This window comes from Moschus berezovskii, chromosome X (assembly GCF_049115385.1).
Source record: "Moschus berezovskii isolate FMDL1 chromosome X, NW_MosBer_1.0, whole genome shotgun sequence".
Lineage (NCBI taxonomy): Eukaryota > Metazoa > Chordata > Mammalia > Artiodactyla > Moschidae > Moschus > Moschus berezovskii.
In genome coordinates, this window is record NC_142488.1 from 41,091,445 (window position 1) to 41,163,533 (window position 72,089).

Here is a 72,089-nt window from a genome sequence, read left to right on the forward strand (position 1 = left end):
AAGGAACAAAAGGAATCCAGATTGGAAAAGAAGTAAAACTCTTACTGTTTGCAGATGACATGATCCTCTACAGCGAAAACCCTAAAGATACCACCAAAAAATTACTAGAGCTAATCAATGAATACAGTAAATTTGCAGGATATAAAATTAATACACAGAAATCCCTTGCATTCCCATACACTAACAGTGAGAAAAAAGAGTGAGAAATTAAAGAAATAATTCTATTCACCATTGCAATGAAAAGAATAAAATACTTTGGAATAAATCTACCTAAAGAAACAAAAGACCTATATATAGAAAACTATAAAACACTGGTGAAAGAAATCAAAGGTGACACAAGTAGATGGAGAAATATACCATGTTCATGGATTGGAAGAATCAATATAGTGAAAATTACTATACTCTTCAAAGCAATCTATAGATTCAATGCAATCCCTATCAAGCTACCAATGGTATTTTTCAGAGAATTAGAACAAATAATTTCACAATTTGTATGGAAATTTAAGAAACCTCGAATAGTCAAAGCAAGCATGAGAAAGAAGAATGGAACTGGAGGAATCAACCTGCCTGACTTCAGACTATACTACAAAGCAACAGTCATCAAGACAGTATCGTACTGGCACAAAGACAGAAATATAGAACAATGAAACAAAATAGAAAGCCGAGAGATAAATCCACACACCTATGGACACCTTATCTTTGACAAAGGAGGCAAGAATATACAACAGAAAAAAAGACGATCTCCTTAACAAGTAGTGCTGGGAAAACTGGTCAACCACTTGTAAAAGAATGAAACTAGAATACTTACTAACACCATACCCAAAAATAAACTCAAAATGGATTAAAGATCTAAATGTAAGACAAGAAACTATAAAACTCCTAGAGGAAAACATAGGCAAAATACTTTCTGACATAAATCACAGCAGGATCCTCTATGACCCACCTCCCAGAGAAATGGAAATAAAAGCAAAAATAAACAAATGGGACCTAATTAAACTGAAAAGTTTTTGCACAATGAAGGAAACTATAAGCAATGTGAAAAGATAGCCTTCAGAATGGGAGAAAATGATAGCAAATGAAGCAACTGACAAAGAATTAATCTCAAAAATATACAAGCAGCTCATACAGCTCAATTCTAGAAAAATAAATGACCCAATCAAAAAATGGACCAAAGAACTAAGCAGATATTTCTCCAAACAAGTCATACCGATGGCTAACAAACACATGAAAAGATGCTCAACATCACTCATTATCAGAGAAATGCAAATCAAGACCACAATGAGGTATCATCTCACGCTGATCAGAATGGCTGCTATCAAAAAGTCTACAAACAATAGATGCTGGAGAGGGTGCAGAGAAAAGAGAACCCTCTTACACTGTTGGTGGTAATGCATACTATAGATCTACTGTGGAGAACAGTGTGGAGATTTCTTTAAACACTGAACATAGAACTGCCATACAACCCAGCAATCCCACTGCTGGGCATACACACCAAAGAAACCAGAATTGAAAGACACGTGTACCCCAATGTTCATCACAGCACTGTTTACAATAGCCAGGACATGGAAGCAACCTAGATACCCATCGGCAGATGAATGGGGTAAAAAAGCGGTGGAACATATACATGATGGAATATTACTCAGCTATTAAAAATAATGCATAATGAGGTGGATGAAACTGGAGCTTATCATACAGAGTGAAGTAAGTCAGAAAGAAAAACACCAGTACAGTATATTAATACATATATATGGAATTTACAAAGATGGTAACAATGACCCTATATGCAAGAAAGCAAAAGAGACACAGATATAAAGAATAGGCTTTTGGACTCTGGGAGAAGGCGAGGGTGTGATGATTTGAGAGAATAGCATTGAAATATGTATATTGCCATATGTGAAATAGATCACCTGTCCAGGTTTGATACATGAGACAGGGTGCTCAGGGCTGGAGCACTGGGATGATCCTGAGGGATGGGGTGGGGAGGGAGGTGGGAAGGGGGTTCAGGATGGGGAACACATGTACACCCATGGTTGATTCATGTCAATGTATGGCAGAAACCACTACCATACTGTAAAGTAATTAGCCTCCAATTAAAATGAATAAATTAATTTAAATAAATAAGAGAGTGAGACAGAAGCCATTTTTTTTTTTGTCATCTAATCTTGGAAGTGACATCCCTTTACTTTCACAATTCATTATAATTCATTAGAAACTTCCTGATAGCAGGTTTCCCTGATAGCTCAGTTGGTAAAGAATCTGCCTACAATGAAGGAAACCCTGGTTCAATTTTTGGGTCAGGAAGATTTACTGGAGAAGGTATAAGCTACCCACTCTAGTATTCTTGGATTTCTCTTATGGCTCAGCTGGTAAAAAATCCACCTGCAATGCAGGAGACCTGGGTTTGATCCCTTGTTTGGGAAGATCCCCTGGAGAAGGGAAAGGCCACTCTAGTATTCTGACCCGGAGCATTCCATGGACTATACAGTCGCAATGAGTCGGACACCACTGAGCGACTTCCACTTCCTTTCATTAGAAACTAGTCATAACTTTAGCCTACACTCAAGGGGAGGGAACTACCCATGGGCTTGAGTATCAGAAGGAATCAGGGCTCTTTGAGAGCATTTTAGAGTTAATATACAACAATCTCCCCTCTGGCCCTTAATGATTCACTTCCCTTCCATGTGCAAAATACACTCACACCCCCCTCAGGGTCCTCAAAATTCATAAACTGTTACAGTTTCACCTCAAAATTCAGAATCTCTTCATCTAAATCAGGTCCAAGTGAAACTTGGGTGTAGTTTCCTTTGTTCTCTTTTGTTCTAAAACTAAAGAGACAAGTTATCTTCTCCCCAACACACCCAACATATAGTTGTGGGACAGGCATAGTATAAATGCTGTACAGATTTCTATTTAAAATGGGGGGAGGGGAATGGCGAGCACAAAGGATTTACTGGTCCACCAAAATTTTGAAATCCAGCCAGGAAAATGTTTTATGTTGCTTGATCAGGCTTATATGCTTGACTTCATTTGTCTGGTTTTGTGTTCATCCTCTGAGTCAGCATTTGTGGCTTAGTGGTTTTCTCAGCCTGCTACATACCAATAGAATCTTGGGTATCTGATGGCTTCTTTTCATTCTGCTTTCTCTGTCCCTTATAGTTCAAACTGGCAGTGTTTTTGGCTGATGTAGTTTTCTCGTTAACTCTATGAGTCTTCTGTAAATTTCACTGGTATTCAATCCATTAAAGAAAAGCCACACCTACAAATCTCTATGAGATGAATCTTTCTCTACTTTGTGCTGAGTGAACTATGGGACAAAACCCTTAAGGTTTTGTTTTAATAATCTATGAAGTGTTAGTCACTCAGTTGTGTCTGACTCTTTGTGATCCCATGTACTGTAGCCTGCCAGGCTCCTCTGTCCATGGAATTCTCCAGGCAAGAATACTGGAGTGGGTTGCATTCCCTTCTCCAGGGGATCTTCCTGACCCAGGGATCGAACCTGGGTTGCCCACATTGCAGGCAAATTCTTTACCATCTGAGCCACTAGGGAATCCTCAATGATCTGTGAGGTATACCCTTAATCTCTTGAAAGGGCCTCTGTGACTGAATATAACTCTAATGATGTAAATAGTATCTTTGATATTTCTGAAGTGTTCACAAGAGATTTTACAGTCACACCCTTAACTCCATTTTTCGATGTTTTCCTGGAAGTGTCATAGATCTGATCTTGGCTCAGAAGGCATTTCTTAATTTTAGCCTTGCTTGCCACTTGGAGAAGTAGAGGATTTTCAAAACCCGTAAGTCTTGGCTCCTTTTCTTAGAGAGTTTTTCCCTCAATTTATCTCTCTCTTCCCATATTTTATTATAAATAGCATGAAGCAACCTGGTGGTACCTTTGACATTTTGCTCAGAAATAGCCTTAGGTAGATCACCCAGTTCATCAGGCACATTTTCTACTTTGCACACAACTGCAGGAAACAGCTACATTCTGCCCCTAAATCACAAGAATAGACTTTAAGTTTCCAAGAACATCTTTCTTACTTCCTCTAGAACTCTCACTAGTATCTTCTTCAAATTCCAACATTTTACAGTGTGTTCAAGGCATTTTAAACATTCACTAAAATGCTTTTCAAAGTTTGCTGCACAGTTTGAATGCCATGCCCATATTTTAGTTATTTGTCATGGCAGTACAGACAATAGCCATAAAATTAAAAGACACTTGCTCCTTGGAAGGAAAGTTATGACAAACCTAGACAGTGTATTAATAGGCAGAGACATCACTTTATCAACAAAGGTCTGTATAGTTGAAGCTATGGTTTTTCCAGTAGTCATGTACCTATGTGAGAGTTGGACCATAAAAAAGGCTGAGCACCGAAGAATTGATGCTTTTGAACTGTGGTGCTGGAGAAGACTCTTGAGAGTCCTTTGGATTGCAAGGAGATCAAACCAGTCAATCTTAAAGGAAATCAGTGCTGAATATTCACTGGAAGGACCGATGCTGAAACTTAAGCTCCAATACTTAGACCAGCTCCTTGGAAAAGACCCTGATGCTGGGAAGGATTGAAGGCAAAAGGAGAAGGGGTGACAGAGGATGAGATGATTAGATAGCATCACTGACTCAGTGGACATGAATTTGATCAAACTCCAGGAGACAGTGGAGGACAGAGGAGTCTGGCATGCTGCAGTCCATGGGGTCACAAAGTGTAGAACATGACTCAGCAACAACAGAAACAACACAGCAGTACTAGGTTTTTAAGTATAAAAATCTGTACTAAGGGACTTCCCTGACTGTCCAGTCGTTAAGACTCTGCACTTCCACTACAAGGAGGGTGGGTTTTGTCCCTGGTTGGGGAACTAAGATCTTCTATGTCCTGTGGCATGGATTTTAAAAAATCTATACTCACTATCAAAAATCTATGTATCACTATCTATTGTTATATAGCAAATTACCCCAAAAGTTAACTGCTTAAAACACAAACTTTTTTTATCCCAAAGTCTCTGTGGAACAGAAATCCTGGCATGGTATAGCTGAGTGCCTCTAGCTCAAGGTCTCCCATAAGGCTCTAATCAAGTTGTGGATTAGTTTAATTCCCTGTGGTAGATGTCTGCTGATGATAAGAATATTATTTTTACTTTTTCTGTCATTCACTTTTATTCCTTTCTCTCTCATCCATTTTACTCTTTCCTTTATCACCTTTGCATTGTTTTTGGTGTTCTCTTGTCTTCCTTCAATAACCCTGTATTAAATTTCACTTGACTCTCTATTCTCCCTTGGGTATCTGATAATTGATTCTTTATGTCTGAGATAATTTTGTCTTTTAAAAAATCCTTTCTTGAGTTGTCAACTATCTTTTCATATATCCCTGAATTTTGACTATTTCCTTCCTTAGCCTTTCAATTTCTTATAATGTAGTTTTTCATAGCCTCAAATATGTGTTTGATTATATTTAATTCTTACAGTTTTCTTCAGCTTTACTGTTGTTTTTCCTATGGGGACTTTTCGTCATATGTGTGAAATTCTCCTCATATGTGTGAACTTTTCTCATATGTGTGAAATTTTGTCTTCTGTTATTTTAGAATATCTCTAGGTGGATTTGCTGATTTTTTTGTTCATTTCTCTGTGGCTTTGGAATATTTTGTAAGATTCCTAGTTGACAGATATCATTTCTCTCAAGATACGGAAGTCTAGGCACTGTAAGCAGATTTGTTTGTTTGGGTGTGGCCATCCCCAAGGAAAAGAAATGCAAAAAAGCAAAATGGCTATCTGAGGAGGCGTTACAGATAGCTGTGAAAAGAAGAGAAGTGAAAAGCAAAAGAGAAAAGGAAAGATATAAGCATCTGAATGCAGAGTTCCAAACAATAGCAAGGAGAGATAAGAAAGCCTTCCTCAGTGATCAGTGCAAAGAAATAGAGGAAGACAACAGAATGGGAAAGACTAGAATCTCTTAAAGAAAATTAGAGACACCAAGGGAACATTTCATGCAAAGATGGGCTTAATAAAGGACAGAAATGGTATGGACCTAACAGAAGCAGAAGATATTAAGAAGAGGTGGCAGGAATACACAGAAGAACTGTACAAAAAAGATCTTCAGGACCAAGATAGTCACGATAACATGATCACTGACCTAGAGCCAGACATCTTGGAATGTGAAGTCAAGTGGGCCTTAGAAAGCATCACTACTAACAAAGCTAGTGGAGGTGATGGAATTCCAGTTGAGCTATTTCAAATCCTGAAAGATGATGCTGTGAAAGTGCTGCACTCTATATGCCAGCACATTTGGAAAACTCAGCAATGGCCACAGGACTGGAAAAGGTCAGTCTTCATTCCAATCCCAAAGAAAAGCAATGCCAAAGAATGCTCAAACTACCGCACAATTGCACTCATCTCACACGCTGGTAAAGTCATGCTCAAAATTCTCCAAGCCAGGCTTCAGCAATATGTGAACCGTGAACTTCCAGATGTTCAAGCAGGTTTTAGAAAAGGCAGAGGAACCAGAGATCAAATTGCCAACATCCTCTGGATCATGGAGAAAGCAAGAGAGTTTCAGAAAAACATCTATTTCTGCTTCATTGACTATGCCAAAGCCTTTGACTGTGTGGATCACAATAAACTGTGGAAAATTCTGAAAGAGACAGGAATACCAGACCACCCGACCTGCCTCTTGAGAAACCTGTATGCAGGTCAGGAAGCTACAGTTAGAACTGGACATGGAACAACAGACTGGCTCCAAATAGGAAAAGGAGTACATCAAGGTTGTATATTGTCACCCTGCTTATTTAACTTCTATGCAGAGTACATCATGAGGAACGCTGGGCTGAAAGAAGCACAAGCTGGAATCAAGATTGCTGGGAGAAATATTTATAACCTCAGATATGCAGATGACACCACCCTTATGGCAGAAAGTGAAGAGGAACTCAAAAGCCTCTTGATGAAAGTGTAAGAGGAGAGTGAAAAGGTTGGCTTGAAGCTCAACATTCAGAAAACAAAGATCATGGCATCTGGTCCCATCACTTCATGGGAAATAGATGGGGAAACAATGGAAACAGTGTCAGACTTTATTTTTTTGGGCTCCAAAATCACTGCGAATGCTGATTGCAGCCATGAAATTAAAAGACGCTTACTCCTTGGAAGGAAAGTTATGACCAACCTAGATAGTATATTAAAAAGCAGAGACATTACTTTGCCAACAAAGGTCGGTCTAGTCAAGGCTATGGTTTTTCCAGTGGTCATGTGTGGATGTGAGAGTTGGACTTTGAAAAAACCTGGTCGCCGAAGAATTGATGCTTTTGAACTGTGGTGTTGGAGAAGACTCTTGAGAGTCCCTTGAACTGCAAGGAGATCCAACCAGTCCATTCTAAAGGAGATCAATCCTGGGTGTTCATTGGAAGGACTGATGCTAAAGCTGAAACTCCAATACTTTGGCCACCTCATGCGATGAGTTGACTCACTGGAAAAGACTCTGACGCTGGGAGGGATTGGGGGCAGGAGGAGAAAGGGATGACAGAGAATGAGATGGCTAGATGGCATTACCGACTCGATGGAGGTGGGTTCGAGTGAACTCCGGGAGTTGGTGATGGACAGGGAGGCCTGGCGTGCTGTGATTCATGGGGTCACAAAGAGTCAGTCACGACTGAGCGATTGAATGAACTGAGAATCAACATGCTTCATTTGCTACAGACCAGTCACATTTCCTCACTTTCTAAGCATACTTATGACTACCTGTAAAAACCAGACCTTCATGATGGCGACCACAAGCCAGTTAAAGCCCTACTCCTCCTCCTACTGTGTCATTAAGATATGATAACTTGGTAAAGCTTCAGTGGTTCCCAGTGGCCATCATATTTATGAAGGTCCTGCTAGCTCAGCTTGCCCTTCAGGTGCCCTGAATCTGGGGAAGATAAGAAGGGAGAAAAAGTTTAAGATTTCATAAGAGATATCTTTAATCTGGTAAACAAGATTAATTCTATTTGGGAGGTTGAAATACTCAGAAAATGAACAAAAATGATATTGGAAAATAGCAGTCATTTCACAGTTTCCATACATTGGTCACATTTGGGATGCATCTTTTTCAGGAGTCCTGGGGCAGCTAGATATTTGACTTCTTACTTCTGTCTTTTGTCCTGATTTTTAGACTGTAGTAGAGACATAAAATCCCTTTCTAGCTAATATCTCTGAGTGGAGAACTTCAATTCCCCTTTTGGAAAAGAAGCATTCACTGAGGGAAAGATGTTGTAGAAAAGAAGTGATGAGAAACTCAGTCCACACCGAGTTCAATGAAGGTCACTTCAGGATAATGATGTGGGGGAAATGAAGCTGGGTACTTGGACACTAAATTAATAAATGAATCCGCAAATCATGCAGGCTGATCATGACATAAATGCATATCCTTCCTCCAACCAAATTATAGTTTATCACCTCTCTCAGAAGGATTGCTTCTCTGAGTGCAGACTCCAAGGAAGTCTGCTTCCTGGTGGGTTGTCCCTGACAGGTATAAATGTAACCCTTTTCCATCTATTGTCCACTGATGACAAAAGGAAACTAAATAAGCTTAATTTCCAGACTTTTGGAGTTAAGGTCCCCTCAGTGGCCTGAAAATGACTTGCTGGTCTGGAAGGATGCCAACTGTGTGTTGGAGCTAGGCAATGATCCTGCACTCATATAAATTCTGGAGTTAATGGTGAAATAATAGAGTCACAATTCATGTGAAGCATATTTTTCTGTCCTGAAGAATGAAGTCCCTACAGATGTGAGGTGAATGCATCAGTGTTTACCACTATTGTAAGTTCTCCTAAAGCATCCTCCTAAATCCACAAAATCTCCTGAAGCATTTCAACTTTGTGGCATTTTCTATTATCCTTAAATGTGTTGTTTTCATGGCTTATTTACTTAAAGCCTCATTGTACATTTGTGAAGAAATTTCCTGGCATGGTATTTCAGTGATAGCGTTAGTTTCTCTGTATGAATAAATGTTCCCAAGATGGCTTCATGGCAGCCACATACTAATACCCCCACTGTCCATTGATCTGAATGGTAAAACTGATATTGTTTATTTATTTATTTTTTAATGGCATTTCTATTCTAACCATTCCACAGAAGTCTGCCAGGTAAACAATTAACTGGTATTGGACAATAACTGATTTGGTCTCATTTGCTCACTGTATTTGCTTGTGGCATTGTTGGTTTTTGTGGCCTGCACTGGTCTGGTCTTTAGTTTTGATTCCATTACGTCCCAAGAAGAGTACCTGGTACAGAGTAGATGCCCAATTAAAATTTCCCTGATGAAATTAAAGAATGTATTAATCATATATATATGTACATATATTGGAGAAGGAAATGGCAACCCACTCCAGTATTCTTACCTGGAGAACCCCATAAACAGTGTGGAAAGACAAAAAGACATGACCTAGAAGAAGAGCCCTTCAGGTCAGAAGGTGTCCAATATGCTACTGGGGAAAAGCAGAGGGCAATGACTAATAACTGCAGAAAGAATAAAATGGCTGGGCTAAAGTGGAAATGATGCTCAGTGGTGACTGTGTCTGGTGGTGAAAGTAATGTCTGATGCTATAAAGAATCATATTACATAGGAACCTGAATATTAGGTTCATGAATCAAGGTAAATTGGACATGGTCACGTAAAAGATGGCAAGAGTGAACATCAATATCTTAGGAATCAATGAAATAAAATGAAGAGGAATGGGTGAGTTTAATTTAGATGACCATTATATTTACTACTGTGGGCAATAATACCTTAGAGGAAATGGAGTGGCCCTCATATTCAACAAAAGTGTCTGAAATGCAGTACTTGGATTCAATCTCAAAAATGACAGAATGATCTTGGTTCATTTCAAAGGCAAACCATTCAACATCACAGTAATCCAACTCTGTGCCCTTACTACTGATGCCAAAGAAGCTGAAGTTGACTGATTCTAGGAAGACCTACAACACCTTCTAGAACTAACACCAGAAAAGATGTACTTTTCATCATAGGGTATTGGAAGGCAAAAGTTGTGAGTCAAGAGATACCTGGAATAATAGGCAAATCTGACCTTGGAGTACAAATTGAAGCAGGGCAAAAGTTAACAGAGTTTTGTCAAGAGAACACATAGGTCATAGCAAACACCCTTTTCCAACAATCCAAGTGACAACTCTACACATGGACATCATGAGATGGTCACTACCAAAATCAGATTGATTATGTTCTTTGCAGCTGAAGATGGAGAAGTTCTATACAGTCAGGAAAAATAAGACCTGGAGCTGACTGTGGCTCAGATCATGAACTCCTTATTGAAAAATCCAGGCTTCAGTTGAAAAAGTAGGAAAAACCGTTATGTCATTCAGTTCAGTTCAGTTCAGTTCAGTTCACGCAGTCGTGTCCGACTCTTTGAAACCCCATGAACCGCAGCATGCCAGGCCTCCCTGTCCATCACCAGTTCCTGGAGTTTACACAAACTCATGTCTATTGAGTCAGTGATGCCATCTAGCCATCTTATCCTCTGTCGTCCCCTTCTCCTACCTTCAATCTTTCCCCAAATCAGGGTCTTTTCAAATGAGTCAGCTCTTCACATCAGGTGGCCAAAATACTGGAGTTTCAGCTTTAACATCAGTCGTTCCAATGAACACCCAGGACCGATTTCCCTTAGGATGGACAGGTTGGATCTCCTTGCAGTCCAAGGGACTCTCAAGAGTCTTCTCCAACACCACAGTTCAAAAGCATCAATTATTCTATGCTCAGCCCTCTTTATAGTCCAACTCTCACATCCATACATGACCACTGGAAAAACCATAGCCTTGAATAGACGGACCTTTGTTGACATTCAGGAATTACCTAAATCAAATCCCTTATGGTTATACAGTGGAGGTGACCAATAGATTCAAGGCTTTAGATCTGGTAGACAGAGTGCCTGAAGAACTATGGATGGAAGTGTGTAACACTGTAAGAGAGGTGGTGACCAAAACCATTCCAAAGAAAAGGAAATGCAAGAAAGCAAAGTAGTTGTCTGAGGAGTCTTTACAAATAGCTGAGAAAAGAAGAGATGTGAAAGGCAAGGGAGAAAGGGAAAGATATACCCAACTGAACACAGAATTCCAGTGAAGGAAACAGAGATAAAAAGGCATTCTTAAATGAACAATGCAAAGAAATAGAAGAAAACAATAGAATGGAAAGGACTAGAGATCTCTTCAAGAAAATTGGAGATATAAAGGGAATATTTCATGAAATGATGGACGTAATAAAGGACAGAAATGGTAAGAACCTAACAGAAGCAGAAGAGATTAAGAAGAGGTGGCAAGAATACACAGAAGAACTGTACAAAAAAGGTCTTAATGACCCAGGTAACTACGATGGTATGATCACTCACCTAGACAGACATCCTGGAGTATGAAATCAAGTGGGCCTTAGAAAGCATTGCTACAAACAAAGCTAGTAGAGGTGATGGAATTCCAGCTGAGTTATTTAAAATCCTATAAGATGATGTTGTTAAAGTACTGCACTCAATATGTCTGCAAATTTAGAGAACTCAGCAATGGCCACAGGACTGGAAAATGTCAGCTTTCATTCCAATCCCAAAGAAGGACAATGACAAATAATGTTTAAACTACCATACAGTGGCACTTGTTTCACATACTAGCAGGGCTTCCCTGGTGGCTCAGTGATAAAGAATCCACCTGCCAATGCAGGAGATGCATGTTTGATCCCTGGGTTGCAAAGATTCCCTGGAGAAGGGAATGTCAATCCACTCCAGTATTCTTGTCTGGGAAATCCTATAAACAAAGGAGCCTGAAGGACAACAGTCCATGAGGTCGCAGGGTCAGACATGACTAAATGACTAAACAGCAGCAACAACACATGTTAACAAGGTTATGCTCAAAATTCTTCAAGCTAGGCTTCAGCAGTACATAAACTGAGAAGTTCCAGATGTATATGCTGGGTTTAGAAAAGGCAGAGGAACCAGAGATCAAACTGCCAACATCTGTTGGATCATTGAAAAAGCAAGAGAATTAGAAAAAAATCTACTTCTACTTCATGTACTATGCTAAAGTCTTTGACTGTGTGGATCACAGCAAACTGTGGAAAATTCTTAAAGAGAAGGGAGTTCCAGACCCTCTTACCTGTCTGCTGAGAAACCTGTATGCAGGTCAAGAAGCAACAGTTACAACTAGACGCAGAACAATGGACTGGTTTAAAATTGGGAAAGTAGTATGTCAAGGCTGTTTATTGTCACCCTGCTTATTTAACTTATATTCAGAGTACATAGCGTGAAATGCTGGGCTGGATGAATCACAAGCTGAAATCAAGATTTCCGGGAGAAATATCAACAGCTTCAAATATGCAGATGATACCACTCTAATGGCAGAAAGTGAAGAGGAACTAAAGAGTCTCTTGATAAGGGTGAAAGAAGAGAGAGAAAAAAAACTGTCTCAAAATGCAACATTAAAAAAACTAAGATCATGGCATCTTTTCCCATCACTTCATGCAAGCAGAAGGGGAAAAAAATGGAAACAGTGATAGATTTTCTTTTCTTGGGCTCCAAAATCACTGCAGACCATGACTGCAGCCATGAAATTAAAAGTCGCTTGCTCCTTGGAAGGAAAGTATGGCAAACCTAGACAGTGTATTAAAAAGCAGAGACATCACTATGCTGAGAAATATCCATGTAGTCAATGTTATAGTTTTTCCAGTAGTCATGTGTGGATGTGAGAGCTGGGCTATAAAGAAGTCTGAGTGCTGAAGAATTGATGCTGTCAAACTGTGGTGCTGGAGGAGACTCTTGAGAGTCTCTTGGACTGCAAGGAGATGAAACCAATCAATCCTAAAGGAATATTCACTGGAAGGACAGATGCTGATGTAAGGTCTAATACTCTGGCCACCTGATGCAAAGAGACAATTCTTTACAAAAGACCCTGAAGCTGGGAAATATTGAGGGCAAGGGGCGAAGGGGGTGACAGAGGATGAGATTGTTGGATGGCATCACCAACTCAATGGACATGAGTTTGAGCAAACTCAGGGAGATAGTGAAGGACAGGAAAGCCTGGCGTGCTGTAGTCCATGGGGTTACAAAGAGTTGGACATGACTGAGTGACTGAACAAGGTATTGAGAAAAAAGATACACAGCCTGGGGGGAGATTTGAATTAGTATCAAGACCATAAAAAGCAAGGAGATGGAGAAACAAACTATATACAGATGTGTGTGTGTGTATATATCGAACTCACGTCTCTTAGTCTCCTTCATTGGCAGGTGGGTTCTTTACCACCAGTGCCACCTGGGAAGGATATGTGTGTGTATATATATATATATACTACACACACACACACACACCTGGGCCTCCTGGGAAGCCCAGTATATATGCAGGTTCTTTACCACTAGCACCACCTTGGAAGCATATATACATATACATATATATATATATATACACATATACACAAACACCTGGGCTTTGCCACTAATGCCTCCTGGGAAGCCCAGTATATATGCTCCCCAGGTGGTGCTGGTGGAAAAGAACCCACCTGCCAATGCAGGAGAATAAGAGACGTGAGTTCGATCCCTGGGTCAGAAGGATCCCCTGGAGGAGGGCATGACAATCCACTCCAGTATTCTTGCCTGGAGAATCCCATGGACAGAGGAGCCTGGCGGGCCACAGTCTAAAGGGTCTCAGAGAGTCAGGCATGCCTGAAGCAACTTAGTACTCAAGCACATATGTGTATATATGTGTATATATATATATATATATATATACATGTATATGTATATACACACACACAACTTTCCTTATTGCTTGGATTTTAGGCTTGTGTCGATTACACACAGTGGGAGGACAAGGTCAACAGTTGTTCTAGTGGGTACCTCTGGGAAACTTATCAGCAAGGAAGACCTAGTAGTAAGTCTTGTTCCAGCTTTACCAGGACATGGATGACTGTGGTTGATTTAGCTGCCTGGCATGCAGTTGAAGCTTTAGAAACTAAACCTGACACTAGCTATGTGAGCTTAGAGCTGAGATTTGACCCCTGACATCACCCAGGGGCACTGACTCTTGCGTTATTCCTATAGGTAAGTAGACCATTAAAGAGTCATATTTGTAGGATACTTGGTTGTAATTGTGCTCCTTTACAGACAGGTTGTTTTTCTAGAAGTATTGCATGTGCGTAATCCTCTTTATGAATTACAATTACTGGCTTTCATGCTCCAACAGTTTTATCTGCTTTGGTCCAATTAAATTTGGCAGAATAAATATTTGAGAGGGAGAGGTGGACCATTTTATAGGTAAATCTGTGAGCATTGCTTTTTACTGAGGTTCATTGTATACAAACTGCTTTTCATGTTAACAGCACTCAAAGAGCTTCCCTGAAACTTCATCAAATGGGTTAAACGGCACTCCTTGTATTAAGCCTTCCAGCATATATTTTAGAAGTTTACTGCCTCATTGTTTCTAAATAATGCATTTAACAGAAGGAGGTAACCATGTTGACTTCCTCTAAGAGTATCACATATTTAGATACAGTCAACCAAAAAGCTCCATATTCAGAAGCCTATACTTAGATCCCAGCTGTTTGTTTTTATTTCTAATTCATGGTTACTCACTGAATGGATTTTTGCAACAGGAGATGAAAGAGGATTTTGTTTGCTTATATATTATCTGTATGTAAGGGTTTCCCTTACATTTTATTGAAGAAGTTAAAATCCTTTTAATGATGACGAGATTTTATTTTACTAAACTCAGCTGATTTTGCCTTCTTCTGCACATAAAATGAGCATTATTTTCTACATATTATAAAGGCCAGATATTATATTTTAATACCACTATGAAATGGGAGCATATTTTTGAAACCATGCCATGTGTCTACACATTCTTCAACTAGGCTCTTGTCTACTGGAGCAGCAGAGTTCCAGTGTTTCAAGGGAAGGGTAGATATACCCACCATGAGAACTCTGCCATATCTCAGCATCAAGAGTCAAATTAAATTTTTATTTGCATTCCTAGGAGAATAATATGCTTGAAAACCATGTTTTGGGGAGAGGGGAAAAATTGAATAAATTCTTTTAACATATCAAAGATCAAGCATGGGAAGTTCTTGGTAGATATTTCTAGTGTTCACCAATACTCTACTGAACTTGAAGTTGGGGAGGCCATGTATATGCTATTGGCTAATGGACCATGCGCAGAAGTAATGAGTGTCACTTCTGGACTAACAGCAAAATACCAGTTCAACTTTTTCTTTCAGTGGTGAGCTTTGAGTGGTAAATTAAAATGGCTGAGCTGCAACACTGAAGCAGCATGAATTGCTGTGTAATCTCATGGAAGACAGTTGCAGTGGAGGGTCACCTGACTCACAATAGGCTTTGTGTGTTCAAGAAATAAACTTCATGTGTTAATCTACTGAAACTCGGGGGTTGCTTATTGCTGTATCATAACTCATATCTATTTTGCTTAGAACAGGCCGAAATCATTGTATTTTCTTCCATGAGTTAGAGAAAATAACTCTTCTGCTGTGTGAAGGCTAAGGTATGGGTTTGATTGTTCCAGAACAGGAAAAAGGAAAGGCACTGAGCCCACCTCTTCTGAATGGAAGGATTATGAAATGAAGAAGGGAGACATGTATATGTAATGTACAGCTGAGTTGCTCTGCTGTGCACCTGCAACTACCACAACATTGTTAATTGATTATACTTATATATAAAATAAGAAAGAAGGGAGACAAAAGAAGAGGAAGAAAGGCAAACATGGATGAGGGCATTTATTTTCTCATTTCTCAGTGTTGGTGTGGTAGAGTAGGAGTGTAAATATTTGGATTCTTCCAAAGCCTTCTTTGTCAATTTCATTCCCCATTCCTTATCAGGTATGTTTAATTTTATCATTCAATAATTTAAATTTTTGCCTTCTTGCCCCTGAAGTTTTTATTGTTGCCTTTAAGCAATCCCACTTAATTGTCCTTTTAGTCTTGAAGATTGCCAACACTCACTGGTATTCATTTAAGCCTCGTGATCCAGTGAAATAGAAGCATTAGCTTCCAAAACTGGCTTCAAAGAACGATTTACTTGGATAAAGTATAGTCAGTATATGTCCAAACTCCCTGACTAATGAAATCAGTCAGTCTAGTTTCTCTGCACACTTTAGTGTCTCTGACCAAGATAATAATTCCCATTTTTCTTTCTCTGAATACATTTGCAAAATTTTCTACTAACCACCACATTCCATTGCATTCTTAATATTCTCAATGTTTCTTGGATCAGAGTTGCTCCTTTATTATTATAATGGTCTCCCAGAATGTCATACACATGCTATTTTTCTAAATAGCATTTCATTTGGCCTTCACTATTTTGTTGATGTGCTTAAAAGTACATACTTGCAGGTTGCTCACTGTTGGTATCTAAACAAAGCTCCGATTAATCTTGTTAATATCATATGCATCTTACAAAAGCCAAAACTTTGCTTCCTCCAATTATATGTCCAGTTTTCTAACCAGTTGTCATATGTCTTCTTTACTTGCCACCAACCTAGCTTGTAATCAGTTTGGTGGTAATTATCCTGAATTGCTACAACAAACCTTTTGATCTCTTTTAACAATATGTTTTATTTCAATTATAAATTGCACATGACTTCAATAAAATTTTGGATAAATCAGTGCAGAGAAATATTTTTATCAGTATATAAAGTCAGGAGGCTTAATAATTCATTTCTTTCTGGTTTCATTCTCAGAAGGTAGTTTATTTCTAATATTTAATAAATGAGATCAAACACCTGTAGCTGTAAACTAAGATAAGGTGATATGGATTTTGCTGAGACTTGGAAAATATTGAGGTTCAGGTGACAAGAATATCTCTTCAGGGAGACAAGACTGGATGTTCTTTGTCAGCTAGAAAGTTGGATTCTAACCAATTGCATTGTATTCAATATGAATAGATGGAGGAAGATGGACCTAGAAAAGAGGAGTAAGAAACTATGTCCAAAGAGGGAGACACACTGGACCTGAGGACCACACTTCTACTACATCAACAAACAAATAGAGTTTGGTGCACTATGCTTGCTTGTCCGACTGCTGCTGCTGCTAATTCATGTCAGTCGTGTCTGACTCTGTGTGACCCCATAGACGGAAGCCCACCAGGCTTGCCCATCCCTGGGATTCTCCAGGCAAGAACACTGGAGTGGGTTGCCATTTCCTTCTCCAATGTGTGAAAGTGAAAAGTGAAAGTGAAGTCGCTCGGTTGTGTCTGACCCTTAGCGACCCCACGGACTGCAGCCTACCAGGTTCCTCCATCCATGGGATTTTCTAGGCAAGAGTACTGGAGTGGCTTGCCATTGCCTTCTCCGACTACAAGAGATTTATCCATGGCCAGAACTATCCATCTCCTTTAATTCTAAGTTCCTGCTGACCACACAACTTATAAATTACTATTTTGATTTCCCAGAGACCTTGATACAAGGTAGGAGATGCACTGGACCGTGGAGATGAGTGTTTATGTTATAGGTAAAATGACCATATGTCCTGCTTTGTCCTAAATGATCAGTTTGTACCTCTTGTCCCAGCTTAATTGTTGACATTTCCTGCCTCCTTTTTTTTTTTAATCTTAAAAGTGTTTCAGTGTGGACAATAAATAACGTGATCATTCCAGTTCATGGGCATTTATTTAGCAATGGATTTATTTGGATGTAATTTGTACACCAGTCTCTTCTAAGTTTGGTTATATGTAGTCTGTGTCTGAGATCCTGATCAGCACAGAGTAGATTGACAAATTAATTTGATAGATCTGCAAATATGAGAACAGACTCCAAACTTTGGGATTCCACCAAGATGGTGCCACTCCATGAAATCCTGAATGTTTTCTTCTTCAATCAATTCAATTCAGTCACTCAGTCATGTCCGACTCTTCGCAAACCCATTGACTATAGCACATCAGGCTTCCCTGTCCATCACCAATGTCCATTGAGTTGGTGATGCCATCTATTTCATCTTCTGTCATCCCCTTCTCCTCTGGACTTCAATCTTCCCCAGCATCAGGGTCTTTTCCAATGAGTCGGTTCTTCGCATCAGGTGGCCGAAGTATTGGAGTTTCAGCTTCATCATCAGTCCTTCCAATGAATATTCAGGACTGATCTCCTTTAGGATGGACTGGTTGGATCTCCTTGCAGTCCAAGGGACTCTCAAGAGTCTTCTCCAACACCACAGTTCAAAAGCATCAATCCTTTGGCCCTCAGCTTTCTTTATAGTCCAACTCTCACATCCATACATGACTACTGGAAAAATCATAGCTTTGACTAGACGGACCTTTGTTGGTAAAGCAATGGCTTGTGCCCTGACCAGTCTGTGGTATATCTGTTGTCTTTTGCTATCAATGGTTATGATATTCTTTGCCTTGTGGATAAAAATGATTAATTAATATTTCTGGTTATGAGTATGTAAATGTTTTCTTGAGGGACTTGTCACAATCAGTCATGACACAGAATAAAATAAGACTGCCATAAACCTACCTACTTGAGTTATGTAATATTTAAACTATCAATAGAAACTCACTGTTGTAAAAGGCATTTAAAAAATTCTGTTTGTGGGCTTCCCTCGTGGTCCGGTGGTTAAGAATATGCCTTGTAATGCAACGGACAATGGTTTGATCCCTGGTATGGGACAATCCCACATGCTTTGGGGCAACTAAGCCCATGTGTCACAGCTACTAAGCCTGTGCCACAGAGCCCACGCTCTGCAACAAGAGAAGCCACCGCAATGAGAAGCCCATGCTCAGCAACTAGAGAGTGGGCCCTGCTCACTGCAACTAGAGAAAGCCCACGAGCAGCAACAAAGATCCAGCATAGCCCAGATAAATAAATATATTTTAAAAAATCTGTTTGTGACTGTCTATTCTAGAGGGATGGGCTTCCTAGGTGGTGCAGTGGTAAATAATCTGCCTGTCAATGCAGGAGACTCAAGAGATGTGGGTTTGATCCCTGGGTCAGGAAGATCCCTTGGTGTGGGAAGTGGCAGCCCACTCCAGTATTTTTCCCTGGGAAATCCCACGGACAGAGAAGCCTGGAGGGCTACAGTCTATGGGGTCACAAAGAGTCGGACATGACTGAGTGCACGCGCACGCACTCACACACACACACATATGCATATTCTATTATAGAGGGATAGGGTAGGGAAATAGTGAAGGTATATTACTATTAAGTATTATGGTCTTGGATGTTTTACAGTTCATAAAAAGAGCAATCAATATCTGCTTATATGTGAAATATATTATTCTTTTCATTTTTGGCACGTTTTGGTCTTGTATGTCTGGTTTACCCAGAATCATTGAGACTCTATTTAAAGTAAATCCATTAAATACAAAGGAGTTTCCTCCACAGTATTCTCATATGCAAACTGATCTTTCTTTAATTATAGTGTGATGATTCTTTTTAACTACTGGAAACATGATCATGATTGTGATCCTGACCAGTGATTTTAAATAATGGGAGAGTGGGAAATGGCTTATCTCAACTGGTCAGCCATTTATGCAGAGATGAAGTAAGTCTTCATTTCCTTTTCACTCCTCAAGTGAACCTGCTGACTCTGTTCTATTGGATAGAAACAAATTGCACTTCTAACCCCAAGTCTACTGTCTTACAGATTCATGGCATTAATCTTGAGGAAGCAGGCAATGAATGACAATACGAACTTAGAATGGTCTCCTGTAGATTTGACAATTACATCTACTTCATATGCTTAGATTGCTTTAAGTAGTTGCCTGCATTATTTCTGTTTCTCTTTGTTCTTTCCCTTTTAATCTTTTCCTTTTTATGAGACCAAAGACACCATTTCTAAAAATCTGGAAAATTGACTTTAAATAATGTAAGCATATTCAGTAACTCCAATCAATAGTGATGGTTCCTGCTAGTGCTAGTGATTCTATTTATTTTGAAGTTCAACTCTCATATTAATCTTTACAGTTATTTTTGTCTGAAAAAGCAATTGATTTTTATTTTTTAGCAAAAATTAACTTTAAAACTCGCTTTCTGTGTGTGAAATAGTTTTTATTGCTTATTTAAAAAGTAATATCGGAGAAGGCAATGGCAAGCCACTCCCATACTCTTGCCTAGAAAATCCCATGGATGGAGGAGCCTGGTAGGCTGCAGTCCATGTGGTCACTCAGTCGGATACGACTGAGCGACCTCACTTTCACTTTTCACTTTCACACATTGGAGAAGGAAATGGCAACCCACTCCAGTGTTCTTGCCTGGAGAATCCCAGGGATGGGACAGCCTGGTGGGCTGCCGTCTATGGGGTCGCACAGAGTCGGACACGACTGAAGCGACTTAGCAGCAGCAGCAAAAAGGAATATATTCCTATGGTAAAATAGTAGAACAGTTAAAAAAATCTATGTTTTAAAAAGTGAAATTATTTATACAACAACTATATGGAGATACAGTTGTATAGAGATTTAGTTGTTATATATCTGTAACTATATCTATAGTTATATCTACAGAGAAGGAACCTGTAAATCTCTATGTCCAAAAACGTCAAGGAAATTTAAAACTGCTAAATTTAATTTTAAATAGTTGGGCAAAAATCTAATTTTCAACAATCAATACCTTTTATCTATGTTTTTGCAATAGCCATTTTAATATGGAAATTATCTAGTAATATATTTATACTAGGCTTCCCTTGTGGCTAAGAAAGTAAAGAGTCTGCCTGCAGTGCAGGAGACCTGGATTTGATCTCTGGGTAGGGAAGATCCCCTGGAGAGGGAATAACAACCCACTCCAGTATTCTTGCCTGGAGAATTCCATGGACAGAGGAGAGCCATGGGGTTGCAAGAGTCGGACACGACTGAACAACTAGTACTTTCACATTTAACTAGAAAGGTCTAAATACTACATGAAGAGTATATATCTATTTTAAAACTTAATGAAATTTTATATATAAGATTATATTGAAGAATGTAAAGCAACACTTAGAGAAGAAAGACACACTATTTCATATTATATAAAAGTATAAGTTATCCCTTCATTGGGGCTGCCCAGGTGGTACAGTAGTAAAGAACCCACCTGCCAAAGCAGGAGACATGAGACACAGGTTGGATCACCGGGTTGAGAAGATCCTCTGGATGAGGACATGGCAACCCATTCCAGTATTCTTGCCTGGAGAATCCCATGACCAGAGAAGTCTGGCGACTGTACATACATAGGGTCACAAAATGTAGGACATGACTGAAGCAACTTAACGTGCATGCAGTCTCTTAGTTAATGATGGCCGTTATTGAAATTTTAATAAGCATTCTTTTTATGTGAGCTAGATAAGAAATTATTTTATAACATATATAAAAGAGTAACAGTCAAAATATTGGTTAAGTAAATTATGAAAAATAAAAATAGTGGGTAAGGAACTCACCTTACCGGATAGCTATAAATCTACTATACTCAAAGTAGTATTGAAATGACACAGGAATAAACAAATATATCAGTGAAATAGAATAAAAAGTCCAGAAGTAGATCCAAATAAATGTGAAGATTTACATATGATAAAGGTTTTAGTCCAACTAAATAAAGTATGGAAGATCTATTTTACTGGAGGTACTTGCATAACTTATTTTCCATCTGGAATTAAAAGGCTAGATCTTTACCTCACACAATATATAAAAATTAACGTCAGATGAATTCACAATTTAAATAAAAAATAAAAATATTTTTAAATGGAGGATATTTGCATAATTTCATAGTGGGATAGAATTATCACCCTAAATAAAACAGGAATTTAGAAGTTATATCAGAAAACACTAAGACTATTTAAGATCACTGGGATTCCCAGGTGGCACTAGTGGTAAAGAATCCTCCTGCCAATGCAGGACACATAAGAGATGTGGGTTCAACCCTTGGGTTGGGAAGATCCCCTGGAGGAGGGCATGGCAACCCACTCCAGAATTCTTGCCTGGAGAATCCCATGGACAGAGGAGCCTGGTGGGCTATAGTCCATAGGGTTGCAGAGTCAGACACAACTGAAGCAACTTAGCATGCACATTCATTTAAGACCACTATAAGACAAAAATAAAAAAGAAGAGTACGGCAAAAGGAACTATAAATGCAACCTAGAAAATGTAAATTAAAACAAAATTAAATATAGTTTTACTCATCAGAATGCCAAACAACAATGATTTAGGACTTTAAATCTAGGAAAGTGATTTATAGATCTGAATTGCTACAACACTTTTGGAAACAAATTTGTCAATATCTATTTAATTTTTTAAAAAATATGCATGTCTTTGACTTGGCAATACCAAAGTTTTAGAATTTATTCTATGGAAGTAAACACAAAAGTTTGCTTTACATGCATATATACATGTGTATGCACACAAATAATGACATATATACATGTGTGCACATGTGTATGTATGCATATATGTGTGTATGATTTCCTGCAGTAAATTTGTAGTAGTGAAAAACCTAGGAAGAACCAGAATGTCCACAATGTATGAACAGTTGAATGAATTGTAGTGGTCTATACATGCTGTGATGGTTAATTTTATGTGTCAACTTGACCGGGCCACAGGCTGCACAGATATTTGAACAAATACTCTGGGCGTGTCTGAGGATGTTTTTGGGTAAGATATAATATTAAGTTCAATACTTTGGCTAAAGCAGATTTCTCTTCCTAATGTGGGTGAACCTATCCAGTCAGTTGAAGGTCTAAAAACACTGAGTAACAGGGAACTCCTCCTGCCTGACTGCCTTTGAGCTGGGACATTGATTCTTTCCAGCCTTTGGACCCAGTGTTTCATATCTGCTACCATTCAGACTAGAACTTAAACTCTCCTGGCTCTAAAGCCTTGAGATGCAGATTGAAACTATACTTTTGGTTATCCTGAGTCTCCAGGTTGCCAAATGCAGCTCTTGGGACTTGTCAGCCTCCATAATTGTGTAAGCCTATTCTTTATTTAAAAAATCTCCTTATACACACACACACACACTTACACACACACACATACACTCCCTATTGTTTCGGTTTCTATGGAGGCACCTGACTAATGCACATGGCATGTGTGCTAAGTTGCTTCAGTTGTGTCCAACTCTGTGCAGCTCTGTGGACTATAGTTTGCCAGTCCATAATTTGGAATATTATGCAGTTCATGTCAAAAAGCATGAACTGGAGCTATATTTATTGACTTGAAGGATGTCCATGAAGTATAATATAAATGATATAATACATATGTCATGATTCCATCAGCACTAATATAAATAAAATAATTTAAAAAATACTTGTGTGCGTGCATGTTTGTATGTTTATATTTGTGTGGGCAGAGTAAAAAAAAGTGTGAATGGACTCATACCAGGCTGCAAAGATTAGTTTTCAGGTTGAAGGAGCAGGAGAATGTAATGAAGAGATTCTTAAGTTTTTACTTTACTATTTATACTTTTTCACTTATAGTAATATATTACACTAATTTTACACTTTTTGAGCAGACTTTTGACATAAAATTCACATAACATAGAATTTGCCTTTTTAACAATTTAAACATATACAACTTAGTGATTTTTTAAAAAATATATTCACAAAGTCATGCCACTACCACCAGTATTTAATTCCAAAACATTTATATCATCACAAGACAAAAACCCTTACTTATCAATTCCACACTCTCACCATCTCCTGAAAACCAGTAATTTACTCTCTGTCTCAGTGAATTTTCCTATTCCAGATATTTAATGAAATGAAATATAATATGTGACCTTTTTTCTGTCTGGCTTCTTTCACTTAGCATAATGTTTTCAAGGTTCATCCATACTGAAACATGTTTCACTACTTTATTTTTTTTTGGCCAAGTAATATTTCATTGTATGGATATACAAAATTTTCTTTATGTATTCATCAATTAGGTTATTTTCTCTTTTTGGCTTTTATGAATAACACTGCTGAACCTTCTTGTACGTGTGTGTGCTCACATAAATGTATACATGTGTTTATTTATATGCATATGCATATATATATATGCACATATATTCTTTAATGTGTGAAAACAGAGTATGGTGGACATGCAACACATTTGAAAATTTCAGTTTACAAAAACTTATTTGAATAGTTATACTCTGTCTCTACATTTTCTTGAGGTCAATATCTTCCTTTCCAGAGATTTGTTTTTCATTTTAATGGGCACAGTAGCCAGATTTTTATTTCTGTTTAAATATTTGCTGATTATGTCACAGAATTTATTATTAGTCTAGACAGAAAACTCCAGAGAATCTCAACTGAATGTGGGAAGTGTATGGTATGTGTGTCTGTGTGTTGTTGAAGCAGGGATATGGGGTGGAAAAAGTAAAAGCATGCTAAGATATTGTCATAGAGAGACAAATGCCATAGTTAATGGTTAACTGCATTTTCACATTTAAATATAAATTAATATAGAGAAAGTCACATATATATTTCATACATAGTAAAATTTCAATTGAAATAACAGAAATTGGAAGTGTTGTAGGGGAACAGTGAACAAAGAGAAGTTGAAATTCAACAAAATGGAGGAAAGACAGTAAAAAAAAGCCAAAATATGGTAAATACAAATTAACATAAGGCTAGAGAAATAGTGAATATAAAGAAGACTGAAGAAATGTGTGCAAACATATAAATCCTCATACCAAATGTGGACAGACTTATGTCCCTAATAAATGAATAGAGCCCCTCTGACTGGGGGAAATGGGAAGTTTTTTCTTTTCTTCATATTTTTATTCTTTTGGCAGTTGAGTTCTTGTTTTCTGAGTGCCTATTACTTTGTAATATAATTCTACAACGTTATTAACTAAGCCACAGAATCCTCCACATTTACATATGCCAAGAATCAATTCAAGATGGATAAGAAAGTTAACCTAAAAATCCAAGGTATGAAAATAGAAGTTAAAGTGTCCGTCTAAGTTTCAAGTAAGAAAAACATAGACACAAAAAAAGGAAAAGCATGACTAATTTTATCATCTGACAATTGAAGGAAAGTTTTATATCCCCCCAAATACAAATACTTGGAAGAAGATAGGAGCTTCCTAAGTGGCTCAGTGGATAAAGAATCTGTCTGCAATGCAGATGTGAGTTCAATCCCTGGGTGAGGAAGATCCCTTGGAGGAGGGCATGGCAACCCACTCCAGTATTGACATATAACCTACACTGGATTAATATCAAGAATGTGTAAATAAATCCTACAGACTAATATGAAAAACACAATTAACACAAAAGTAAAAAGTAGACAAAAAGAAGAAATATAAATATTGTGCTAAAGTTGTATAATTACAAGCATTCAAGTGAATAAAAGCAAGAAACATCATTATTTGGCCATCAGGTAAAAACTGAGGATTAATAATATAAAAAATTAGCACAACTTTGGAGAGTCAGAGTTTCTCATATACTACTGGCAGTTGTGTAAATTGGCAAAATCATCTTGGAGGAAAATTTAGCAGTATGTAAACATGCTTAAGTTTTTCCTGGTCGCCATGTCTGAGAAAGACTTGGCACACAAGTGCACAAAGAAGCTTGTGGATGATTAATTGCAATGTTTTTTGGAATAACAATTGTGAAAAATTAGGAGCAACCTAAATGACCATCAATAGGGTATAATCAAATGAATTTTGGAATATCCATGCCACTGCGTATATGCAGTTGTTATAAAGAATGAAGTACATCTATATGTACTGACACAGAAAGTTCACCAAAATGTATTGCTTTTGAAGAAACAAGTGGAAATGATTCAGATGTTACTCTACCGAGTTAAATGTCATGTATATAAATAAATTGTCTGAAAAATGGAAGAAATCCACCACACTATTCAAGGTGATTACTACTGAGGAATAGAGTGGAAATGTAGGAAGGGTTTGCTCAATTTACTTCTGCATTGTTTTAATTTTTTTGCAGTGATACATACTATAATACCTGTGTATGCTAAAATACAAACTACAATCTGAGTAGTCTTGAAAAATTATATTATTAATAAAACTTTATGATTTATTTTATTTTGTCACTTGTGATTTGTCAATTTAAACTGTCTGTTTAGAAATAGGTAAGGGAGATTAAGAGGCACAAGCTTCCAGTTGCAATGAAATGAGTCACAGATATGAAATGTACAAAGTGAGGAATATATCCAATAACTATGTAATATCTTTGTGACATATCAAAACTAGACTTACAGTGAAGAACATTTTGAAATGTATAGAACTACCAAATGACTTATTGTATAACAGAACTTAATATAGCATTTAGATCAATTATATTTCAAAAAAATTCATAGAAAATGTGATCAGCTTTGAGGTTACAAGAGTTAAGGGGTGGGACAAGGGAGAAGTGGATGAAGGTAGTCAAGAGATACAAAATTCTAGTTTAAGATAAATAAATACTAGGGATGTAATGCTGGATTATTGAAAAAGCAAGAGAGTTCCAGAAAAACATCTATTTCTGCTTTATTGATTATGCCAAAGCCTTTGACTGTGTGGATCACAATAAACTGTGGAAAATTCTGAAAGAGATGGGAATACCAGACCGCCTGACCTGCCTCCGGAGAAACCTGTATGCAGGTCAGGAAGCAGCAGTTAGAACTGAACATGAACAACAGACTGGTTCCAAATAGGAAAAGAAGTACGTCAAGGCTGTATATTGTCACCCTGCTTATTTAACTTATATGCAGAGTACATCATGAGAAAAGCTGGGCTGCAGGAAGCACAAGCTGGAATCAAGATTGCCGGGAGAAATATCAATAACCTCAGGTATGCAGATGACACCACCCTTATGGCAGAAAGTGAAGAGGAACTCAAAAACATCTTGATGAAAGTGAAAGAGGAGAGTGAAAAAGTTGGCTTAAAGCTCCACATTCAGAAAACTAAGATCATGGCATCCAGTCCCATCACTTCATGGGAAATAGATGGGGAAACAGTGGAAACAGTGTCAGACTTTATTTTTTTGGACTCCAAAATCACTGCAGATGGTGACTCCAGCCATGAAATTAAAAGATGCTTACTCCTTGAAAGGAAAGTTATGACCAACCTAGACAGCATTTTAAAAAGCCGAGAAATTACTTTGTCAACAAAGTTCCGTCTAGTCAAGGCTATGGTTTTTCCAGTGGTCATGTGTGGATGTGAGAGTTGGACTATGAAGAAAGCTGGAGCGCCGAATAATTGATGCTTTTGAACTGTGGTGTTGGAGAAGACTCTTGAGAGTCCCTTGGACTGCAAGGAGATCCAACCAGTCCATCCTAAAGGAGATCAATCCTGGGTGTTCATTGGAAGGACTGATGCTGATGCTAAACCTCCAATACTTTGGCCACCTTATGTGAAGAACTGACTCATTGGAAAAGACCCTTATGTGAAGAACTGACTCATCGGAAAAGACCCTTATGCTGGAAAAGATTGAATGCAGGAGGAGCAGGGGATGACAGAGGATGTGATTTAGGGATGGCATCACCAACTTGATGGACATGAGTTTGAGCAAGCTCTGGAAATTGGTGATGCACAGGGAAGCCTGTTGTGCTGCAGTCCATGGGGTTGCAAAGAGTCAGACATGATTGGGTGACTGAACTGAACTGACTGATAATGTCATGCTTATCATTAGTTTATTCTTTTTTATTGCTGAGGACTGATGCTAAAGCTGAAACTGCAATACTTTGGTCACCTCATGCGACAAGTTGACTCACTGGAAAAGACTCTGATGCTGGGCAATGTTGGGGGCAGGAGGAGAAGGGGACGACAGAGAATGAGATGGCTGGATGGCATCACCAACTCTGTGGACATGAGTTTGAGTGTACTCCGGGAGTTGGTGATGGACAGGGAGGCCTGGTGTGCTGTGATTCATGGGGTCGCAGAGAGTCGGACACGACTGAGCAACTGAACTAAACTGAACTGAACTGAATGTTATATCATATGACTATGCCACAGTGCATTTATATATTCTTTTGAAGTATTGAAATATTAGTTGCTCAGTTGTGTCTGACTCTTTGCTACCCCATGGACTGTAGCTCATCAGGCTCCTCTCTCCCTGGGATTCTCCAGGCAAGAATGGTTGCCATTTCATTCTCCAGGGGGTCTTCCTGACCCAGGGATGGAATCTGCACCTCCTGCCCTTCAGGCAGATTCTTTACCTTCTGAGCTACCCGGGAAGCCCATACATTCTTTGGTGATTGATATTTGGTTTCCTTCCAATTGTTGGTTAGTAAATATCACTCACCTGGAACCAGACGTCTTGGAATGTGAAGTCAAGTGGGCCTTAGAGAGCATCACTACGAACAAAGCTAGTGGAGGTGATGGAATTCCAATTGAGCTATTTCAAATCCTGAAAGATGATGCTGTGAAAGTGCTGCACTCAATATGCCAGCAAGTTTGGAAAACTCAGCAATGGCCACAGGACTGGAAAAGTCAGTCTTCATTCCAATCCCAAAGAAAGGCAATGCCAAAGAATGCTCAAACTACCGCACAACTGCACTCATCTCACACGCTAGTAAAGTCATGCTCAAAATTCTCCAAGCCAGGCTTCAGCAATATGTGAATCATGAACTTCCAGATGTTCAAGCAGGTTTTAGGAAAGGCAGAGGAACCAGAGATCAAATTGCCAACATCCGCTGGATCATGGAGAAAGCAAGAGAGTTCCAATAAAAACATCTATTTTGCTTCATTGACTATGCCAAAGCCTTTGACTGTGTGGATCACAATAAACTGTGGAAAATTCTGAAAGAGATGGGAATCCCAGACCACCTGACCTGCCTCTGGAGAAACCTGTATGCAGGTCAGAAAGCAACAGTTAGAACTGGACATGGAACAACAGACTGGTTCCAAATAGGAAAAGGAGTACGTCAAGGTTGTATGTTGTCACCCTGCTTATTTAACTAATATGCAGAGTACATCATGAGGAACGCTGGGCTGGAAGAAGCACAAGCTGGAATCAAGATTGCTGAGAGAAATATCAATAACCTCAGATACGCAGATGACACCACCCTTATGGCAGAAAGTGAAGAGGAACTCAAAGGCCTTTTGATGAAAGTGAAAGAGGAGAGTGAAAAGGTTGGCTTGAAGCTCAACATTCAGAAAACGAAGATTATGGCATCTGGTCCCATCACTTCATGGGAAATAGATGGGGAAACAGTGGAAACAGTGTCAGACTTTATTTTTGGGGGCTCCAAAATCACTTCAGATGCTGATTGTAGCCATGAAATTAAAAGACGCTTGCTCCTTGGAAGGAAAGTTATGACCAGCCTAGATAGCATATTAAAAAGCAGAGACATTACTTTGCAAACCTAGGTCCATCTAGTCAAGGCTATGGTTTTTCCTGTGATCATGTATGGATGTGAGAGTTGGACTGTGAAGAAAGCTAAGCGCTGAAGAATTGATGCTTTTGAACTGTGGTGTTGTGGAAGACTCTTGAGAGTCCCTTGGACTGCAAGGAAATCCAACCAGTCCATTCTAAAAGAGATCAATCCTGAGTGTTCATTGGAAGGACTTATGCTAAAGCTGAAACTGCAATACTTTGGCCACCTCATGCGATGAGTTGACTCACTGGAAAAGAGTCTGATGCAAGGAGGGATTGGGGGTAGGAGGAGATGGGGACGGCAGAGAATGAGATGGCTGGATGTCATCACCGACTCGATGGACTTGAGTTTGAGTTAACTCTGGGAGTTGGTGATGGACGGGGAGGCCTGGCGTGCTGTGGTTCATGGGGTCGCAAAGAGTCAGACACGACTAAGTGACTGAGCTGAACTTAACTGAAGAATAAATTTTCTCATACTGTGGGGTAAAGCCTGAATTTTGTACCTAACTTGAACTTTTCAAAGAGGTCATAAGGAATTTTGCAACTATATTTGTTGGCAAATAGGATCAAGTCTAGGTTTCAAATGGGAAGGTAAATTAGTTATTTTTCCAAAGGTACTGGGAACGGCAGAACTAGGAATAAGACTTTTCATTACATAGTTTAAGTGCCTGATGGGTTGATTTATTTCCAGTTAATTTTGTTTCTGTTTTAATGATGATTCAGTATTATTTTCATAATAAAAATAATACAAAAAAAAACATATACCTTTGTCTTGTTAATAGCATGAAGGCAGCAATAAAGTCAAATATTTTCCATTTTTTCCAAATTTTCTTGAAACAGTTATTTTCGAGGTAGAGAAAAATTTCCTAGATACACAAGTTGCCATGAGTTCCTAGAAGTGAAATATATTTGAGAAAGTAATTTAACTTCTTTAAACCTCAGTTTCTCATCTAAAAAATATCTTTATGGTCCTTTTGAGTTTTAACATTCTATTTCATTAATCTTATTTCAAAAATGAACAGACTCAGGCTTTCCTCGTGGCTCAGTGGTAAAGAATCTGCCTGCAGATGCAGGAGACATGGATTCAATCCCTGATCCGGGAAGATCCCACATGCCCTGGTGTGAAGATCCCACACAGAGTAATTGGGCCTGTGTGACACAACTATTGAGCCTGTGCTCTCCAGCCCAGGAGCGACAACTACTGACCCCATGTGTTACAACTACTGAAGCCGTTGTGCCCTAAAGTCCGTGCTATGCAACAAGAGAAGCCACTGCAATGAGAAGCCTGTGCACCACAACTAGAGAGTAACCCTGCTCTTTTAGGACTAGAGAAAGTCCATGTGCAACAATGAAGACCCAACACAGCCAAAAATAAAATTAATTAATTATTTATTTTAAAATGACAGATGTGTTGGGGTCCAGGAATTATTATGCTGGTATTGGCCTTGCATGCCATAGATCACATGTGGGTATGATGTTGCCATTGAACTTTACTACCTAATAATATTTACTTTTATTTTGGTTTTACAGATTCAAGATGCAGATTCTTTATACGATTTTATTTTCTTAAGTCCACAGAGTATTTTTTGTTAAAAGAACTCTGAAAACTGTTAAATAAAACTATTTTCAAATATTTCAATCTTCTATTTTGCCCCAGGGGAGAAGAGTTGTAGTGAAAAATGAAATGTTTTTGCCTCTAGGTCCACACACAAGTTACCCTTAGGGCTATAAGACTTGACCTTCAGTCACTAAGGATTTTAGTCACTAAAATTTCCCAGTACCTTGAACTTCTGCCTCCACTTTAGTAAGAGAAAGAAGTATGAGTCCCCTAACACTCCTGGATCATTTTCTATGTTTAATAAGGGCCCTCAAGGGAAATGCTTGTGACAAACTGCCTATCCAGAGAGAAAAATGTAATTAGAGTCCTGGAGAGAGAGGTATGGAGTCTGAAGTCCACTTCCTTTTTTACTACCTGTAGTAATTCAGCTAAAGATGTTAGGATTTACTATTATAGTCAAAGGTGGGAAAAAGAAAAAAAACAACAACGTATTTAAAAGGATGATGAGAAGAGCTGAAACTTACTATGAGCCAATGTGTCAGGAATGTCTATGGAGATTTCAGTTTCTGCCTTGTTCTTGCTGTAGTAGGAGACAAGAAAGATTCTAAAGTACCTTTTTTAGTTCTGTCTCCTTTTGGGAAGAACAACCAAAACTGTTTTAAGATCTAGGATCTTCTAAGCTTCACCTCAGGGGCAGGAAATGACTAGATTTTGTTTTATATGGCCTTGAATGAAACCCTTGCCCAGGCCCTTATAAGGAACATAAGGCCTGAAACATAGAGTGGGACCCTGTCAGACTCCTGGACACAGCCTTTCTGTCCTCCATTTCTTGTGTGTAGAGAACATAATTCAACCTCCTTCCCTGAGTTCCAAAGGGCAGATTTAAACAATTGTTCATCAGGGAAGGGAGGGGAGCCAGAGACAAGGAAGGAATTGCCAATAAACAATAGTGCAACTTTGGGGCAGAGTCCTGGTTCCCTGTCAAGGGATACACACATAACAGAATTTTTGAGCTCTTTACAGAACTAAAATCTCCAACAAATGCTTTGAAATGCAGCAGTCTTCATTTCAGATTAAAGGAAGGACAGAAACTCATCAGGCCACCTGAGGCCAGATTAAAAGGGTGCAAGCCCTGTACACACCCTGATCCTTATTGGCAACCCTGCCCTTGAACCACTGCTATAAAACTCTTCACCAAAACCTCCTTGGTTGTTGTTCAGTTGCTCAGTTGCTCAGTCATGTCCAACTCTTTGTGACTCCATGGACTGCAGCATGCTAGGCCTCCCTGTCCTTCACCATCTCCCAGAGCTTGCTTAAACTCATTTCCATTGAGTAGGTCATGCCATCCAACCATCTCATCCTGTGTCATCCCCTTCTTCTCCTGCCTTAAATCTTTCCCAGCATCAGGGTGTTTTCCAATGAGTCGACTCTTTGCATCAGGTGGCCAAAGTATTGGAGCTTCCTGGGTTGGCACACACCATTTTTGAGGCAGGAGATTGCCGTGTCCCCATTGCCTAGCAAAGCAAAAAAGCTATCCTTTTCTACTTCACCCCAAACTGTCTCTGAGATTTGATTTGGCACCAGCAAACAGGGCCAAGTTTTTGCCATTAGGCCCATGGAGCTTCCCTAAATGGGAAAGGATGTAGAAAGGCTAAAGCTCAGACAGGAAGTGCCAAGTGGCTTCTTACGCATATTTTCTGGATTTCATAATCTCAAACAAGACAACTGAGATTGGATGTCTTGTCAACCTTAACCAGATGCTTTCAGTTTATAAAAAGAGTCATGTTGTGTCATAGCACCAATTTTTATTGGTTACACAGGTAATACTGAAGTGAGTGTTGCAGAAACCAGTAATCGAGGAACCAAGCACCACACTCGGAGAGTTGGAGAACTCAGGTTTCTTATGCCGGTGGGCCCAGAGGAGTTAACACTCCAAGCTCTGAGCCCCAAACGAAGGGATTACAGAGTTTTTATAGACAGACTGTAGTGGACGACTCTAGCTGTTAATAGGCTGGTTTAAAATAAGGGGTTTTGTGTGCAGGAACAGCAGTCAAGATGGGGAGGGGGATGCCTGGCCTGGACCCACATGATTAAGCTGGTTTGCAGGGCCTGGGCAATTGCAAACAGCAGGACAAGGGTGAGTGAGATAAACTCCAGTTTCCAGTATTGCAAGTCCCCACTTTCTGAGACTACATGACCTATGTGATCTAGATTTTGCAAGGGGCAAGCTAAGTTACAGAGGCAGAAGGAAAAGGAGGTTATGCAAAATTTTACCTTTTCCTCTTCAGTAAGGTTGGGATCTATTTTCTACAGTGAATGCTTCAGTTCTGGTCATGCATTCTCCTTGTCAGAATCCTAGCAGTCCATGGTCACTCTAATTTCTCAGAGAGAGTGGTGTTCTCTCTGTGGGTACTGTTTGGGTTCATGTTCATGGTACCTCTAAAGGTAATAATGTCACACTGCACAGTGTGTCCTGTTAAAGAAAAAAGATATTCTGACACCTCATAAAATAGTAAGGAAGACTACTCAGGTCTAGTATGATAGTTGTCAAGACTATTGCAGAGACATCAGGCTCAACTGTGGATTCAGTAAAGACAGCTGGGGATTTATAGCCAATGAGAAGAAGGAGGGGGATCAGTGGATAAAAAAATTAATAAAAAAGAAATATCAAGACTAGAAGGATTCTTGATAAACTGACTTAATGGGATTCTTGCTGAAGGCAGGTCGAGGATTTATATGTTACAAGTCGGGGGAGAGGTGAGGAACCTGATCAATTATCACAGGTAACCAGATATCAAGGGTGCAGTATCTCCCTAAACAGACTTCATAAGATCTTGCTAAAACTGGACTAGGCAGGCTGAAGATAGGGCCAAAGACTAGGCCTGGTCAAAAAGAGAACTCAGAGGAGCCTGATTAAAATTTGGTCAAGGAGATAGTCTTTGTTAGTCCCAAGTAAATATTGATGATGATGATAGCTTGCATTCATCTAACATATGAATATATATCTTCTAATTTTGTTTCACAGCCACTGTGTGCATTAGATACTAGTCTCATTCAATTTTATTCAATGTTTCTGATGAGAAAATTAAGGCTCAGATGTTGTGGTAGATATCATGTTATATCACCCGGATTCCCATTCAATGAGCAACTGGTTGCCCCAGTTGCCGAAAGTGCTTTCTGCAGACACATTTCACCTTTCAGCCTCTTGGATCACCTTGGTTGCAGAGAGCTCCCTCACCCAAGGTTACACCCTTTTAGTGTGTGCTGGAACCTGCATGTACCGCTCAAGCCCATTTTGTATATCTCTTCCCAATATCATGTAGAGCGGCATCATTTTTTTTAATAATTTTATTTGTTTATTTATTATTTGGGGTGGGGGCTGTGCTGGGTCTTCATTGCTGTGGGGGCTTTATTCTTATTGCAGTGAGTCAGGGCTACTTCTTGCAGTGCTCGGGTTTCTCATTGTGGAGCAGGAGCTCTAGGCGAGTGGGCTCAGTAGTTGTGGTTTCCAGGCTCTAAACCACAGGCTCAAGAGCCTGTTGCAGTGCACAAGGCTTAGTTGCTCCATGGCATGTGGGATCTTACCAGACCAGGGATCAAATCCATGTTTCCTGTATTGGCAGGCAGATTCTTTACCACTGAGTCATCGGGGAAGCCCCATGACATCATGTTGATAGCTTGAAATACTCATGGACTGGGGTATTTACATCTTGGAAATCAGCAAACACTACACAGATTAATCATTTATTTATCCCCCAGAGAGCTAGTTGTCAAATATTTACCCTCATCTAATGACTGTGGGAACATAAAGGTCTGACATCTGGATCCAACTTGAGCCAACTCTGCAGAACATTTGTAGATCCAGAGTCCCTGCTGGAGGGGAGGCTACTGTTGGGTTTGCATTGCAATGAGATTTCTCCTTTTACCCATTCCTTCTTCCTTTGCCTCTCTTCCACAGATGTTGATCCCAAGCTCCTCCTAAATAAATATCCTATACCCTAAACTCCATCACTTCCTGGAGAACACTAATCTTCCAAGGAAGTTAAATAACTTGACCAAGGTCACTCAGATATTAAAGTGAAGAGCCAGAATGCAATCATCTGCCTAGCTCCAAAGCCCACTTGCTTAACAACCACATTCTATTTCTCAACTACATGGTAATTTTAAGAAGACAACCATTCAGTGTGGATAACTCTGAGAGATTAATCTCTACTTTATATTTTACAGGTATTAAAATTGTGGTGGTAACTGGAGATATCCATACAAAGACAGAAAAAGATTTTTTACCAGGAATTAATTCACCATGGGATCAACATGGAAAGTGGACCTGGGTAAATAGGTGATGTAAACAAAACATCTTGCTTTTTTTATTCCTCTTTTACATTCAATGAAATCAATTCAATTTAATATATTTATCATTACATACAGTATGTAAAGCACTGTGATAGATACTGTGGGGAATACAAGATTAGAAGCATTTCCTAAAATTTGCCATATCATAGGCAGATGATTAGGCATGTAAAAGGCAGAAAACTCTAAAACAAAGCAGAATGGTACAATGGTTCAAATGAGGTGCTAAGGAACTACTAGAAATTATGATACTACCTTTACTGATGATCATGAAATAGATGGAATTGGAATTTGGCCTTGAGGAGCGAGATTTTGACAGTGATACATGTTTTTCAACAAGAACAAGATGAAGTGTGGAGACCAGTTGGAATGAAAGTGTTACTGAGCAAAGTTCATGTGACCATTGCAGAGCAAACCAAAACATCAGAGTTTAGAGCCAAGAAAAGTTGATTTCAAGGCCAAACAAGGAGAACAGGAGATTCAGGCTCAAGAACCCCGAACTCTGCTATGGTTTCCAGGGAGAAGTTTTTACAGGCTAAATTTAGGGTGAGGGCTGAAGGCTGTGTGACTTTCTTCTGATTGGTGGGTGGTGAGGTAACAAGGCGGTGACCAAGGAATTTTGTGCTGTGCCTGAACTGACCATCCTCCACCTGGGTGGGGTCCTTTGCTACTTTGCTCAGTTATGTCTAACTCTTTGTGACTCCATGGACTGTAGCCCGCCAGACTCTTCTGTCCATGGGATTTTCCAGGCACAAATACTGGAGTGGTTGCCATTTCCTTCTCCAGGGGATCTTCCTGACCCAGGGATCTAACCCAGGTCTCCCACATTGTGGGAAGACTCTTTACCGCCTGAGCCACCAGGGAAGCCCTTAGTTCTTCAGAGGAACTCAAAAGTATTATTAGGTATATTCCTTCAGGAGAACTAGGACCTTGCCTGGAGGATGCACAATTGTTTCTTGATTACTACCCCTTTGTTTCTTCATTCTCTGATTTGCAAATTTTGAAATCTGCCCTTTGGAACTCAAAGAAGGCCTGGGAGGTTGAAAGAAGCCTATTTTCTACAAACTAGAAATGGGGCCATGGAAAGGATTCATACAGGGAGTGCCCCACAGGGTCCTGTTTTGTTTCAGTCCTCGTTTTTCTTTGATTTCCCTGATGACTCAGTGGTAAAGGATCTGCCTTTAATGCAGAAGGTGTGAGTTTGATCCCCAGGTCAGGAAGATCCCCTGGAGGAGGAAATGGCAACCCACTCCAGTATTCTTGCCTGGGAAATCCCATGGACAGGGGAGTCTGGCAGGCTACAGTCCGTGGGGTCGCAAAGAGTCGGACACGACTGAACTTGCCCTCACTAGGTTTCGAACAAAAAGAACAAGTATTGGACAAAGAAGGGAACAACATTTTGGATAGATAGTTCCTTGGCAGAGTAACTCAATTTTAGGGAGACTTGGTTTCAAGAGGGAAATCCCTTCTAGTCCACTGGTTAGGACTCAGTGCTTTCACTCCTCAGGCCGCAGGTTCAATCACTGGTTGGGGAATAATGATCCACAAGCCATGCAGTGCAGCCAAAATTGAAACAGAATAAAAGAAACTGATAATCAATAGGAATGGAAGAGTATGGGATCAGGAGGCTACAGGGATAGGCCAAGTGAGTGATAAGGACTTTTTGGATATAAGGTCAGCAATGAAAAAAAATGATAGAGTGGAAACATTTAGAAGGTAGAATTAATAGAGAGTTGATTATATGGGGAGTAAAATACAAGGAAAAACTCTAAAATAAAGATATATTCAGAGGAAAAAAAACATTGCCAGTTTATAGTTTTGCCAAAGAAAGAGGTTTACTCCTATAGTCTGGTTTTATCCATATATCTCAGCAGGGTTTCTTCTAACCTCCCTAGTAGAAAGCATTCTATATTGCAAAAGCCTCCACTGAGTATTAATTTTCATGTCCAGAGTATTGTAGCCACACGTTCCAGGAAACAAACTCACTCAGAAGGACAATGCAGATAGTGAAGTGCAGTTTATTACACCGGTGGGGCCAAGGCAGAGTCTCCTCTTAGCCAAGGACCCCAACCAACATTTGTGAAAATCTTTTATACCCCATGTGTACGTGTCTGAACCCACCACTCCAAATTCCTTGAGACTTACATAAACCAAGGAAAATACAACCCCAGTAACCCCATCATTCACGTGCTATGTGCTCATGTGCTCAGACAATCAAACAGTTAGCCAATAATCAATAAGCCCGAGGTTACACTCTGATAGATACAGAAAAATTTACAGCCTGTCTGGAGGAAGGGGTGATTATTGTATGTTTTCTCTTAGGCAATGAGTAACCTAGATATGATCTTCAAGGTTTCCCTGTCTGGAGGGGGGTCTTATCCTTCTGTTGTTGTTTTCGTAGGCAATAAACACAGAGTTCAGAGTCCATTGGAAAGGTTGCTGAGCATGATCAGCATGAACAGGCCTAAGATGGAGTCCAGACCCTATGAATTCCTTCTTCAAGAGAACTTGTCTCATGCCCAAATAGAAAACACCAGCTGGCAAGAATGGATAAGGGTTTCACATAACTTGACCAATTTCTCTGCATCTGTCTGCTGATAGAAGTAGCCTAGGAGAAATTCAGGATGAATCCCTAATGTCTTTTGTTTCACATGGTTCTCATATATAAGAATTCAGGAGCATCTACACACATTTCTAATATTTTTATCTATACTTACTATTGAGGTCAGACTTACCAGAAGCAAATAATTATTCAGTTTCCTTTGAGGTACTTGATAGTATCTGAGAAGAATCTGTTAAATTCCCCTTACAGTAATCCCTAGATTCACAATGAGCTCCCCTGTGTCTTAAGGCACTTGGTAGATGTTTGTGGTAATGACCCTCATCCAGGTTTGTTTTAGTTTTTCCCCAAACTAAAGAATGAGACAGTGGCACAGACACGAGAGACGCTGGCTCCAGTGGCGCAGACGCGGGCGCAAACAACCACGCACAGAAGCGTGGCAGAGAGGAGCTACCCAAGGTCAGGGCTGTGGCCGAGGAGCTGTCCCACGTCCAAGAGGCAGTGGCTGCGCGGGCACAGGAGAGCCGAGAGGAGCTACTCCACATTCAAGGTCAGGAGGGGCGGCCTTGAGGAGATACCCCTCGTCCAAGGTAAGGTACAGTGGCTACACTTTGCGGGAGCGGCTATGAAGAGATTTTCCATAACCAAGGTAAGTGAAACCCAAATAAGACAGTAGGTATTGGGAAGGGGCATTAGAGGGCAGACACACTGAAATCATAATCCCATAAAACTAGTTGATCTGATCATATGGACCACAGCCCTGTCTAACTCAATGAAACTAGGCCATGCCGTGTGGGGCCACTCAAGACAGACGGGTCATGATGGAGAGGTCTGACAGAATGTGGTCCACTGGAGAAGGGAATGGCAAACCACTTCAGTATACTTGCCTTGAGAATCCCATGAACAGTATGAAAAGGCAAAATGATAGGATAATGAATGAGGAATTCCCCAGGTCGGTAGGTGCCCAGTATGCTACTGCAGATCAGTGGAGAAATAACTCCAGAAAGAATGAGGGATGGAGCCAAAGTGAAACAAATACCCAGTTGTGGATGTGAGTGGTGATAGAAGCAAGGTCCAATGCTGTAAGAGCAATATTGCATAGGAACCTGGAATGTTAGGTCCATGAATCAAGGCAAATTGGAAGTGTCCAAACAGGAGATGACAAGAGTGAACGTCGACATTCTAGGAATCAGTGAACTAAAATGGATTGGAATGGGTGAATTTAACTCAGATGACCATTATATCTACTACTGTGGGCAGGAATCCCTTAGAAGAAATGGAGTAGCCATCATGGTCAACAAAAGAGTCCGAAATGCAGTACTTGGATGCAATCTTAAAAAAGACAGAAAGATTTCTGTTCGTTTCCAAGGCAAACCATTCAATATTACAGTAATCCAAGCCTATGCCCCAACCAGTAATGCTGAAGAAGCCGAATTTGAACAGTTCTATGAAGACCTACAAGACCTTTTAGAACTAACACCCCAAAAAGATGTCCTTTTCATTATAGGGGACTGGAATGCAAAAATAGGAAGTCAAGAAACACCTGGAGTAACAGGCAAATTTGGCCTTGGAGCACGAAATGAAGTAGGGCAAAGGCTAATAGAGCTTTGCCAAGAGAACGCACTGGTCATAGCAAACACCCTCTTCCAACAACACAAGAGAAGACTCTACACATGGACATCACCAGATGGTCAACACCAAAATCAGATTGATTATATTCTTTGCAGCCAAAGATGGAGAAGCTCTATACAGTTAGCAAAAACAAGACCAAGAGCTGATTGTGGCTCAGATCATGAACTCCTTATTGCCAAATTCAGGCTTAAATTGAAGAAAGTAGGGAAAACAACTAGACCATTCAGATATGACCTAAATCAAATGCCTTATGATTACACAGTGGAAGTAAGAAATAGATTTAAGGGTCTAGATCTGATCGATAGAGTGCCTGATGAACTCTGGACGGAAGTTTGTGACATTGTACAGGAGACAGGGAACAAGACCATCCCCATGGAAAAGAAATGCAAAAAATCAAAATGGCTGTCTGAGGAGGCCTTACAAATAGCTGTGAAAAGAAGAGATGTGAAAAGCAAAGGAGAAAAGGAACGATATAAGCATCTGAATGCAGAGTTCCAAAGAATAGCAAGGAGAGATAAGAAAGCCTTCCTCAGCGATCAATGCAAAGAAATAGAAGAAAACAACAAAATAGGAAAAACAGAGATCTTTTCAAGAAAATTAGAGATATCAAGGGAACATTTCATGCAAAGATGGGCTCGATAAAGGACAGAAGTGGTATGGACCTAACAAAAGCAGAAGATATTAAGAAGAGGTGGCAAGAATACACAGAAGAACTGTACAAAAAAGGTCTTCACGACCAAGATAATCATGATGGCGTGGTCACTCACCTGGAACCAGACATCTTGGTATGTGAAGTCAAGTGGGCCTTAGAGAGCATCACTACGAACAAAGCTAGTGGAGGTGATGGAATTCCAGTTGAGCTATTTCAAATCCTGAAAGATGATGCTGTGAAAGTGCTGCACTCAATATGCCAGCAAATTTGGAAAACTCAGCAGTAGCCACAGGACTGGAAAAGTCAGTCTTCGTTCCAATCCCAAAGAAAGGCAATGCCAAAGAATGCTCAAACTACTGCACAATGGCACTCATCTCACACGCTAGTCAAGTCATGCTCAAAATTCTCCAAGCCAGGCTTCAGCAATATGTGAACCGTGAACTTCCAGATGTTCAAGCAGGTTTTAGAAAAGGCAGAAGAACCAGAGATCAAATTGCCAACATTCACTGGATCATGGAGAAAGCAAGAGAGTTACAGAAAACCATCAATTTCTGCTTCATTGACTATGCCAAAGCCTTTGACTGTGTGAATCACAATAAACTGTGGAACATTCTGAAAGAAATGGGAATACCAGACCACCTGACCTGCCTCTTGAGAAACCTGTATGCAGGTCAGGAAGCAACAGTTAGAACTGGACATGGAACAACAGACTAGTTCCAAATTGGAAAAGGAGTACGTGAAGGTTGTATATTGTCACCCTGTTTATTTAACTAATATGCAGAGTACATCATGAGGAACGCTGGGCTGGAAGAACCACAAGCTGAAATCAAGATTGCCGGGAGAAATATCCTCACAAATAACCTCAGATATGCAGATGACACCACCCTTATGGCAGAAAGTGAAGAGGAACTCAAAGGCCTCTTAATGAAAGTGAAAGAGGACAGTGAAAAGGTTGTCTTGAAGCTCAGCATTCAGAAAATGAAGATCATGGCATCTGGTCCAATCACTTCATGGGAAATAGATGGGGAAACAGGGGAAACAGTGTCAGACTTTATTTCTTTGGGCTCCAAAATCACTGCAGATGCTGACTGCAGCCAGGAAATTAAAAGATGCTTACTCCTTGGAAGGAAAGTTATGAGCAACCTAGATAACATATTAAAAAGCAGAGACATTACTTTGCCAACCAAGGTCCGTCTAGTCAAGGCTATGGTTTTTCCTGTGGTCATGTATGGATGTGAGAGTTGGACTGTGAAGAAAGCTGATGGCCGAAGAATTGATGCTTTTGAACTGTGGTGCTGGAGAAGACTCTTGAGAGTCCCTTGAACTGCAAGGAGATCCAACCAGTCCATTCTAAAGGAGATCAATCCTGGGTGTTCATTGGAAGGACTGATGCTAAAGCTGAAACTCCAATACTTTGGCCACCTCATGCGACGAGTCGACTCACTGGAAAAGACTCTGATGCTGGGAGGGATTGGGGGCGGGAGTAGACAGGGACGGCAGAGAATGAGATGGCTGGATGGCATCACCGACTCGATGGACATGAGTTTGAGTGAACTCCGGGAGTTGGTTATGGACAGGGAGGCCTGGCGTGCTGTGATTCATGGGGTCGCAAAGAGTCAGACACAACTGAGTGACTGAACTGAACTGAACTGAACTGAAGTGAAAGAACCTTTATCTCTTTATATAGAGAACTCCTAAGAAGTTAAATGTATCTGTATTCAAATAGACAGGGTTCTTTGGCGAGAAATGCAAATTACGACCTTCTCTAACCCATTGTGGAGAAGAACCCATTGACCTTCTCTGGAGTTAGGTGTTAAATGTTCTGAAAGAAAGCTTATCAATGAAACATCACTCATCAATCCTCTAGAGCAAGGTAGCTTTCCTGGAGAATGAAAAAGAGAAAATCACCAACAAAGGCTATTATTGATTAACTAGCTCAAGTCAAATTCCCCAACCTTACATAATTCTGAAAATGCAAAAAGGAAATTCTCTTGTCTTAATTTGTGTGTAAGAATCATCAAAAACATTAAATTGGCTTCTGAGTCCTTTTAACCCAATCCCAGTGGCCTTTGTCAATATCCTTGCTTTATGGTGTGGTGGGAGGGATTGGGGGCAGGAGAAGGGGATGACAGAGAATGAGATGGCTGGATGGCATCACCGACTCGATGGACATGAGTTTGAGTGAACCCCGGGAGTTGGTGATGGACAGGGAGGCCTGGCATACTGTGATTCATGGGGTTGCAAAGAGTCGGACACGACTGAGTGACTGAACTGAACTGAACTGACGATATTCCAAGCTTAGCTTGCACATTTCCTGCCCCAGAGCTAGAATTAGCCATTTTCCCAAAGAATCTTTGTTCCTTTTAATGAGAAATGATATTTACAGACCACAATTCAGGTACCAGAAATACTCATTGCTATTAGATTGCCCATTGTTTCTTGCTTTTTCGAATAGCAAGGAACCATATGGTTTCGAGCTATATGAAATTGCCTTTCTATAAACAAAAATAATGGTAGAATATCAGCAGTTTTATGTGGCTTGATCTAATATTTTCAAGATAAAATGCATCATAAGTTCATCTAATTCAAATTGTATTTTATAAGGCTTATTTTCAGCAAAGGGAAATGGGTAGAGATACAGAAGAAATAGAACTATCCATATAGTTGTTGAAGCTAAGCAATAGGTACATGAAAGATTATAAGCTTCTCTTTTGAGTGTTTTGGAAAACTTTCATGATATAAAGTTTTTTAAAAACTCTATAAGAATAGTAATGCTAGTGAGTGATGTTGAAGATGGCCTATCAAGGGTTTGAATAAGTGTTTCATTAAATGAGAGCAGAAACAATTATAAAGCACTATGTTGTATATAATACTACTTAAAATGTGTTTATGTGTTTAAATTGATATATTGAATATTTTAGAATTTTGAAAAATACATATAAATATAGATAAATAGATATATATAATGATCACAGACCTTTTGGGAAGAATCTTTATTTAAGGATCCAAGGTCTTGTATTAGGTAAATCACTGCTTATTTCATTAAGAAGACTATTTGTGGCCTTAAGTGAAAGAAGACTCAACAGGTATTTATGAAGCATCTTTGATGCACACAGCTGTGTGCTAAACTCATTGGGTATGATATAACTCACTTACTTATATTTATTTGAAAGGTTTATTAAATAAGACAAGATTACATAAGATAAACATGGGTGAGCAGGGGAGGAGGAAAAGATAATTTTTGGAAATTAGAATGGAAGCATGAGTTTAATGGAAAATTACATATTACAAACTTCTAAACTATTGTTCTATGTGGGTTTGTAATTTATTTTTACGTTTTCTAGTCATCTGAATGAAAATTCCAGCTTAATCAACTTCCTAATTAATGGAGACCAAAATATAAAGCTAAACCAAATTCTATGGAGAAGTACTGCAATTCTTGGTATTAAAAAAGAAAAGATCATGAAGATACAACTCTTCTCATCCAAGCTAAAAAATTTCAGACATAACAAAGGTTTGCAAAGAGGAAGAAGGTGGTCTTTTCATTTATTGTCATTTTTTAGATTAGAAAACCAAGAAGTGATATCTACCTCTATTACATTGCAAGTCTCTTTGGTGGGAAGTAACTTGCCATTGGTCAAATCAAACTCAAGGTGACATTGTAAACATATAAAAATACTGAGGAAGAAAATAATGTCAGATCCTATGGAAACTGGTACAAGAAACTGAAAATATGTGAGAGAATGACTCTTTTCTCCGTCACTGAAAAAATGAGATTGTTTCCTTTCTCCGTAAAAACCTGAATTGTGTTTTGTTTAAGGCTCTTGAAACTGAGAAGGTTCCTGTGGGGCTTCCAGGCGTGGAGCACAGAGGCCTACTTTGTCACCTGTTCCTTGTAGGCAAGATTCCAGCCTCCATGGCCTTCCCTGAGTTCCAAGGGGCAGATTCAAACAGTTGCTAATCAAGGGAGGAGCTGCCAAGAAACCATCTGAGGCAAGAATAAAGGAACCCGAGAAGCTCATCTAAGTAGGAGTAGGACTACCTGAGGTGAGGTTAAGGGAGTGGAAGCCCTGTTCAGGCACCCTAATCTTGTCAGAGACTCCACCCTTCAACAATTGTTATAAAACCCCTCATCAAATCCTCTGCATACTAAGTTGCTTTGCTACTGCTGCTAAGTCATGTCAGTCATGTCTGACTCTGTGCGACCCCATAGACGGCAGCCCACCAGACTCCCCAGTCCCTGGGATTCTCCAGGCAAGAATACTGGAGTGGGTTGCCATTTCCTTCTCCAGTGCATGAAAGTGAAAAGTGAAAGTGAAATCGCTCAGTCGTGTCCGACTCTTTGTGACCCATGGACTACTATACAATAGCAAAACCCAGAGAATAACAAGTGTTGGAGGAAAGGATGTAGAGAAACTGGAACATTGTTCGCTGCTGGTGGACATGGAAAACGGTGCAGCTGTTATGGAAAGCAGTACAGAGCTTCCTTAAAAAATTAAAAATAGAATGTCATATGATCCTGCTATTCCTTTTCTGGTTATATACCCAAGGGAATTGAAAGCAGGGTCTTGAAAAGATATTTGTACACCAATGTTCACAGCAGCATTATTCACACTAGGCAAAAGGTGGAAACAACCCAAGTGTCCTTTGTGGGATGAATGGATGGATAAACAAAACGTGGCATTAACATACCATGGACTCGTGTGTGCGCATGTGTGTGTGTTCAGCCGCTAAGTTGTGTCCGATTTTTGCGACCCCTGTGGAATGTAGCCTACCAGGTTCCTCTGTCCATGGGATTTTCCAGGCAAGAACACTGAGGTGGGTTGTCATTTTCTCCTCCAAGGGATCTTCCTGACCCAGGGATCGAACCTGCGTCTCCAGCATTGGCAGGCAGATTCTTTACCACTGATGTTCAGTCTTAAAAAAGGAAGAACATTCTACATTTGCCACATTAATGAACATTGATGACATTATGCTGAGCGAAATAAATCAGTCATGAAATCAGGACGAATACTATACGATTCCACTCAGTGGGAGGTCCCTGGAGCAGTCAGGTTCATAGAGACAGAACGCAGAATGGTGGTTGCCAGGGGCTGGGAGGAAGGGAGAAGACAGAGCTGATGTTTAACGGGCACAGAGTTTCAGTTTTGGGAGATGGAAAGCTCCAGAGCTGGATGGTCATGATGGTGGTACAACAATGTGAACGTACTTAATGCCACTGAACGGTACACTTATAAAAATTAAAATGGTACACTCTATGTTACATGTATTTTAACCACAGTTTAAAAATACATAAATAAAATCATGCATTCCTTAAACCTTCCCAGGATTAAGCAGCTGGCAAGGGCAGGGCCATTTAGTCATTCCATGCCTATGTAAGGGCATATGTATTCACAGGCTCAAGCCCAGTCTCAGTCTTAGTTGACTGAAACCCATCTTTGGTCTCCAAGTGCCTCTAACTTAGGGGGAAAGTGTGGCAGTGGGGAGGGTAGCCGGCAGAGAGAACTGTGGGAGCGCGAAGCCACCCAGTCAACATAGGAACCAATCAACCAACCCGAAAGAGGAAGAAGATGGTAGAGGAGGTTTCCAGCTCCATGTGCTCAGTCATGTCTGACTCTGTGCTACCCTATGCACTGTAGCCCACCAGGCTCCTCTGTCCATGGGATTCTCCAGGAAAGGATGCTGGAGTCTTTCCCTTCTCCAGGAGATCTTCCTGACCCAGGGATCAAGCCCATGTCTCCTACATTGCAGGTAGATTTTTTACCCCCTGCACCATCGCGGAAGCCCTTCCAGCTCCACAGACACATGACTTAAAAAAAGAAACTGAAGAGAAGCTACCAGGAGATGTGTCCCATCCTTACAGAAAAGGGGTTAGATTCTGACTGGCAGGGTGGAATCCTTTCTCTGGTCCTTTCTAGATTCTAGTGCCGTCATGGACATGCCTTGAAATTCTCCGTGCCGCAGTCTGCTCATTTTAAATGAGCTTAGAACAGTGCTTGGTACCTGGCAAGTGGAGTATAAGCTCTTACTTATTAAATAAGAGAAAGTGAAATCGCTCAGTCATGTCTGACTCTTTGAGACCCCATGGACTGCAGCCTACCAGGCTTCTCTGTCCATGGGATTCTCCAGGCAAGAATACTGGAGTGGGTTACCATTTCCTTCTCCAGGGGATCTTCCCGACCCAGAGATTGAACCCGGGTCTCCCGCATTGGAGGCAGACACTTTAACCTCTGAGCCACCAGGCCCTCTACTCCATCCCCCAAGGACTAGGTGGGTGGAGTGTGGTTTGGGAGAAACTTAGGCTCAGGGAGGTGGGGTGTCTCCTTTGAAGAGGCATCAAGGCTGAATGTAGATATTCTGACTTTTGACCCCAGCTCCTGCCACTGTGTGTCTGCCGCCCTCTCCCTGTCCCTGGTGGCCCTTGTCTGGAGACAACGGTGAGATCCAGACAGTCCTGGGAGTCATTGGTCAGGGCCAGGCACAACAACCCCTTAGAGCATCAGAGCACTTACCTCTGGCCCCTGAGCCTCACTGGAGAAAACTTTTCCACTCAGAACCTGCCTGCCAGGAAGCAGCCCTAGAAACAGACTGTGTGAGAGTTTCAGACCAACATAAGCCACGTCTGCCGGAAATCATTCCCTTCATTCATTCACTTACAGAGTGACTGATGGACCCAGGCGTCACGACTGTCCTGCCCTTGGCCCGTCTCATCCATGTGTTTGGTTCTTGGAGGGTGGACAGGGCTGGAGAATGAAGGTGGACCATCGTAAGTTTAATAGTTGGTGGTGGTTTAGTTCTTAAATCGTATCTGATCTTGCAATCCCATAGATTGTAGCCCACCAGGCTCCTCTATCCATGGGATTCTCCAGACAAATATACTGGAGTGGGTAGCCATTTCTTTCTCCAGAGGATCTTTCCAACCCAAGAATCAAACCCGGGTCTCCTGCATTGCAGGCAGATTCTTCACCGACTGAGCTATGAGGGAAGACCTCATTATAGTTATAAACCTTTTAATAGTTATTTGATCAATTTATTTGGCTGCACCAGGTCTTAGTTTTGGCTTGCAGGGTCTTTAGTTGCAGCATGTGGGATCTAGTTCCCCGACCAGGGATCAAACCCGGGCCTCCTGCATTGGGAGTATGGAGTCTTAGCCACTAGACCACCAGGGAGTGCCTGTTTTTAGATCTGAAGAAGGAATTCATGAACACAGTACAAAATTCAAAGGCACAAAAGAGTGTTTGGTGTAAGCAGAGTCTCCCTCCCCATTGACAAAGCTCTTACCAAAGGACGTCCCCCTGCTGCCCCATGATTAGTTCCTGTGAAAGGAAGAAAACCCTTAAATCAGTGGATTTGCTCTTCAGGGAGTTGGTTCAGATGAGCAACAGACAGTTTCCCGGGGGGTAGCACGCCTGTAAAAGCAGGTGGCATCAAGGGACTTGGGAAGCTAAACATAAAGGCGGTTCTAAGAGGGGTTCTGCCTCCTGCTGGTGCTGAAGTGGGTGGGTTGTTGCCTGCCATGCCAGCCCTGAGCTACTTCTCTCCTGTCTTAGTGTGAACCCCCCAAACAGCCTCGGTTTTTGTGTAAGCCTTTTGTCAGTCAGGCTGGGAGGCCCCATCCCTTCTCATGAATACAGAAGAGACCGGTTCCTTAACCCATGTACACACAAGGTCCAGACACTGAGGTATAACAGGGAGCAGCATCAGAGACCCTCCTCCCCGACCCCGGCCTCACCCTCTTTGCTTTTTGTTTCCTTCCCTTCGCTTTAGTCTTGTCCAAATCTTTGCAACCCCGTGACTGTAGTCCACCAGGATCCTCTGTTCATGGGATTCTCCAGGCATGAATACTGGAGTGGGTTACCAGGCCCTCCTCCAAGGGATCTTCCTGACCCAGGGATTGAACCAGCATCTCTTACATCTCCTGCATTGGTAGGTGCATTCTTTACCACTAGAGCTACCTGGGAAGCTCTCAAATCCTCTGGAGAGGGACATATAGTTTTTTGAGGCAGGAGTCCACTGCGGTCCCCTTTGCCTGGCAAAGTAATAAAGTTGTCCTTTTCTGCTTCATCCAAAACTGCCTCTGATATTCAATTCAGCAACAGGGTACACAGAAACGGAATTTGGCATCAATCTCTCCTGGGCTTTTGGGCAATTTACAACCCTACCCTTTCTGAAGATGAGTTTTGTTCTGCTTCAACTTTCCAATTCTCTCATGGCTTTGGCTTTATATGGTTCTGACTTAAGTTTAGTGATTACTGATGGGTTCACTCTAGGGCTTCCCTAGTGGCTCAGATGGTAAAGAATCTTCCTGTAAGGCAAGAGACCAAGGTTCAGTCTCTGGGTTGGGAAGATCCCCAGGAGAAGAGAATAGCAATCCACTCCATTTTCTTGTCTGGAGAATCCCATGGACAGAGGAGGCTGGCAGGCTACAGTTCACAGGATTGCAGAGTCGGACATGACTGAGAGACTAACACTTTCACTAAGTGGATCAAATAGCCATATGAGAGAGGAGTGTGTGTAATGGGATGGTTTCTAGAAAAGGGGGTGACAATGAACTGGCAAACCCTCCAAAAGTTTTCCACAATGCATCACCCTTCCAAAATTATAGTGTGTGTTTAAAATTCTGATCTCTAGGTGAAATCTTACTTAGAGTTTGTGTGTAATTCAGGAAAACCAGAAATTAATTTAGAGGGCCAGAATAAACTGAGGAATATGAGCAGAGGGAAGAACAGTATTTCTGAGTTTTGGCTTACTGGTGTAGCAAACGCATTTGTTGAAAAAGACGTTTTTTCCCAAAAGATGCCAAAATTAGTAAGTGGAAAACTCTTCTCAAACTCCTTTATTAAGTAGCTTTAGCAATCAAGGGCAGGCAATTTAAGGGATATTTCTCATGAGTCCTAAACTGCTTAAAAAAGAAAGAAAAAAACAACATTATATAAGGTCAGTATATAAAGACTGATCCAGGCAGTTAGGGAAGAAGCTATGTCTTTTAATGAATATGCTCACCACATTATAGAAGGAATGTATTTCTATGAAAACTTGGTATCTAATTATTCCCCCAACGATTACATTTTATTTGAATTGAGAAATGCTTCCTTTTATAATACTAAATGAAAGATGTATTTGTTCAAAAATAGAGACCAGTGTGTTTTTGTTGTTGTTTAGTCTCTAAGTCATGTACGATTCTTTGTGACACCGTGAACTGCAGCATGCCAGATTTTCCTCTCCTTCACTAGCCCCTGGAGTTTGCTCAGATTCCTGTTCATTGAGTTAGTGACGCTGTCTAACCGCCTCATCCTCTGTCACCTGGTTCACCTCCTGCCCTCAATATTTCCCAGCATCAGAGTCTTTTCCAATGAGTCACCACTTAGCATCAGATGGCCAAAGTATTTGACCTCCAGCATCAGTCCTTCCAATGAATATTCAGGATTGATTTCCTTTAGGATTGACTAGTTTGATCTCCTTGCAGTCCAAGGGACCATGATTATATGATATGGTTAATATCTACTAGCTGGCTAATTTAGTTAATGACAATTTGATTTTTAACACAATATTATTTTGTAATCAACAATTAACTTTGGGATAACAGGAAATGTAAAAAGTTTAGAACCAGACCTATATGCCTCTTGATGTGATACAATAAAAAGTCCCTAGTACACATATGGTGAATTCTTGCCATTTTAATTGAATTGAATTAAAAATAATCAGACCTAAAAATCTTATTTTTAATTTTCAGGAAATACAGAGCATAAGAGAACCAATTAATCAAATCACCAGGAAGAAAAAGAAACTTGTAGAAGATGGGACATTCTTAGGATAATTGGCCTGGTATTTTTCAACAAATCAATGTCATGGAAAAAGAAAGTGTGACAGCTGTTGTAGATTATATGCCTTTAGAGTTCTCACAAATAAATAGAATGTGTAATCCTTATTTAAACAAACCAGCTGTAGAAGACATTTTGGGGACAACTGGAAACAATGTGAATATAAACCAGGTATTAGATGATATTAGAAGTAATAGTTAATTTTGTTAAGTGTGATAATGATAGTACAGTTATGTGAGAAAATGCTTACAGATGTACATGGAAACATTTTGGAATGAAATATCATGAAATATGCAGTTTGTTTCAGAATACTTCAATCGAAAATACATGAGGAAATATGGAAAAATATTAAAAGTTGTTAATTCTGGGTTTTGGATAAATATGTTAACCACACTATTTTCTTCAAGTTGGAAAGTTTTCATAATAAAGAATTTTTTATAAGAATCCTATATTTTATAAGCTATTAAATCCTAATGAGTAAATCAGGATTAGATAAACAAGAAAAAATGGGATAAGATAAATGAAGAAACTATTAGTTTCATTTTCTTTCTCTCTGTCACTGAACCTATAATTTTCTATAATTTTGAGAAAGATCAAAAGAACATTACAAATAACTCTGGAAAGTATTCTTTCCTTTCTTCAACAACTTACATTAGCTTTTTACTCAAGAGGGAAAATATTATGTTGGTTTCCATTATCTTCAATTTCACAAAAATGGAAGGTAAAAACATGGTTCAGTTCAGTTCAGTTCAGTTCAGTCGCTCAGTCATGTCCGACTCTTTGTGACCCCATGAATCACAGCACGCCAGGCCTCCCTGTCCATCACCAACTCCCAGAGTTCACTCAAACTCATGTCCATCGAGTCGGTGATGCCATCCAGCCATCTCATTCTCTGTCGTCACCTTCTCCTCCCGCCCCCAATCCTTCCCAGCATCAGCGTCTTTTCCAGTGAGTCAACTCATCGCATGAGGTGGCCAAAGTATTGGAGTTTCAGCTTTAGCATCAGTCCTTCCAATGAACACCCAGGATTGATCTCCTTTAGAATGGACTGGTTGGATCTCCTTGCAGTCCAAGGGACTCTCAAGAGTCTTCTCCAGCACCACAGTTCAAAAGCATCAATTCTTCGGCAATCAGCTTTCTTCACAGTCCAACTCTCACATCCATACATGATCACTGGAAAAACCATAGCCTTGACCAGACGGACCTTTGTTGGCAAAGTAATGGTAGATACCCTGAACTGTTTTGCAAAAGTTAATGTGCTGCATACATAGATATGTTATTCTTTTGTTTACTGAAACATTTGAGCACCTCATTGGTGGTTTTACAATCTGAAAATGAGTGAACATGTTTATGGGGAATTCTGGTCAAATGCATGGAATTCTTGTTTAGTCTTCTGAGACTTGAGTTCAAGGCTTTTATATTCTGTTATTATCACAGATTTCAGGTCAGAGGCTTTGCTTTCCTGCTGGCAGTTTGACTAAGTTTCTTACTTTACATCATTGATATCATATGGTCCACGTGAGTTAGAAAGGTCATCTGGTTATTGTCATGTGGCATATTACCTTGGTGGAATAGTGGAGTGGCCTTCATGTGGGCTCCCCCAGAGGTCATGAAAGAGAAAGGCTCTTAGACCAAATTAAGATGTGCAAATCACACAGTTCATGGAGACAATTTAAAACACACAATGAGAAGCATGGGGAAAGAGATGGGGTAGGTTCACATACATAGGAAAGTGTACCAGTGGCAAAAGAACCACACTTCCTGAATCCAAGGTTTAGCTGTGGTTCTCTCTCTCTCTCCTGAAACCATCTTCCCTGCTATCATTGTGGTTATGGGGACCAGACTTGAAGCTCAAGCAAGGAAGACCACACACAGAAGGGTTCCCAGACACATATGACTCTACCAGAAAGACACAGGGTAAAGCACACCTGGTCACAGCTGTAGTTCGCCAGTAAACCTGCTGAATAGTCATGGATTTTATCTACATTTTCTGGGTAGAGTACATGGGGGCCAGAATGGGACTATATTCAGCAATGGATGGTTGATTTAGAAAAAATAACACAGCTTCTTGCTATTTGTAATGGTTATGATGTGGTCTTTCCATCCCTTCCTAACTCTCAATAAACTTGATTTTTCAATCTTATGTTGCATTTCTTCTATGCTGAACATATCTTACAGGTTACCAAATTACTGTTTATTTAACACATCTTCAGAATTCAGTCTATGTCTCTCAAGCCACTTGCTTACTCATTATTTGTACTTAACATAGTGTATAAGTGTTGCTACTATATTAAAGCTACTAGCTTTATCGCAATTTATGCTTGACACTTCTAATGAGTTTCAGCCATCCTGTTTGTTTTACTCTGGGACCACTAGTGGTTGAATGAACCCATCTGGACTTAAATTTACATGTTTGTTAAATGAAGTGGAGGAAGGAAATTTTAGAGACAGTCTTTTTGTCAACTATTCCCCTTGTGCACTTCTCCTAGTGTTAGATAATCTAGAATGTGTAAAAGCAAAACAATGGAAACAAATAGGCCTCCATTTTCCATATTGGTTAATAGACTGTGAATGTAGAAGGTGCTGCTTTGATCATTTTACATTGAGTAATATTTGTCATTTTACAATGATGACAATGATGGCAATGATATCTTACACTGTTACCAAACTATACTGTTAAAGTGCTTTGAGTTAAATTACATTTGCTGATAACCAAAGTAACCATGTAAAGTAAATTACAGAAGGTAATGATTCCACTTTACAGACAAGGACATAATCAGGGGAAATGAAATGACATGTGCTGCTTTCAGGCCACTCATTGACTGGACCATGTCCTCACAAATAAATATCTTTATTACAAGGGGAGCTAACTCACAGCTGTTTCTGTTTTTCTTCAACACATTTATTTTCCAGCTCTGATTCCACATTTACCAAATGAACTTCCAACTGAGAACTTTGTTTTCAGTTTGAGTGCTCAGAGTAGTCAGATCATTCCAAATGCCAGGATATTATGCAACCAAATATGTTTCTTAGTCAGTATTACTATACAGAATCCTAATAAACTATAAAGCTCAATGGATACGGAAATCAAATCTGTTGGATTACTATTTTATCCTTACTGCTTTGCACCATGCTTGGTGCTTTGTTAGTATTAAACAACTGTTGAAAGAAAGAAAGAATGAATGAATAGATTAACTCATGAGTAAAAAGTCAAAACCTGAAATAGAAGGCTGAATTTCTCCCTTTTAAAGGTACCTAGCAAGTCAAGATGGGCTTCCCAAGTGGTGCAGTGGTAAAGAATATGCCTGCCAATGCAGAAGACACAAGAGACGTGGGTTCGATCCCTGGGTTGGGAAGATCTCCTGAAGAAAGAAATAGCAACCCACTCCAATATTTCTTGCCTGGAAAATTCCATGCACAGAAGATCCTAGCAGGCCATCTAAATCACCAGGGAATCCTAACCCAATGCCAGAAAAAATTCACAAATGAAGCTTATTCACTTTTCCACATTTCCCAGGATACATGGTATGGCTGGACCAGGATAGAAATTTAATTTTAAAAAGTGCCATATTGTCCTCAAAATCCCTCCACTGACAAAGCTTGTCAGAAATTTGACTCTTCTTTTGGCCAAAGTTCTCTCCCAGAAGACTCCAAATTCTCTCCTCTAAATGACCCCAGACACATCATTCCTCCATTTGTTAAGGCTAAATCTTTGTACTGAAAATAGCAGAAGCTCTTCTCCCTTGATTCTTCCCTCTATTCTCTTCCACCCACAAAAGCCCCTCTCAGAGCAATAATTTGTGAAATTTGTTTATGCTTTTGATTACTGATCAATAGGAAAAGAAAGTTAAAAAAACATGCTGGCAGAAGTGTAAATTATTAACAATACAACTGCTTTGGAAAATTGCTTAGCAGTATCAACTAAAGGGCAACACTTGCATACTCTGTGACCCATTTGTAGGTATATGCATAAAAAAATATATACATATATCTATCAAAAGACATGTTCAAGGATATTATGATACTTTTGGTAGTATTTCCAAGCAAGAAAGTGTGCAAAAATCCCTCAAGAGTAAAAAGAAAAATAAACCATAGTATGTTCAAACAATAGAGTATAATGTAGCTATGATAATTAATAACTTACAACCACACACAAAAATGTGGATAATTATCACATATTTTTGAGTGAAAGAAGCCAGACACAAAAAGAATATCTACTGTATTATTCACTTTATGAAAAGTTAAAAAACAGACATGTATGGTTAGAAGTTGGGATAGTGGGGACCCATGTGGGCAGGGTAGTGACTGAAAGAAACACTTCCAGTCCCTTGGAAGCTTCTAGAGTTCTGATGATATTCTAGTTCTTTAACTGGATGCTGACTACACAGGTGAGTTCAGTTAGTAAAAATTTATTGAGATGTACACTATGATTTATGCACTTTTGTATGTATAATGTACTTATATAAAAGGTTTTCTTTCAAAGAAAGCCAAAGCAAAAAAGGAATTTTATTCCTGATGAGAAAATATGGCAGTGAATACATGATAAGTTAAATAATAAATAACACTGAAGTGGATGGAAGTGAAAAAGTCAGAGTCTTAACTTTCTAAAAATTTATTTATTTTTAATTGAAGGATAATTGCTTTACAATATTGTGCTGGTTTCTGCCAAATATCAACACGAATCAGCCATAGGTATGCCTATGTCCCCTCTCTCTTGAACCTTCCCCCTACCTCCCTCCCCATTCCACACCTCTAGGTTAAATTTAAGGTGCAATATTGTCTGTCTTGATTAATGATAAACCACTTCTTCCACCCCTCCTTATCTGGTACCACCTTCCCTCTTTTCTATTTATATGGGATGTGAATTTTGTATCAACCATATGAAAATCTTAATGGATTTTTGTTAACATTGCTCTGAACAAAAGATACCAGTAGTTGGTTTTCAAATACACACATATACACATGCAAGCACAAACCACAGAAAAATTGAGAAAACCAAGGTTCTACGGAGACTGCTTATTTGCTAATTACTAATTAATTGATAAAAGGAAAAATGGTGGTTATCAAGTCTCCTGAAGCATTTATTTGTCCCCTTTCTGGAAGGAAAGGATTGAAATGCTAAATCACTCTTTATAAAAGGCGTCAGTCTCTTCATAAGGAGCGAGAAATCCAAGTGAAGTGACATTATCTTTCTCTGTGTTTACTTTGCTGCTTTGCCTGATTAATGTTCTAATAAGAAGTTGGGGGAAAAGCTAGGAGAGCAGCTGATGTAGAAAGGATTAATCAGTCCCAGAACAGTCAGGATCCCAGTGTACCCTAGCTTACTATATATACACCATCTCAGGAAGAATAAGACAATTTTGCCAAAACTTCTACATCAAAGATTAGAATACTCAAGTGTAACCAAAAAAAGTCCAAGATAAGGCTGGTACAGTTGGAAGGATTTTCTTAGAGTTTGCTAGTATTGAAATGCTCTATTTAATGGGAAAACTGTAAATTCTTAATCTTGAAAGGACCTTGGGAGAAAGTATCACAATGGCCATGTTACCCCATGTGCTAAGGTGCTTCAGTAGTGTCTGACTCTTTGCAGCCCCATGGACTGTAACCCGCCAGGCTCCTCTGTCCATGGGATTTTCCAGGCAAGAATACTGGGGTGGGGTGCCATGCTCTTCTCCATGGGATATTCCTGACCCAGGGATCAAACTCGCCTCTCTTGTGTCTCCTGCATTGGCAGGCAGATTCTTGACCACTAGCGCCACCTGGGTTATACTATAGGAGAAACAAAGTAGTTGTCTTCAGTGCTGAAATCTTTTAGAATGTGCTACATATGAAAACTAATATCAAAGTCTTTGTGCAAATTTTAAATATGTGGCATATAGTTTCCTGCAAGCTTTCCAAAGTCAATAAAACACACTGTATTTGTCTTAGGCAAATATCAGCAGTTATAGTCCACAGACAAAAATAGACTAAGTTATTAGCCTGACCCAAATCAAAAATAAATTCAGCTTCTTGAAGATCAAATGTAAATACAACTAAACACAGTAAAACCCCCTAACACTTATATTGCAGACATTTCCAGATGATTGAAGAAAGAGAGATTGTAATGTACATTGGTTTCCAGGGAATGCAGCTATTTACTAGCATTTCTTTGGTCTTATTGAACAGGTTGGCTACTAACACTGTATTTCTTCTCAAAAGATCCCCCCTCCCCATGAAGCCATTTCTTTTCTGTTAGAAAAGTTGAGCAATTTCAATATGCCTCACTGGTCAAACTCTGGTGGCTCTCTCTAACAGAATTCTTTTTACCTGGAGCAGTGCCTTTTGTAGCTGACTCTTCTGATGGGCCCTATTTTTAGTCTCAACCTTAAATGTAGGCCACTGTTCTCTGCCTTTGCTGAAAGAAACAGAAACTACCATTGAAATAAGTTGTAGCATTGGCACCTCATGGACTGATTGTATCATTGTTTATTTGGAAACTAACCAACTTATCTTCTTGAGGTAGTGTAATACGGCACAAATTGTATGGGATCTGAGGTCAGAGGATCAGGATTGAAACCTGGTTGAGATGCTTATTTATTTCATTTCTTTAAATGTAAAATGAGGAATGTTATCAATAATTCCAACAGCACAGAGTATTCGTGAGGCTTCAGTTATAACTGCATCAAGAAAAACTGTAAATATGAAAACAGAAGACACAGGTAAAGTAGCTGAGCAGAAACTGCTGTTGCCCACCCCACTTCCTTTCTCCATCTTTGTATTTCTTATCAAAAGATCCACCCTCCCCAAGAAGCCATTTCTTTTCTGTCAGAAGAGTTAGAAGCCTCTGAGTTCACCTGCGGTCTTTCCTAATCCTGGTGGTATTTAGTCGCTAAGTCGTGTTTGACTCTTGTGACCCCATGGACTGTAGCCCGCCAGTCTCCTCTGTCCATGGGATTTCCCAGGCAAGAATACTGGAGAGGGTTGCCATTTCCATCTTCAAAGGATCTTCCTGACCCAGGGATCGAGCCCCAGTCTCCTGCATTGCAGGTGAATTCTTTACCGACTGAGCCACCACGGAGGCCCTGAGCCTGGTTCTAACCTAAAACGCCTGAGTCTCTCTGCTTCTCAACCTGAGCCCTTTGGTTCTACAGGAGCTTGGTTAGGTGTACACTGATGGAACAGGGTGATGCAGAAAGTTGATGTCACTCAGGACAGTCCTCAAACAACTGAGGATTGGAGTTGGTAGAGAAATGCCTCAGTTTCCAGAGTATATTTCACATAGCTTCCCAGTGTTCCCACCAGGATTGAGCCCCAGTAACAATAGTAACTTGTTTTTTAACGTGACCTCTTTTGACTTTTCTCCTCCTATGTCTCACTTTCTGCATTTCCTCATTTATGCAACCTTGGATCACTTCCCAAATAAAATACATCTCAAGGTCTGCTTTGAGTGGGGAGTGGGGGTAGAGCAAATTAAGAGAGTGCTAGTGGTTCTTGAATTGCTTGAGTAGACTCACTCCTCCACATCCTCATCCCCAACTTCTCCAAACCAAAGGGACCATCTTTCCCAGTTCCTATTTCTGGGTGAAGGGTATGCCACTGCTCTGGATTGTCTGAAGCCTCAAAGCTCTGATTCAGCATGTGAGGTGATTCCAGAATATCTCTGGATTGCAGCAAGTCTTGAGACACCAAGTGCAGAAAATCACAACTGAGGAATGGGACTTAGGATGACTCTTTTATCATTTTGATGAGTGTTTTAAATGTATTTTTTAAGGGAGGTTATTCATAAGTTTTCCCAATTTTATATTTGTACAAATGAATGACTTATGTATTTGGTTCTTGTGTTTATTCAATGAATATTCTAGTTTCCTATGTGTCAGACACAGTGTTGGGCAGTGACAAGACAGCGATAAAGACAGCATAGGTGGACCACGTTCTCATGGAACTTAGATTCTATGAGGCCATACAGACAATAAGCTACCAATTAGATAATGTACTTTTTGATTGCAATTGTGATAAGTGCCATGAAATATATCGATTTGATTGGGCTTCTGAACTTTTAGAGACCAAACACTATGCAAACCAACAAAATAGAATCATCTCTCTATTCTTAGCCTTTTTGATGGTTATCATATTCTTTACTTACTTAGTTTTATTTCCCTTTTTGTCTGACAGTGGAAGGACAGAGTGCTGCATGTTTCTGTTTTGTTACTCTCAACAGCACAATGACTGTCAGTGCTATTAACTGGTTCCAAGAATCTTTTACTGCTGCCTATAGTGGCAGAATGAATTATTGACGGGGTTAATCTTCTCCTAAATAATTTAGGCCTTCTGCAATTTACAGAAGTAAGTTTCACGAGTGTGTATTTACCACAAAATCCTCCCCTTTTTGGCTTTCATAGTAGCTGTAGGAGACATTTGTTACCTTGTTCTATCATCCTGTGTAGTGTTAAATATAATGGCAATGGTTTAATGTTATAAAACATAGGAAGACTGCTGAGACTTGAATATAACAATTTATTCCAATTCTAGTTTAGGTGAAAATTTATCGCTAAATCGCCTTTTTAAGGGCTGCTTTGGTTATTTAATATTGATCTCAAAATGATTAAAAAGTGGAACACTATTGATCTTTAAACAACAAATAAAAAAGTCCTTGTAATTAGAGCAAGAACCAGATAGCAAAACTTTTAGATTCTATTATAGAAGTAGACTTTCAGTTCAGTTCAGTTCAGTCACTCTGTGGTGTCCAACTCTTTGTGACCTCATGGACTGTAGTATGCCAGGCTTCCCTGTTCATAACCAACTCCTGGAGCTTACTCGAACTCATGTCTGTCAAGTCACTGATTCCATTCAACCATCTTATCCTCAGTTTTCCCTTCTCCTCCATTTGCTGCTAGAGTTGCATCTGCAAGATACATAATTTGCCTAGGTTGGAAATTCTTATGAGGGAAAAAGTTCAGTTAACTGTGGAATGAAAGGCATAAATGTTGACATTTTTAAAGAGCATGAAATATAGCTATGGGGCTTCCCTAGTGGCTCCGTGGTAAATAATCCGCTTGCCAATGCAGGAGACTCAGGTGCAATTCCTGGGTTTAAAAGATCCTCTGGAGAAGTGCATGGCTACCTGCTTCAGTATTCTTGCCTGGGAAATCCCATGGACAGAGGAGCCAGGTGGGCTACAGTCCATGGCAATGCAAGAGAGTTGGGCACGACTTAGCAACTAAACAACAATATAGCTAGATTTGATAGAGTGCCTGATGATCTATGGATGGAGGTTCATGACACTGTACAGGAGACAGGGACCAAGACCATCCCCATGGAAAAGAAATGCAAAAAAGCAAAATGGCTGTCTGAGGAGGCCTTACAAATAGCTGTGAAAAGAAGAGATGTGAAAAGCAAAGGAGAAAAGGAACGATATAAGCATCTGAATGTAGAGTTCTAAAGAATAGCAAGGAGAGATAAGTAAGCCTTCCTCAGTGATCAATGCAAAGAAATAGAGGAAAACAGCAGAATAGGAAAGACAAGAGATCTCTTCAAGAAAATTAGAGATTCCAAGGGAACATTTCATGCAAGATGGGCTCAAAAAAGGACAGAAATGGTATGGATCTAACAGAAGCAGAAGATATTAAGAAGAGGTGGCAGGAATATACAGAAGAACTGTACAAAAAAGATCTTCATGACCAAGATAATCACGATGGTGTGATCACTCACCTGGAGCCAGACATCTTGGAATGTGAAGTCAAGTGGGCCTTAGAGAGCATCACTACGAACAAAGCTAGTGGAGGTGATGGAATTCCAGTTGAGCTATTTCAAATCCTGAAAGATGATGCTGTGAAAGTGCTGCACTCAATATGCCAGCAAATTTGGAAAACTCAGCAGTAGCCACAGGACTGGAAAAGGTCAGTCTTCATTCCAATCCCAAAGAAAGGCAATGCCAAAGAATGCTCAAACTACTGCACAATTGCACTCATCTCACACGCTAGTAAAGTCATGCTCAAAATTCTCCAAGCCAGGCTTCAGCAATATGTGAACCGTGAACTTCCAGATGTTCAAGTAGGTTTTAGAAAAGGCAGAGGCACCAGAGATCAAATTGCCAACATCCTCTGGATCATGGAAAAAGCAAGAGAGTTCCAGAAAAACATCTATTTCTGTTTCATTGACTATGCCAAAGCCTTTGACTGTGTGGATCACAATAAAACGTGGAAAATTCTGAAAGAGATGGGAATACTAGACCACCTGACCTGCCTCTTGAGAAACCTGTATGCAGGTCAGGAAGCAACAGTCAGAACTGGACATGTAACAACAGACTGGTTCCAAATTGGAAAATGAGTACATCAAGGCTGTGTATCATCACCCTGCTTATGTAACTTATATGCAGAGTACGTCATGAGGAAAGCTAGGCTGGAAGAAGCACAAGCTGGAATCAAGGCTGCCAGGAGAAATATCAATAACCTCAGATATGCAGATGACACCACCCTTATGGCAGAAAGTGAAGAGGAACTCCAAAGCCTCTTGATGAAAGTGAAAGAGGAGAGTGAAAAGGTTGGCTTGAAGCTCAACATTCAGAAAATGAAGATCATGGCATCTGGTCCCATCACTTCATGGGAAATAGATGGGGAATCAGTGGAAACAGTGTCAGACTTTACATTCTTGGTCTCCAAAATCACTGCAGATGCTGATTGCAGCCATGAAATTAAAAGACCCTTACTCCTTGGAAGGAAAGTTATGAGCAACCTAGATAGCATATTAAAAAGCAGAGACATTACTTTGCCAACCAAGGTCCGTCTAGTCAAGGCTATGGTTTTTCCTGTGGTCATGTGTGGATGTGAGAGTTGGACTGTGAAGAAAGTGGAACGCTGAAGAATTGATGCTTTTGAACTGTGGTGTTGGAGAAGACTCTTGAGAGTCCCTTGAACTGCAAGGAGATCCAACCAGTCCATTCTAAAGGAGATCAGTCCTGGGTGTTCATTGGAAGGACTGATGCTAAAGCTGAAGCTTCAATTCTTTGGCTACCTCATGTGAAGAGTTGACTCACTGGAAAAGACTCTGATGCTAGGAGGGATTGGGGGTGGGAGAAGAAGGGGATGACAGAGAATGAGATGGCTGGATGGCATCACCGACTCGATGGAGGTGGGTTTGAGTGAACTCCGGGAGTTGGTGATGGACAGGGAGGCCTGGCATGCTGTGATTCACGGGATCCCAAAGAGTCAGACACGACTGAGCGACTGAACTGAACTGAACTGAACCAATGATTTAGAGCTATAATCACTAATTCATCACTGAATCTTAGAAAACTATTTTGGGGGAAGGAATTGGGTGAAGCATACAATGATTCTTCTTATAGTTCATCCTCTTATAGTTCATCCTTCCTGAATTATTTTCTGGTTATGCCCATATCCTGATATTTCTTGAGCTAGAGTGATTCATATAGTTCTTTCTGATGGCTTTAAAGCCATTTCCCCACTTGGGGAGTAATATCTAAGAAGGACTCATTGTGACATCTGGTTGATTCAGGTTTAAAAAAATCTAAGTTTTCTAGATAACTGAAATTTATTCCATTCATAAAACAGTCTGATTTAGATGAGAAACCTTATCAGAAATATCCTTGCCTTTCTATCCTCAAAGAAGCAGGTTTTTCGGGATGATTTCTGGCTGCTCTGCTCTATTTCGGATAAAGGTCTTCTTCATAAGGAGCATGTTTGTACAGTATTCTAAGCACTTGAACTTGTCTATTTCCCCTGTAAAATCCTCTTCGTTCCATGACTAAGGATTTTTGAATGGGCTATTTATTTTTACTTTATGTAAACATTAGGTCGATGCTTTAGGAACTAGTATGTGAATGTTTTTCTCATCTCCATTCATATCTAAAATGCTCCATTCTAGATGATATTCAGGACCACATTTTTTAATATCCCAGTGCTCACTAAGTACAGAAATTCTTATCCTTAATTGGACTCTTATAACAAATTCCACAACCACCCTACCTAGCAATAAAAATAAAGAAATACAAGAACTGGACACCTCATTCTATAATTCGGCTCCCATTCCTTTATATAATTTCTATACCATGTCAGCTACAAACTGGCACTTGCCATAGGCACTTGCCATGTACATCTACAAGGATTAAATCATGAGCTGCTATAGCCACTGACCTTCAACAGCCCCTGAAAGGACTTCAAGGTGGAGAGTAGAAATGAGGCACTCTCTACTGGGGTGGGGATTGGCAGGACAGGTCTTTGAATAGTTAGATATTCTCAGGAGCTGATTTTATGAGCCCAATTATTGTATCTCTTCATATCTAGAAGAGTACTAAAACTGTTCACGGTGATGACTGTTCCTTGTAACTAGCAAAAACTTTCTGGAGAAAAAAAAAATGTGCTTGATTGCATGTATTCTCCCTTCACCAAAATCACATATGACCTCCCTCCCACCCCTTTGGAGCAGTTTCTCAGAGCTATCTGAGTTGCTGTCTCCCAGACTGCAGTCTCATTTTTCTCCAAATAAAACTTAACCGGTAACTCTCATGTTGTGCATTTCTTAAAGTCTACAACCACCTGCTGAATTCTAAAAATAATTTTTTTTCAAAGCAGTGGTTGATTTAAAAGAAATCTTTCTTTGCCACACTCTTCTAAATTTCAGTACCAGTGATAAAACCCAGCAGGAGAAATTTCACTTTTTAAATTAAATTTCTCATCTTTCCTGAGTTAACCCATCTCTGTACAGGTATATACCTGAATGTGCCATTTATATTCAACTTGCTTTATTGGAATGGATGAGTAAAAATAAGGTAAAGATGCAAGCTGGTAAAATAAAGTCAAAATCAAATGACAGTTTTATAATAGTAATTGTACTCAATTTATAATGCATATCTGAATTAAAACTTCACCTTTCACCTGTGCTGAACAGTATTTGCAGTTATATTTTTGAGCCTTGTGTGGTATTAGCTGTAAGGTGTTTGCAGGAGAAAAGAAAGTGAAGTCTACCAGAAGGTTTGTTTTCTCTCTTCAGAGGGCTTTGGTAATGAAATTGTCTATATTCAGTGTTTCAGTTTCAAAGGCCAACAGCAGTGGTAATCTCTGCAGTGGCTAATTAACATTTCATTACCAGGTTCTAACATCCTGGCCATCCATTGTGACCAATTCAAAAGGCTTGCTGTTTGCTTTCAAAAGGAAAGCAAAATACCTTTGGCTTTATTCAAATATATCTGAAGAGGTACTTCATTACTTGACCTTGTTGTCTATCTTTCTGTTATTTACACTTATTAACAAATACCCACCACTCTAAATCCCAGCTATATTCATAGACTCAATATAATTTAATTCATATTATGTTAAAAGATATTAGCTTAAAATTATAAAAATAATAGTGATGAATACAGTTCTAAGCGATGGCCCATCTAATAGTAAATATTTTGCTCCTTTAAAATTTCCTGCCTCAAGCTTATTTTATCCACACCATATGCTATAATATGGGCATCCCAAGTGGCGCTAGTGGTAGGGAATCTGCCTGCCAAAGCAGGAGATGTAAGACATGCAGGTTCGATCCCTGGGTCAGGAAGATCCCCTGGAGTACAAAATGGCAACCCATTCCAGTATTCTTGTCTGGAAAAATCCCATGGGCAGAGGAGCCTGTCGGGGTACAGTCCATGGGGTTGCAAAAGAATCAGACATGACCAAGCAACTAAACAGCAAACAACATGTTATAATAAGGAAGTACATTGAAAAGGACATCAGAATTTGAGAGAGAGAAGATTAACTAAATGAACATCATCTATTTAAAGAGCAGGGTGTTTTCTTTGGATTTTAGTAATTATTATAGAATAAGAATCTAAAAGGGTTGGAAGAGAAGAAATCTTAGAAATCTTCATCTTCATCTTATTGCTTCTCAAGGACATGAGAGATAGGTTGTGAGGTCCAGGTTGGGAACAGATATATGCCCAGAGCTAATCTCCTGGAGAACCTGCAGGTCATTGGCCTCTCTGAAGCAGGTATCACTAAAACCCACACTTTCAAAGGTTTTGCTCCACATTGTTCTCACTCTTGCTGACAGTCCCAACCTCTTTCTTGTGGAACAATTCTGTTTCATTTATGTGTTTTGCTCAAACAAAACAGTTTACAGGAAGTCATTTTGCCTAGGATTCATCATCAATGGGAATGGCAATGATATCCTTGCCTTGGACACTCAGGAAGAGTCAGATACTCTTCAGCTTCTGAGAATGATATCCCTTCCTTCTATGTATGTGTGTGTGTATGTGTGTGTGTATAACCAGGACAAATGGGAGGATGGCAGTGAGAATTTGTGAGAGGTGTGTAACAGAGTGAGAAAAGAAGCTTCTCAAACAGATGTTGTTGATGCCTTACTAATATTCTGTCAAAGCATTTTAGTTCTGAATTTCCAAATGTCAGCCCCTTACTTCCTTTGCCCAAGAAAATTCTCTGGTCTTCAGAGCCGACTTTGTCCACCTTCACGACAGGTTTGAAATGCTCTGGGGTCTTCCTTCACCCACGCTACCTGCTAAATAGATGCCTCAACCAGTGATTGATAGGAGTTGGAGTGTAACTATACCAGTTCTTTCATACTTCTGAACCTGAAGGTGAGATACTTCTGATCTGTCTACTCTACACTGTTTCCTAGAGTCTGCTAGTGGGCTTGTACTCCAGTTCTGTGAAAGTCCTGATCAGTGCAACAGAATAATAAAATATACAATCACAATACCAAATAAAACTTTCCAGAAGGAAGGGGAAAGCTATCATCTGCAGATATATACTTGACCTAAGAAAAAGAACTGAAAACATTTAGAATTGAAAAGTTCCATAAAATTTCAGGGTAAAGATCTGCTTGCATGCACATCAGAAAATACTATTGAAGTTAAAATATGAAATCAATAATAGTATCAGTATCATAAAACCTAAAAGGCACAGCTCTAATATGAAAATGCAGAATCTCTATGAATAAGACCGAACAAGAGAAAATATTTGGAAAAAAAAACAAAACCCAGCAACATACCATATTGCTAAATGAGAAAATCAAATGCTTTAGAGAGTGCATTTCTTACCAAATTCATTTAAAGATTTAACTCAATCCCAATCAAAATTATTATATTTGTAAATATGTGCAATTATTTTAAAGTTTAGCTAGAAGAGTAAATAGGCAAGAACAATTTTAAAAATATAAGAAAAATTTTAAAATTTCCAAATTTACCATGAAGCTGCAGTAATCAAGACAATGTGATGTTGGCAAAAGGCAAGATACATATATCAATGGAATAAAATGGAAAGCCTAGAAGCAGACTCTGGGAAAGCCCAGAAATATAGTCAACTGATTTTTCAGTTGAAAGTTTTTTTGAACTAATGTGAAATGTACATGTAGTTATAAGAAATAATACAAAGTGATCAGTTTTACATTGTACCCAGTTTCCTCAATGTTTTTACCCAGTTTTTTTGTTTTGTTTTACAAAACCATAGCAAAATATTACAAGAATACTGACATTAATACAACCTATTAACCTTATTCAGACTTCCCCAATTTCACTTGTATTTATGTGTGTGTGTGTACTTAGTTTTTAGGGTTTCCCTGGTGGCTCAGTGGTAAAGAATCCACCTGCCAATGCAGAAGATGTGGGTTCAATACCTGGATAGGGAATATCCCCTGGAGAAGGAAATAACAACCCACTCAAATATTCTTGTCTAGGAAATTCCACAGACAGAGGAGCCTGGTGGGTTACAATCCATGGGGTCTCAAAAGAGTCAGATTCGACTTAGTGACAAAACGACAGTTTATTTACAAGTTAATTCCCTCTAAGTTTTGTGTATCCACCACCATAGACAAGACAGAATAGTTCCATCACCAAAGGAAAATTGCTCTTCTATAACTGAAGCAATGTCTCCTGCTACCACTCTTTACCTCATCACCAAACTTTGGCAGCTACCAAACTGTTCATCATTTCCATAACTTTGTCATTTTGAGAATGTCATATAAATGATCTCATACCATTTATCTCTGTGATGGGATTTTTTCACTCACTGTGAATTCTCTGGAGATTCATCCATGTTGTTGAATGTATCAAGTTGGTTTCTTTTTATTGCTGAGTAGTATTCCATGGCATGTATTTGCTGTAATTTGTTTAACCATTCACCTGTTGGAAGACATCTAGGCTGAGTCCAGTTTTTGCCTACTATGTTTAAAGATGTCATGAATATTTATGCACAGGATTTTTTGCAAACATAAAGTTCAGTTTTTCTAGGATAAATGCCCAATAGTGAAATTGTTGTCTCTTGTGTTAATTTCATGTTCGTTTTATAAGAAACTGCCAAATAGTTTTCCAGGTTGTAACATTTTATATTCCTCCCCAGCAATGTATTAGGGATCCAGTTTCTTCTTATTCTTGGTAGCATTTGGTGTTGTATCTATTTTTTTATTTTAGCCATTCTGATAGGTATGGTCATATCATGCTGCTGCTAAGTCACTTCAGTCGTGTCTGACTCTGTGCAACCCCATAGACGGCAGGCTCCCTGGTCCCTGGGATTCTCCAGGCAAGAACACTGGAGTGGGTTGCCATTTCCTTCTCGTTAGGCACCACTTGGATACTTTGGTGCTAATTTTCATTGATGAATAATGATGTGGAACATCTATGTGTTCACTTGCCATCTAATATTTTCTCAGTCCATAGCTTGTCTTTTCATGCTCTTTACACATGCTTGTGTAGAACAAAAACTTTTTGTTTTGATGGGGTCCAATTTATCCATTTTCCTTGTATTGATCATGTTTTTGGTGCTTAAGATAAGAACTCTTTGTCTATCCTTAGAGCCCTAAGATTTTATCCTGTGTATTTTCCTAAAGTATTATAGATTCACATTTTATATTTAAGCCCATGAGCCAGCTTGAATTAATTTTGCAGAAGATTATGGATATTCCACTGCTTATTTTATTTTTATTTGTGCAGATTGTTTTAGCTACTCTAGGTTTTGGTTATCTTCCATATAAATTCTGAAAAAAGCTCGTCTAAGTCTACATCAAACTTTAACAGAGTTTTGATAGGATTTGCATTAAACCTATAGATCAGTTTAAGGGAGAATTGACATCTTGAGTCTTCTAATCCAAGAACATAGATATATCTCTCTATTTATTTAGACCTTATTTGATTTCTTTCATCAACATTTTGTAATTTTCAACATATAGATCCTATATATATTTTTTGTTAAAGGTATACCTAAAATTTTCATTTTCTTTAAGAGATTGTAAGTAGCATTATGTTTTTAATTTTGGTTTCCCAATGTTCGTTGTGCATGTATGGAAATGCTACTGCTGTTTGTATATTGATCTTGTATCCTGCAACTCTGGAAGACTCACTTATTAGTTCAAGGAGTTCTGGGGTTTGAGTTTTGGGTTTTTTTGGTAGGTTTCTTTGGATTCCTACATAGAAAATCATGTCATCTGCAAATAGAGGCAGCTTTTCTTCCTTTAATCTGTAGGTCTTTTATTTATTTTCTTGCCTTATTGCAGTGACTAGAATTCTCAGTACTATGTTGAGTAATAGTGGTAATAGTGGACTTGTTTACCTTTTTCTTGATATTAGGGGAAAAGCAGTGAGTCACTCATCATTAAGCAGGATTTAGCTATATAGGTTTTTTGTAGATAGTTTTTATAAAGTTAAGGCAACTCCTCTCTATTCCTAAACTGCTGAGAGTTTTTTCATGAAAGGAGGTTGGAGTTTTTCAAGTGCTTTTCTGTATCAATTGATATGATTATTCCTTACTCTGTTGATATGATAGAATACATTGATCCTTAATGTTCAGTCAGCCTTGCATACTTGAAATAAATTGTGTTTATCATGATATCTAATTTTTTTATAGATTGTTTATTTAGTTTGCTAGCGTTTTGCTGAGACACTGAATCTAAGCTTATGAGAGAAAAAAAAATATCTAAAGATTACTTTTTTTGCATCAGTCTAGGCTGACTTTGGGGGCTTCCCTGGTAGCTTAGACAGTAAAGAAACTGCCTACAATGCAGGAGACCTGGGTTCAATTCCTGGGTTGGGAAGATCCCCTGGAAGAGGGCATGGCAACCTGCTCCATTATTCTTACCTGGAGAATCTCGTGAACAGAGGAGCCTGGAGGGCTATAGTCCATGCAGTGGCAAAGAGTTGGAAATGACTGAGTAGCTAACACTTTCAGACTGGTTTCGGTAGCATAGTAGTGCTTGTTGGCCCCATAAAATGAATTTCAAAATGTTCTCTCCTCTTCTGTTTTTTTTTTTTTTTAAATCATGCAAAATTGGTGTCAACTCAGTTAAATGTTTGGTAGAGATTTTCAGTAGTGGCTTCTTTGGGGATTTTTTTTCTGGGCCTTTTTAATTATGAATTCATTTTTTAAAATTGTCATAAGTCCATTTAAAGGATCTGTTTCAGTGTTTTTGGCTGAAAACTGTAAAGTTGAAGACAAAATAAACTGTGTGTAAACACTGTACTCTAGTTAATTTGTTTCTTACAACAGTATATGTTAAGTCTCAAGTTAGTAGATACCTGAGTTGAATAAGTAGATAAGTGGATAATGCATAGTGGGAGTCAAGTTTCTCACTGTTGATGAGAGAAGTAACTGATATGCAAGAGCAAAATTCTAGAATGATCCATGGAGTAACAGATTAGAGTTGGAGACAGCAGTATGAACTCATGTTTAAGCTTAAGATAGATTGAAATGGATAGAGAAAGAAACAATTATAGATATGCATGTGCATATGGGTGGGAACACATGCATATGTTTTTTTAGCTTGGTCTGCTGAGAGGGCCTAAAAGCAATGATACGTAGGTAGCATCAAGCAAATCCAAGGTTTTTGTCTTGGTTTCTAAAGACCATTTTCCAATTTAAAAGAACCAGGGATACTTGTATAAATAGCTGATTCTAGGGCAATGGTGTGTGTGCTAAGTTGCTTCAGTCGTGTCCAACTCTTTGCAACCCAATGGACTGTAGTCCGCCAGGCTCCCTTATCCATGGGGATTTCCCAGGCAAGAATACTGGACAGCATTGCTATTTCCAGTTCCAGGGGATCTTTCCAACCCAGGAGTGAACCCACAACTCTTACGTCTCCTGCACAGGATGGCGAGTTCTTTACCACTAACACCACATGGAAAGTCCAGGACTATGGTTCAGTTCAGTTCAGTTCACTTCAGTCGCTCATTCGTGTCCGACTCTTTTTGACCCCATGAATTGCAGAATGCCAGGCTTTCCTGTCCATCACCAACTCCCAGAGTTCACTCAAACTCATGTCCATTGAGTCGGGGATGTCATCCAGCCATCTCATTCTCTGTCATCCCCTTCTCCTCCTGCCCCAATCCCTCCCAGCATCAGAATCTTTTCTGGTGAGTCAACTCTTCCTATGAGGTGGCCAAAGAATTGGAGTTTCAACTTTACCATCAGTCCTTCCAATGAACACCCAGGACTGAGCTCCTTTAGAATGGACTGGTTGAATCTCCTTACAGTCCAAGGGACTCTCAAGAGTCTTCTCCAGCACCACAGTGCAAAAGCATCAATTCTTCGGTGATCAGCTTTCTTCACAGTCCAACTCTCACATCCATACATGACCATGGGAAAAACCATAGCCTTGACTAGACGGACCTTGGTTGGCAAAGTAATGTCTCTGTTTTGTAATATGCTATCTAGGTTGGTCATCATTTCCTTCCAAGGAGTAACCGTCTTTTAATTTCATGGCTGCAATGAGAATCTGCAGTGATTATAGAACCCCCAAAAATAAACTCTGACACTGTTTTAACTGTTTCTCCATCTATTTCCCATGAAGTGATGGGACCAGATGCCATGATCTTCGTTAGGTCCCTATAATTTCTGTCCTTTATTGAGCCCAATTTACATGAAATGTTCCCTTGGTATCTCTAATTTTCTTGAAGAGATCTCTAGTCTTTCCTATTCTTTTGTTTTCCAATATTTCTTTGCATTGATTGCTGAGGAAGGCTTTCTTATCTCTTCTTGCTATTCTTTGGAACTCTGCGTTCAGATGCTTCTATCTTTCTTTTTCTCCTTTGCTTTTCACTTCTCTTCTTTTCACAGCTATTTGTAAGGCCTCCTCAGACAGCCATTTTGCTTTTTTGCATTTCTTTTCCATGGGGATGGTCTTGATCTCTGTCTCCTGTACAATGTCACGAACCTCCGTCCTTAGTTCATCAGGCACTCTATCTATCAGATCTAGTTCCTTAAATCTATTGGTCACTTCCACTGTATAATCATAAGGGATTTGATTTCGGTTATACCTGAATGGTCTAGTGGTTTTCCCTACTTTCTTCAATTTAAGTCTGAATTTGGCAATAAGGAGTTCATGATCTGAGCCACAGTCTGCTCCCGGTCTTGTTTTTGCTGACTGTATAGAGCTTCTCCATCTTTGGCTGCAAAGAATATAATCAATCTGATTTTGGTGGTGACCATCTGGTGATGTCCATGTGTAGAGTCTTCTCTTGTGTTGTTATAAGAGGGTGTTTGCTGGGAAATGCAAAATAAACCTAGAGTATCTGCTAGTACTAGAAAGTATGAAGACCTATCAAAGGGGCACAATAATCAGTCTGGAAGAGTTTCCTTTGCCTGGAGTGGGTACAATTTGAGTTACAATATAAATAATGTAGTTTGGGTTATAACCCAAGTTGCAACATACATATATGTGGGGAAGGGGAGAGGGAGGTATGCATTGGGAGTTTGGGATTACTAGTCGCAAACTACTACACTTGAATGGATAAATAAGGTCCTATTGTATAGGACAGAGAAGGCAATGGCAACCTACTCCAGTATTCTTGCCTGGAAAATCCCATGGATGGCGGAGCCTGGTAGGCTGCAGTCCATGGGGTCGCACAGATTCAGACATGACTGAAGAGACTTAGCAGCAGCAGAATTGTATATCACAGGGATTTATATTCAATAAACTGAGGAACACAGCCCCGCCCATCTAGAGAAAATTGGATTAAAATTTACTGAGCATGGCCCTGCCCATCAGAACAAGACCCAGTTTCCCCTACAGTCAGTCTCTCCCATCAGGAAGCTTCCATAAGCCTCTTATCCTTCTCCATTAGAGGGCAGACAGAATGAAAACCACAATCACAGAAAACTAATTAAAGTGATCACATGGACCACAGCCTTTTCTAACTCAATGAAACTGTGAGCCATGTTGTGTAGGGCCACCCAAGACAGACAGGTCATGGTGGAGAGGTCTGACAAAATGTGGCCCACTGGAGAAGGGAATGACAAACCACTTCAGTATTCTTGCCTTGAGAACCCCATGAACATTATAAAAAGGCAAAAATATAGGACACTGAAAGATGAGCTCCCCAGGTCAGTAGGGACCCAATATGCTATTGGAGAAGAGTGGAGATATAACTCAAGAAAGAATGAAGAGACAGAGCCAAAGCAAAAACAACACCCAGTTGTGGATGTGACTGGTAATGCAAGTAAAGTCCGATGCTGCAAAGAGCAGTATTGCATATGAATGTGGAATGTTAGGTCCATGATTCAAGGCAAATTGGAAGTGGTCAAACAGGAGATGGCAAGAGTGAACATCGACATTTTAGGAATCTGTGACCTAAAACGGATTAGAATGGGTGAATTTAACTCAGATGACCATTATATCTACTACTGTGGGCAATAATCCCTTAGAAGAAATGGAGTAGCCATCATAGTCAACAAGAAATGAAGAACCAAAATGAAGAACCTGGATGCAATCTCAAAAACAAGAGATTTCCAAGGCAAACCATTCAATAGCACAATAATCCTGACTAGCAATGGTGAGGAAGCTGAAGTTGAACAGTTCCATGAAGACCGACAAGACCTTCTAGAACTAACACCCCCCAAAAAAGATGTCCTTTTCATTGTAGGGGACTGGAATGCAATAGTAAAAAGTCAAGAGATATCTGGAGTAATGCGCAAATTTGGCCTTGGAGTTCAAAACTAAGCAGGTAAAGGCTAACAGAGTTTTGCCAAGAGAATGCACTGGTCATAGCAAACACCCTCAAAGACTCTACAAACAGACATCACCAGATGGTCAACACTGAAATCAGATTGATTATATTCTTTTCAGCCAAAGATGGAGAAACTCTACACAGTCAGCAAAAACAAGACTGGAAGCTGACTGTGGCTCAGACCATGAACTCCTTATTGCCAAATTCAGAAGAAAATTGAAGAAAGTAGAGAAAACCAGTAGATGATTCAGGTATGACCTAAATCAAAGCCCTTACAATTATACGGTGGAAGTGACAGATAGATTCAACGGATTAGATCTGATAGAGTGCCAGAAGAACTATGGATGGAGGTTCATGACATTGTACAGGAGGCAGGGATCA